This window comes from Theobroma umbraticum, unplaced genomic scaffold (genome assembly GCF_002168275.2).
Source record: "Theobroma umbraticum cultivar Fairchild unplaced genomic scaffold, ASM216827v3 scaffold_56.0, whole genome shotgun sequence".
NCBI lineage: Eukaryota > Viridiplantae > Streptophyta > Magnoliopsida > Malvales > Malvaceae > Theobroma > Theobroma umbraticum.
Genome location: NW_018397256.1, coordinates 11,926,460 through 11,992,687, shown reverse-complemented (window position 1 = coordinate 11,992,687; position 66,228 = coordinate 11,926,460). Strand labels below are relative to the sequence as shown.

At 35.3% G+C, this 66,228-nt stretch overlaps 11 protein-coding genes across 20 annotated transcripts in view; 5 read left to right on the top strand and 6 right to left on the bottom strand.

Annotated features, from left to right (window-relative positions):
• Positions 1-20,030: 20,030 nt before the first annotated feature.
• Positions 20,031-23,549, top strand: CCD8 (carotenoid cleavage dioxygenase 8). Its single transcript, XM_021421512.1, has 6 exons — positions 20,031-20,333; positions 21,080-21,823; positions 21,910-22,103; positions 22,657-22,846; positions 22,969-23,071; positions 23,207-23,549. Exons 1-6 carry the CDS (start codon positions 20,031-20,033, stop codon positions 23,350-23,352), a joined length of 1,680 nt encoding a protein of 559 aa, XP_021277187.1. The 3' UTR covers positions 23,353-23,549.
• Positions 23,550-23,762: 213 nt separating this feature from the next.
• LOC110411202 (YebC-like protein) lies at positions 23,763-26,637 on the bottom strand. The gene is made up of 6 exons (XM_021421254.2): positions 26,277-26,637; positions 25,945-26,006; positions 25,566-25,722; positions 25,172-25,449; positions 24,381-24,501; positions 23,763-24,205 (listed from the first exon to the last, which is right to left on the bottom strand). Exons 1-6 carry the CDS (start codon positions 26,535-26,537, stop codon positions 24,113-24,115), a joined length of 972 nt encoding a protein of 323 aa, XP_021276929.1. The 5' UTR covers positions 26,538-26,637; the 3' UTR covers positions 23,763-24,112.
• A 165-nt stretch (positions 26,638-26,802) lies between these two features.
• Positions 26,803-29,467, bottom strand: LOC110411156 (F-box/LRR-repeat protein 4-like). Its single transcript, XM_021421191.2, has one exon. It carries the CDS (start codon positions 29,359-29,361, stop codon positions 28,273-28,275), a length of 1,089 nt encoding a protein of 362 aa, XP_021276866.1. The 5' UTR covers positions 29,362-29,467; the 3' UTR covers positions 26,803-28,272.
• Positions 29,468-32,928: 3,461 nt separating this feature from the next.
• Positions 32,929-38,759, top strand: LOC110410406 (elongation factor Ts (DUF810)). Of its 2 annotated transcripts, XR_002444654.2 has the most exons (6): positions 32,929-33,879; positions 34,396-35,262; positions 35,495-35,950; positions 36,813-37,002; positions 37,095-38,327; positions 38,621-38,759. XR_002444654.2 is itself a non-coding variant. In XM_021420064.2 (5 exons), the coding sequence occupies exons 1-5, from the start codon at positions 33,334-33,336 to the stop codon at positions 38,027-38,029; spliced, it is 2,994 nt and encodes a 997-aa protein (XP_021275739.1). In that variant the 5' UTR covers positions 32,929-33,333; the 3' UTR covers positions 38,030-38,576. The 2 variants fall into 2 exon arrangements, 1 of the variants encoding a protein (XP_021275739.1); XM_021420064.2 differs by lacking the exon at positions 38,621-38,759 and having other exon boundaries at positions 37,095-38,576.
• Positions 38,515-43,673, bottom strand: LOC110410407 (nuclear pore complex Nup85-like protein). Its single transcript, XM_021420065.2, has 18 exons — positions 43,164-43,673; positions 42,967-43,069; positions 42,763-42,873; positions 42,572-42,655; positions 42,336-42,407; positions 42,166-42,222; positions 41,712-41,828; positions 41,417-41,617; positions 41,215-41,325; positions 41,078-41,115; positions 40,729-40,885; positions 40,368-40,469; positions 40,195-40,251; positions 39,869-40,015; positions 39,645-39,715; positions 39,457-39,544; positions 39,131-39,187; positions 38,515-39,017 (listed from the first exon to the last, which is right to left on the bottom strand). Exons 1-18 carry the CDS (start codon positions 43,538-43,540, stop codon positions 38,823-38,825), a joined length of 2,145 nt encoding a protein of 714 aa, XP_021275740.1. The 5' UTR covers positions 43,541-43,673; the 3' UTR covers positions 38,515-38,822.
• A 485-nt stretch (positions 43,674-44,158) lies between these two features.
• On the bottom strand, positions 44,159-46,645 carry LOC110410599 (Regulator of chromosome condensation (RCC1) family protein). Its single transcript, XM_021420373.2, has 5 exons — positions 46,486-46,645; positions 46,199-46,357; positions 46,008-46,043; positions 45,764-45,888; positions 44,159-45,682 (listed from the first exon to the last, which is right to left on the bottom strand). The coding sequence occupies exons 1-5, from the start codon at positions 46,580-46,582 to the stop codon at positions 44,384-44,386; spliced, it is 1,716 nt and encodes a 571-aa protein (XP_021276048.1). The 5' UTR covers positions 46,583-46,645; the 3' UTR covers positions 44,159-44,383.
• Positions 46,646-49,987: 3,342 nt separating this feature from the next.
• On the bottom strand, positions 49,988-51,113 carry LOC110411330 (SWIM zinc finger family protein / mitogen-activated protein kinase kinase kinase (MAPKKK)-like protein). The gene is given in 2 exon segments (XM_021421445.2): positions 49,988-50,575; positions 50,578-51,113. Coding segments are annotated over 2 exon segments (951 nt in total). The 5' UTR covers positions 50,956-51,113; the 3' UTR covers positions 49,988-50,002.
• Positions 51,114-51,731: 618 nt separating this feature from the next.
• On the top strand, positions 51,732-54,436 carry LOC110411325 (Peptidyl-tRNA hydrolase II (PTH2) family protein). Of its 2 annotated transcripts, none has more exons than XR_016350905.1 (8): positions 51,732-51,952; positions 52,039-52,245; positions 52,577-52,637; positions 52,839-52,875; positions 53,028-53,113; positions 53,231-53,303; positions 53,714-53,753; positions 54,018-54,042. XR_016350905.1 is itself a non-coding variant. In XM_021421436.2 (8 exons), the coding sequence occupies exons 1-8, from the start codon at positions 51,914-51,916 to the stop codon at positions 54,065-54,067; spliced, it is 585 nt and encodes a 194-aa protein (XP_021277111.1). In that variant the 5' UTR covers positions 51,734-51,913; the 3' UTR covers positions 54,068-54,436. The 2 variants fall into 2 exon arrangements, 1 of the variants encoding a protein (XP_021277111.1); XM_021421436.2 differs by having other exon boundaries at positions 51,734-51,952; positions 53,028-53,105; positions 54,018-54,436.
• Positions 54,437-54,685: 249 nt separating this feature from the next.
• LOC110411326 (protein NONRESPONDING TO OXYLIPINS 2, mitochondrial) lies at positions 54,686-57,359 on the top strand. Of its 6 annotated transcripts, none has more exons than XR_002444748.2 (4): positions 54,686-54,940; positions 55,100-55,263; positions 55,829-55,886; positions 57,023-57,359. XR_002444748.2 is itself a non-coding variant. In XM_089782742.1 (4 exons), the coding sequence occupies exons 1-3, from the start codon at positions 54,810-54,812 to the stop codon at positions 55,855-55,857; spliced, it is 279 nt and encodes a 92-aa protein (XP_089638868.1). In that variant the 5' UTR covers positions 54,688-54,809; the 3' UTR covers positions 55,858-55,886; positions 57,023-57,359. The 6 variants fall into 6 exon arrangements, 4 of the variants coding, with proteins under 4 accessions (XP_021277115.1, XP_021277114.1, XP_021277113.1 ...); XR_002444747.2 differs by having other exon boundaries at positions 55,100-55,281; XM_089782742.1 differs by having other exon boundaries at positions 54,688-54,940; positions 55,100-55,218.
• Positions 57,360-60,932: 3,573 nt separating this feature from the next.
• On the bottom strand, positions 60,933-62,917 carry GATA9 (GATA transcription factor 9). Of its 2 annotated transcripts, none has more exons than XM_021420593.2 (2): positions 62,443-62,730; positions 60,933-62,027 (listed from the first exon to the last, which is right to left on the bottom strand). In XM_021420593.2, the coding sequence occupies exons 1-2, from the start codon at positions 62,596-62,598 to the stop codon at positions 61,239-61,241; spliced, it is 945 nt and encodes a 314-aa protein (XP_021276268.1). In that variant the 5' UTR covers positions 62,599-62,730; the 3' UTR covers positions 60,933-61,238. The 2 variants fall into 2 exon arrangements, with proteins under 2 accessions (XP_021276268.1, XP_021276267.1); XM_021420592.2 differs by having other exon boundaries at positions 60,936-62,027; positions 62,426-62,917.
• Positions 62,918-65,851: 2,934 nt separating this feature from the next.
• The window catches only part of LOC110410934 (Thioredoxin superfamily protein), a 4,103-nt gene continuing 3,726 nt past the window's right edge, over positions 65,852-66,228 (top strand). The window contains exon 1 of one of the 2 annotated variants that reach the window (XM_089782699.1): positions 65,852-66,228. This exon is cut by the window's right edge and continues 70 nt beyond it. The gene's annotated coding sequence lies outside the window, so the exon portion shown is untranslated. The other variant, XM_089782700.1, reaches the window with a different exon arrangement.

Genomic DNA, 66,228 nt, shown 5'->3' with positions numbered 1-66,228 from the left:
TCTAAACTTTATCCTTGTTAAATTAATACAGTAAGGAAACTTAATTATATAATTATGTGTGCGATTTTCAAGTATACCTACCAACAAAGCTTTCCCCAACTAAATTAAACTTTTTGCCTCCCTTTATCTTTTTAAGGAATTCCTATGATAGATTATTCCACTTTAAGATATTTCTAGATTGAAGATTCATAATGGGCATAATTACTTCTTTGTGGCATCTAGTGGAAGAAAATGAATAAAGAATTTTTGCATATTTTTCTCTTTTCTATATAAAAAAGAAATAAAGGAACCAAAAATCCATAATTTGACCATTAAAAATTAAGGTTACTTGTTGGGCCTTTGAAGTTGAAAGGCATAGTGAACTATTAAAGTACTATATGCTTATTGTTGTTAAATAATGGTAAAAATAACTCTTACTACAATTTAAAATTTACTATTTTAATTTTTTAAAATTAAAAGAGATATTTTTATTTATTATTAATTAATTTTATTCATTTCCAATTATATCGATTTGGTATAAGGTTGATGCTCAAAAATTTTTCAATAAAACATCTTATAATTATTAAGTCTAAAGTGATTTGAAAAGTTTGATTATTTTCACGTAAAAGAGAAATAATAAACTTATTACGTGACGTACATATATAATAATATATTTAAACATCATACCAAATTTTATGATGAAGTTTGACGTAAATCTAACTATAATTAGTTTTAGATGGAGAAATGCCTATTACATTTATTTTTATTATTATCTAATAATAAATTTTACCTTATGCAGTGTTCTCGTATACATCAAACATTAAAACACAAGCATGTGTTAAACTAATCACTTGTTGATTCATACCTTTGACCATGTTCTTATGTATCCACTTTTAATAAATGTTTTCCCGCCGTTTGAAAACTAAACAATAAATAAATAAATTATAAATTATAAATTATAGAAAAATATCTTGTGATTTGAGAGAAATAGGATAATTATTCCTCCCCTATTCCCACTCTATTCTTTTACTGCCGTTTGATTCATCTTTTGAATAAAAAATAGTTATTCCTTAAAAACAAAGAATAGCTAAACCAACCTCCCTTGGTATTAGTTATTCTACCTAAGCTAGATTGGGAAAAAAAACATTTTGAATAAAAATACTTTTAAATATATTTTGAAACTATTATTTTAAATTATAAAAAATTACGGAACAATTTTTTAATAAATTAATATAAATATTATAAATTTATTAATAAATTATTAATTTTTAAGTGTAAATTATTAAATAATAATTTAAAAATTATATATTTTAATTATAAAATTATTATTATGTTAGATAAAGTATAAAAATATTTTAATTATAAATTTAAATTTATAGAAATAAATTAATAATTATTATTATTATTATTTTCCCTATAAATTACTAATATTTTAAATAATTTATAATTTTTTTAATATTTTAGAAATAAAAAAGAGAAAACATAAAATAAAATAAAAATAAGTAATCAAATTAAAGTTTTAATTGCAAATTATTAATATCTTAATAAATGATCAAAACATTAATATTTCATATTAAAAATCATAAATTATAATAAATGGTATTTTTTCCTTGTTATTAACTATTTCTTTGTTATTTCAAAACTATTTTTACTAACTAAACATTGGAATATGTCTGAATGCTAATTTAATTCCTTGAATCAAACTATATAATAGTTTTTTTCGCATTATTCTATTCTCATGAAATGATTATTGTATTCTGTTTAATTCCATTATGCAAGCCAAGCATATTGTTAAAGTTTAAAATTTGATACTTGATTACTATGTATTTATTTTCGTTACTTTCATCCTTAATATCCTTCAGTTTATTTTTAAAAAAAATTCAAGCTTTTTTTTTCTTATTTAATCATTAATATTAATTAAATAAAAAATATTTATTAATCATTTCATTCTTAACAACGTCTAGAATTTTTTAATAAAAAAAATAATTAAGTGTCAGATTTTAAATGTCATCAAAACAAATTTATTCCGTTTCAAATCACATAATATTTTGTTTATTATTTATCCAAAAATAAAACTATACTAAACTAGTTAAGGTCAATAATAATTTTGGAGGTGTCTACTTCCTAGAAGTAGGAAGAGGCAAATCCACCCCCACCCAAAAAAAAGTGAAATTAAAGTCAAATTCCAATATTTTGACAATAGTCAATATATATATATAGCATGCTACAAGTCAATATATACGAAGCAAGCATAGCATGGTTGAGCATGCTAAATAACAAAGACAATCTCGTTAATCACGTGGGTTGCTATCATTAATTCCGTTAAGCCACTATCTAATTATACTCAAGTGTTTTCCTCTCGTATTACAATATTTGCTAAATCGTAATTATCAAAGACTTTAGTGCAAGTCAAATCCATCACCAAATCATTCTCTTGGACTTAAGTTATCTTTATTATGGAAGCCATTACATCAAAGATAAGTGGGCTCCAGTGGTCCACTAAACAACAAACAGATCAACCCTAACCAACTTTTCCTCCTCTTTCCTTTTTCTTTTCTTATATAATTTTTGATTTGCATGTCGCAAGCGATGATTTCATTCATGTTGCTGCTAGCTAGATTCCTGCTGCCGGGCATATCATCTTTTCCTTCTCTTTTTTTCTTTTTATTATTTGGTTATTATAGAATGATAATTGGATAAAGGGTACATATATATATATATATCAAATTAAGTAATGATTAATTAAATTTTAATATGAATTAAACATAATCTGGAATTGGAAAGCATGGGGTATATCTTCTGAGGCAACTTGATAGTAAGAAATAGATTATGAATTAAAAAGGGGATGATTCCAATAAAGAAGCATAAGTTGTGGGGAAGGTTGGCATATATATATATATATATATATATATATATATTTATTTTTATATCATCTCACACGTCAAAATGACAAAAATATTAATCACATAGTGACCCTAGCTCTCCAACTTCTTTAATAATTTCTTGAGGAAAGATTGATGGGAGCTTTGACTAGATTATAAAGTGTGGAGGAGAGTCGATGGCCAATACATGCTGTCCCTCTTCACACGTAAGGCTCATAATGCATGATACAAAAAATTTTTTGTTTTTTATTCAAATAAATTCAATTTTAAAGTTTGATGAGAAATATGGCTTTAATTAATATAATTTTGTAAACCTTTTTTTTTCTTTTTTTGGGTAAGTGAACCTGCTTGCAGATACAAAGGCAATAGTATATCTTCTCATTGTCATTTCAAATTTGTCATCTGCTAACAAACTAAGGGCGACAGCCAGACACAAGCAAATTTTAACTTGAGGAGGTCAAATTGTAAAATGATCATTTCAAACATTTCCCTTACTTTTGGACTACACATCTACAATGAGGTCAAGGTTTTTTTTTTTTTTTTTTTTTGCTGAGCCGGAGGTCAAGGTTTGTGTATAGCCTCCTTTCACCAACCCTCTTTAACCCTTCAAAACTCCAAAGGCAAGCTGCAACAAGAATTCCTTACACTAAACCCTACATTCTCCAAGCAAATATATGGTACTTCTTCAACTCCGAAGCCCACAAGAAACTAAATTAAATTCATTTCTGGCTACTTGTTGGGGGCTCGTGCATGTGTCCTGCCATCCGGGGCAAATATTTTTTCCTTTCTTTCTTTTTTTCTTTTTTTGGTGTTTTTAAATTTTCTGTTGGGGTTGGTTAATATATTGAATAATTGATGGTACTTGCCAAGTTCTTGGCAAAACCCCATAGGCTTAAAAGCAGAGAGGAACAATCATTTTCTAAAAAGATGTATATTTCTCATAAGGCAAGCCAGCAGTAGCCAAATGCATTAATATCCTCCAGTTTCAATCCATTCCTAAGGTCATGTCTTTCAATGCCTAGCTGTTCCCATTGTACATATGGAAATGGACCGTGGACCAAAACACTATAAGTTGACAGTGATAACTCACACTCAGACACCTTGGCTTATTAATCAAGGTTTTCAGCATCGCTGCAGAATCACGACCTCTCCCATAACTTTCTCCCCTCTCCACTTCGTTAATGTTATGCTTAATAAGAGAAAAAAAAAAAGGGGAAAAGAAAGTATAAGGGAAGAGAAGGAAATTAGCGTTGTCTTTGTTTGGTAAAGAAAGAAATAAGACGGAGAAGAAAATGAATTGAATTTACATTTTTTCTTTTCAATCTAATCTTTTTAATTAGGGATGCAAAAAACAAAATGAATATCACATCTCCCGTTCTGTCAATTTTATCTCTTTCAATGCCTATATGATCAGTCCATCATCAAAAGGTTCTATGAATCTTTCTTTATTTGTGCATTAATATCTGTGGATGAGTTGGCAAGATTTCCCTGCTTGGGTGCATTACATAGTAGCACACTCCACGTGGGGGTGCAAAATAATAATGGACGAAGATGTCATAGCCAAGGGCGGGCGGAGGGCGGGGGGCGGGTGGAAGGAGGGGCCATGCATCACCAAAACATACAGCAAATTATTTTTATAGCAAGTATATATAGGTTAATATCAACCTTCATTTAAATGTGCTAACAATGCATGGTCAGTTATCAGTCCCCACAGGAGGTCATCAATGAAAAGATCTATGACTATATAAAAGCTGGGGATGGTCCCCCATGTATTGAATGGCAGTACATGTTGGGAAAGGAGGGGAGGGGGTTGGTGTTAATTTTTATTTGCTGCTCTCCATTCTTTCATTATTACTTTATAAATTTTGCGGGATTTGTCCTTTCATGGATACAGATGAACAAATGACAAATCCTTCTCTTTTTTGCAAGAAAATTAAGAAACCTTGGTTAACCAAAGATATGACAAGCATAGTAGCTAGCTATGTAGGACTAGCTAGCTCCTTTATCTTTGTAGATGACACAAATTAATAGCATGTTTGTCAGAACTCAGAGAAATGGGTCCTTTTGCCTAGGAAATTAAGCATTGCGATGGGAGTCAAACAGTGCCAGCGGGGAGGAGATGTGCTAGGGAGTTGGAAAAGCGATTTTCTTGACTAATGCATGCATTTCTCTGCCTCAATTGCTACAGAAACAACCCTCTCTTCGTCTTATAAACATCAAATTTGTTCCCCGTAATTGTATGTATTAGGACTTAAGCTCCACTAGAAATCAAAAGAGCACATCAATTTCAATCTTTTTCCTCATATAAAGTTGTCTGTTTACTGGTCCAAACATATAAGCTGGGTCGTCATTTTATCCTTGGAAATAGTTTTACTCAATTTATTCATCTCTCACTGTCAGATCAGCATGTCGTTTTGTGTGTGGAAATCCAGCACGATTCATTAGCTGTTTAATTTCGCTATCTTGGCAGGCAACTATGCTGTCCATTCTTGGTTCCCCAAGTTATGTATCTGTGGTGATCCCAGAATTGTTTCCGCGATATTATCATCAGAGAGTTAATGAGGGGAAAGCAAAAAGAAGAGAAGGAAAAGAATCTTTGAAACCTCAATGCTTCAATCCGTTTACTTCTTTAGAGAGGGCCCGATGTCATCATCTTGCTAGCCTTCATTCATGGATATGCAGGCAGGGCCTTGGCCGCTGCTGCAGAACCACACATAACCAAAGAATTAATTTCAAAATGTTTTGTACGGGGAATATACGAAAAAAACCTATTCCCTAAAAGTGCTTGAGCAGAAGTCTAAGCTTCCCCTCTCTGAATTATTAAGATGGTGATGTTTAAGTCGGCAACAGTGCATGGTTTTTTACGCCCAATTTTCTTTAAACGTCTACTTCACACAGCAGGAATAGTAGAATTGACGATAATCAGATGTAGCCCTCTCAATGATTAAGGGTGTTGAAAAGTTTTGAGATAATGCATGTAACTGAGTCATTGTCTAGGGATAACATTTCAACGTTGTTGTACAGTGGCTTTTCCAATGATCGATCTTTACCCAAAATTTCTAAACAAGATTGATTTCTGAGACAACTTTGCAATTTTTTCCAATGGAATCAGTCCCTTGACGACTTTCATCTTATTGGTTGCATTAGATCCCAAGTTTTCGGGCCATAGGAATTGCATTAATTATTTGCCCAGCATACTATAGAACTGACAAAACCCCCCTTGTTCTTTCTACTGTTAAACATTAAAATGAGATGATAATTAAACACTCATTTTAACCAATTGCAGAAATTTTTAGCTCTGAAACCGGCTGCCTTCAAGTGCATAGATAACACCCTTCGGTGGCTCAAGTCTCTGTGTGTAAACCCCCACACTCATCCTTTCCTCTTTCTTGCTCCTCTTTTTTTCTGACGTACCTTACAATCTGTCTTTGAAATGAGGCCATAGACTTTTTTTTTTTTTGGTTTTTCTGTTCTCTGTCCTGCTGTGTCCTTTCAGCAAACAATAAACCTTGGTACTTTGGTCCACCAAAAGTGTAACAAAGACGAGAACAATCTGCGGTAGCAACCAAAGTTTTTCTCTCAGGATCTTAAAGTTTTGGCCAATAGCCATCTTTCCTTTTCTCTTAACAGAGTTATCAATATCATAATTATACAAACTTTGTCCTAACTTAACTTAACAGTAAGATTCTTCCTTATTATGATTGAGCTGTGAGTACTGTCAGCTTCACGAAAACACCCATTTTTTATATAATTGTCATATCCCGCCTCTCGAATAAGGCGGTTTACATGCTTTTACTTTCTCCTTGAACTGAATCTTATATTGTGCTCCTGTTTCAAATACACACAAAAAGCCAGCTGAGATCAAATCAATTTAGTTTTGCTAGCTTGTGCCACCCATTTCTTGCATGGCTGACAACAATTATAGTTAATGACTATCCAACTCCACTAATTAATAATTATCAACTAGGATTAATTCTTCTTCTTATCCTCTTTCTTGGATGGGGAAAGGAATAGGCTCATTCTTAATTCATATAAAATTCTAAACGATATGCCTTAAGTCACATGAAAATTTCATGTCATGTGTACTTCAGACTCTTACATAATCCTAATTCTGCTTGCACGCACAATTTTCTGATCATTACAAGGAAGAAAACTTTATTACTAACAGAAAGCCAGTAAGTCAGACACACAATAGAGGGTGCCAAAAGAGCAGATTTACATAGAAACAAACATTGGTTCATGCTAAATTAGAAAAGAACATGGTTATCTCTCTCTTTCCCTGCGTGCCAAACTTACGCCACAGAGATTGAATTCCGGCAAATTTGTTTTACTAAGGGAATATGGTACCATTGGCATTAAATAGAAATTGACCTTCCTTTTCATGCATTGACCCAGAGTTCATCAATGTGTCGACGTTGAAACTTAAACGTGTTCGTAGGCAATAGCAATGACAATGAAGAATTGAAAGAGGCGAGTTTTTGTAATTATTACTATAATATCTGTTTTTACACGTGGAGCCAGCAAAGAGAGGGTTGCACCAATGTCGACAGTTCCACCGGCGGGGAAACCGGTCTCCAGTCACAATCTGTGTCTCTCTCTCGCTAAAGAGCTGAGACCTGACCTTTTGACAACTGACTGTCGGCATCCGCATTTTCTGCCACGTGTCTCCTCCAGCCACCACTTGTGTTATTATTACTCTAGTAATGTAAGCATGGTTGCCTGCTCCTACCCCCCATGATAAGACTCGCTGCTCCTCCAGCTTCCCTGCCCCCCTCCTGTTCGTCCTTTTCTTTGTTTATCATTTATGTCAGCCGACCTTCTTATTCCAAAATAATAATTATATTTTGACTTCCTCGTGATATTTTTTTTTCTTTTTACACACTAATTGATTATCCACATTTGGTCACGGGAGTCATATAAAGAAAATTATAGACTTGCATGACTTCAAATTTTGGTTAGACTTTTTCCTACTTTATGACGTATATAAGTACAAATACTTCGCACAGAAATCAAAAATGTCAAAACATATATTAATGGTGATTGGAATTACAGGAATGTCGATTCAGTCTAGAACTTTGGTCTGCAGGCTTAAGGTTGGTGTATGAATAGATATACACCGTTCAATTCATTCTATTATGTAGCAAATTTCATTGATTTTTAGTGTCAAGAAATAATCAACAGCTTGGGCTTGGATCACTGCGAGCCGACTCCTCCCCAAGAATTCCTACATAATATATGGAAATTAATGCATCCTCTTCCCATTCCTAATCCTAAAACGAAAAAGAAGAAAGACCGTTAAAAGTGATGAGTAAGGTTCCGCTGGCATCTCCACTTCCAATTTCAACAATTGCGGCTGTCGGAAAAGTGCTTGGAAGTAGGTAAAACAACAGCATCCCAACATCCCAAAAGCCAAAAGCACCCTTTTCCATGTTCAAAAGCGTTAAGGCTCACAGACTTGGCATTCTGATTTCACGAGTGGGAGTTACACCGATCATGACAAGTTTGCAAGGTCTATCGCTGAGAGTCTTCCGCTGTGGTCCAACGAGGGTTGATTTAATCGAATATATGTAAGCCGACCTCCCCCCCAGCCCCCAGCTCTTTCCTAATTCCTTTTGCTTCTTGTTTCTCCTCTTGCATGGCTTTTCCCTAGTCAAGTTTTGTGAGATGGATAAATGGACACGTCGCCTCGAGGGTAAAGTTCTTTGATTTGGATTCTAGGACCGACCTCTTAAAATAATTATAATGCATTTGTCAAGGTTCCCCCACCTTAAATGTAATGCCAAAGAATCAATCTACTTAATAGAATAGTAGAATAATAATTACAAATACATAATCATGATGAAATGAAAAATGATACTAGTAATAATTAAAACAAAAAATTTGTCAAGATCAAGATAATCCATATTCTATGTTGCTTAATTATTGACTCTAAGTGGACAGGACAGATATCGACCTTGATTTAATTTATGTACTATTTTAGTTAAAAAGCCACATTCATCTGTACACTGATGGAAAGAAAAAGGTTCAACTTGCTGATAATGGAAACCTCTAAAAGAATATAAAATTCATATGCCCTGTTGTTTCAATATCTGTAGGGTTAGAGTAGACAGCGCATGGTGAGCCTACTCGTTAATTTATGGCACATATATATATATATATATATATATGGGAAATGGAATAATGCTTGATTGACCATAGAGACATCGAATCTCAATGCTGCTTCGAGTGGATTTCTGTCCTCATTTGCTTGGAGCAAGAAAATTTCTTCAAAAACCGCAGCTGCATCTGCCGAATCCCATCACAAGTTTGGTGACTGTAGTTTCCCATTGCTTGAAAAAAAAATTCTGTATTAATTATGAATAGAAAACGAATGATTGGATTCAATTAGGATATTTATTTAATAAATCAGACTATCCAAATTTTTAATTCTATGTTTTGCATGATGAGGGCAACTTGTATATAAACTTAATTACTTATTTATAAGGCCCCATGAATAGAAAATATGGCAAGATAATGAAGTCAAATATATTCAAGGATATCATCATGAATTCTATTTTTTCTGTCATAAATCGTCGTGTTTTTCTCAAGTTGAGATGCAACTATGATATCGTACTAAATTTACAATTAAATTATCTATGATAACAGATTCGAAGTGATGTTTATGTAATTATTATTAATAATCAATTGAATTTACTTTTCAATTTTTTTCTTGCACTTCTCGTAGGTTAATACAAACGGGGCTTGGGTTTATCCTTTTTCTTTTCATTTGTCTAGCCATGAGACTGGCCGTTATCCTTACCGTGCTGGTTTTCTGTCTGTTAATGTTCATTAATTAACGCATTATTAGAGATATCTCGACAAGTGAAAACGATTTAAAAATAATGTCAATTCAATGAACCCTATATATTAATATATATTAATAATAGTATAGGTAATATAATTACATATAAAACCTACACCTATGTGCCCAAAAAAACCTATGCCCCACTCCAAACATGCACTATTAATTAGGATTAGGATTTAGTGGATGTAGGTCGGACGCCTTGTTCAACCCTACTAATTAATTACCATTACGTGGAGGATAATAATAATTATTAAACACCTAGCTTATAATAGTTCTTCACAAAAGCTTCTGGTTTAAGACGCTTCCGACGTCTAAGCCAACCTGACAATTAAGGACCTCACGACCATGATCCTCCTGGGATTTCATTACCTTTGTTTAATACAGCAATACTTCTACAATATTATTATCCCTAGTATCTATGTCAAAAGAAAGAATTAAATTAATTCAATGCTCTAAAGCTGAAAGAATCAAACACCATCTTAGAAATGGTGGATTGCATGAAGCCAGAGATCTTTCACTTAAGTAAATTAAATTAGCAATACTGTATCGAATCTACAATTGGATCATTCATGACAATAAATTTGAATAAACAATAAAAATAAATTTTAATTTTTAATAAATTTATAATATAATAATACTTAAATAACTTTTGTATTTTCAATCACGCAATATGAAATAATTTTTTCTCTTAATTTATAAATCTCTATCTTCCTTTTGAAAATCCAAAATTTTAAAACATCAATCTCCAGTTTTAATTATTAAAATATTTCTTTTGAGGCATGTAATGGTGGGATAATAAATGCTCTGAAGGGAACATCTAAGTGTTAATTCACTTGTAAAAGTATACATGCATTACATTCATATATAATTTCTACTTTGCTTATACTCAAATACAAAATAAGTATCAAAGCATGTCAGATTTATGCAACTTCACAAGCGACATACTTAATTAAGTGGTATTGATTACACATGTAATTCAACCTGTGGCAGGACCCAAATGGTGTTAACTAACCAGACAAGAAGGTAGCAAAATTGTCTTGTAAGTTGCAACAAATAATAGAAACAAAATAATTGGAGGTGTGTCCGACACCTACACATTGAAAGTGAAAGAAAGCGGGAGATAACGTATTAAAACTATTAATTCAAACCATTCCGACAAACCAAATTAAAGAACATTAACAAATATATTCGTTGTAGTTTGAGGAAAGAAATGATGTTGGTAAAGGCTAATACTGTCTCCTTTATCCCTAATAATATGGTACCCAAGATTATTACGTTAGTGTCATTCAACAGATGTCGGCACTTGCCAAATAAAGATTAGTGCTCCCAAAAAGTCTAATAATGAAATTAATTAATTTGTAAAGACTTTCATATAATAGCTAACCCTATGTTAAACCTCTTTCTCATCAAGCCAAGTTTGAACCGTCCCTTCTTAAGTCTGCCTCCTTTTTTTCGATTTTTTTATGTTTTTTAAAATAAATAAATAAATTTGATAATTAATTATATCAAAAAGTTCAATAACTAGTTAAAAGTCAATATATAATGCTATTAAGGAAAAGAAAAATTATAGAGGCATGATTTGTTAACAAGTTTATGAATTATTTAATAAAAATTACAAATGTATTATTATTCCTTTATTGCATTCAATTAAATTTTTATATTTAATTAAATAAACACTTATTATTAACAATTAATTAATTATTATTAATTAAAATATAATTTATCATTTTAATTACAATATAATATTAATATGAAAGGTGAAAATACTACATCATTATATCAATATACCAAATAAGCATGCTACATTGTTATTTATTATAACGTGTTAACATGTTACATTATTATTGTGTAATATTATATTAAATAGTTTAGAAATTTTTTTTTATATTATGTCAAATTATATATAAATGTCATCGATTAGGCATTATATTTAAAAGATTGGAAGCAATTTCGGGTTTTTGTCTATTTTAAAACTTTTCATCATAATAAAAAAAAAGGAAAAATAAAAGAGATGAAGAAGAAAATAAAAAGCACGAGGTTTTTACTGACGATGGGCCCATTGGACAAATCCATGTCCACTCCCAACTTGGTGGGCCTCCCACTGAATGGGCCTTGGACCTGCCCATGATGAAAAAATTGAATTAAATAATAATATAACGCAAGGCAAGCAAGACAAAATCTTTAAACAGTTTCGTCGGCATCGAAAATGTCTGGAACTTTGCATTTGGGCCCCAAAGACAAGACATTTGACTTCTATCAAACCAAAACAAAAGGGCTTTTTGAATTTAACGTCCACATGTAAAGTTCGGACCCCATCTTTGTGGGCCCATTCCTAGGCCCAACAAGATCGTGGGACTAGATATTGTGATGGTCTGTGTCTACCAACCGCATGCCGACACGATAGCGTTAGATTTGGATGATAAGCCGTCAGATCATAACAATCACTTCGTCCTCAGCTTTTGATGATGTTGATGTGTCTTGTTCTCAATGGGCCGCCGTACCGTATGGGACCCAAACTGTTTTAACCCCACTTCTATTTCCCAAATATTTCTTCTGTCTCGGTTTTTTTTACTAGTCACTTTCATTTTCATCGGTGTTTTTTCCTACTAATTTCCGAATAATAATAATAATCAATCTACTAATTAAACAATTTCACCTCACATTGAGAGTTGAACTAGTTTCATGAAGTATCTTTAAAGATAATTATGAAAATAATTATTACAACAACGTTAAACTTTGTATTACGAATATTTTTCAAGCATTTAGTTCTTTTAATTTAAAAATAAAATAAAACCCGATTTTTGAAATAAGAAACCATATAGTCTTACTGTGCCTTTTTCTTAGTCCATTTTTGACTTTAACTAAATATAAGATAAAAATTTTGACATTAATTTACTTCATATTAAAATTTGAATTTCTTTCAATGATATAGATGTTTAATGTTGTTTAATATAAAAAAATCATGAAAATAAATTTATAATATAAAAAATTAAAAATTTTAAATGTCTTAAAAAAAGAAAAAAACTTTATTTAGAGATATCCAAAAAACTAATAAACCAAAAAAAGCAACTAAGGAAGTATTTAGTATTGAATTAAAAATTCGGATGTTTGAATTTTTCTTTTCACTCTTAATATATATATATATATATATATATATATATGTCCAAAGCACCTTTACCCGATATAAGAAACTGATTAGCAATTTACTAAAGTGTAACATAATTTAATTATATCCGTAACTCAAATAAATTAAGAAAATATGTTAATAGTTACAATTGTTGCAACAAGAAATTAAGTGGACAACAATCAAATAAAGGTGAAGAGAAAGTGGGAATATCTTTGTCTATCTTTGCTATGGTGGTGGAGATAATTGTCAGCGAAAGTTGCATGGCTTTCTTCTGCCACCATAGAAATGCCAGTTTCTGTATTACCTGGTTGTAAATTCTCTTCAAGACAATTGTAATTTAAAATTTGACAAACTAAAGTAGAGAAGTAAATTAATTATCTAATTAACAATCAAACTTCAGTGTTCTTTGTCTTTCTAACTTTAAAAAAAGGGAAAACAGACAGGGTTCCAATAATTGCAAACAGTAAGAGAGGGATGACAGCAGATGGAAGTCGACAAACCTGATGATAAGGGTCCAACGGTTTAAATCAAACAACTCACTGCTGCTTCCCTCGGTTTTGCACAAAGCCTTACAGGGCTTTAGTCAAGGAAAGGGAATAAACCAAACGATATATTAAGCTTTCACCATTACCATTCATGTCATTGTTTTGAATAGAGGGACAATCTCATCAGGCAAGACAAAGACAATTACAGGTTCCAATCTATTTAATTTTATCAGACAAAGTTGTTAGCTGTCAAGCTTTTTTAGCACTGGTCAAAATTTGATCATGTGGGAGGATTAAACAACTGATTATATACAGATACATTTGTGATTTGATTACTGGTTCTGTCCATTGTTCTTATCATTTGATCATTCTGCAATGGCAGACCCTCAACTTAAGGGGAAATTTACTGATGGATGGATCACTCCTTTCACTTGGTTTAAACTTTTAGGGTCCAAAGTTTGATAGAAAAATCAATATCTATGGAGTATGAAAGCGAGAAAACACACAAGAAAACGTTTCCCTGGCCCCAGCAGGCAGGGCAAAATTTTCAAAGATAGGAATTGATGTACCCCTTTGTCGGATAGACCATTCTATGTTTTCCATTTTTCACCCAGGCAAACGCCATATGCAATTCAAATGCAAATTTGTCAGAGAGGAAGGGAAAAGAAAAACCAGAAAGGGAAAACTCAACAAGGACAAGGAAAAGTTTTCACCAAATTGCGTACAAGAATAACCCACCAAAATAACAATGCTCAGAAAGTTCCATGTGTGTGCAGCAAACAGCAGCTGCTGGCTGCAAGCAGCAGCAGCATCATCATCATCATCATCACATATATCTGCCATATAGTAATTAAAATCTCCTGTTTGTTATCTTGTGATGAAACTACCTTTATTTCTTAGTCCAGTCCACCTCTCCAATTCTACTAGAGGCGTCAACTTGCATCTGAGCAAAAATCTTGAAACGTGTACTGAAAACAACACATATGTTCCTTTCACCACAAAACTGAGATAATAATGTAAAGATAAAGAGCTGTCAGCAAGTTTTACGCCCGAGCAGAGATAGCCATTCATCCTGTTGTCGGGTTGGTTTTGCTTAGGAGACAGACAAAATTAGACCCATGTGAGTGCCAGTTAACGACCCTAGCTAGATTTCGAGCTTGGTTCGAGGAGAAACTCAAGAGTCAAGAGCAGTACTGGACGTTATGACCGGTACAGTTTCTTTCTTTTTTTTTTCAGTTTTTTGGACCACACCAGCTTTCCAGACCTATGAAAATCATTGCACATTTCTAAGTCACATATTATATCTTCTGTGTTCGTGAACATTTAAACTTGCGTGCTTTCTTGCCATTCCAAAAACTTATGGAGATAAATGTACACAGGCTCCTCATGTTTGGTACCAGTGTACCTGTTAAGGGAATTTATAACAGTGTTTCTTTTTAAAAGTGTATGCTGAGCCACATGTTCGTGACAACTCAACGAATCTGAGAGATGTGTTGAGATATCGATAAAAGATGTGCAGAATCACAGAGAATTAAGTTGGTTGCTCTTGGGATGGTTACTTGACTGGATAAGGATATCGCCGATATCTTCTTCTTTTCATTTTCTTTTTCTTGGAAAAGGATTTTTCTCCACTCTGGTCAGACCCAAAGGAAAATTAATAAGAAGAAAACAAAGCATCAAATTCTATAAAATCCATATTCACAGTATTTATATGTTTGTGAGTGAGGATTAAAACGTAATCCAAGTAAGCAATAAAGTGCCTAAACCAACGAGAGAAGTTGGTAGATAAGAGAGCGGAGAACTGTCTTAATCAATTGGTCCAAAGTGATTTTTCCAGGGTACCAGCTCAGGTGTTACATGCATGGGAGTACAATAGACAGCTGGGTGGCTAGCGAAAAATTGACAGACTGAGACACTGATTTAATGAGTTGCGAGTCACAACTTTACTAGGCTCCTGGAGCTGCCCTGCCCCCTAGCTTCTTTTGTTGGACTCCCACCGTCCCACGCCGATGCCTGAAGGTTTCTCTAATCCCCAATGCTTTGTCTTTTAAGATCTAAGCTGATCTAGGAAAGAAGATATGGTCGGCAGATCCTGGAATGTGGTCCAGACCAGATAATCTTCATCGGCAAATGATAGTTCCAGGACCAACTTAAATATTTAGTCCAGAAAACCCAGACTCATGATTTGGGTCAGCCCAATATCATGATGCGAGTAGCCCAGTGAATCTTTGATGGAGCAAATGGAAGATCCAAGTCCATCTTCATAATAATATTGTAGCAGTAGTAGTAATGCCAAGATCTAATGCTTTAACAAATTAGTATAATTTATATATTCTAATCAATCACGGTAGAAATAATACCGGAAAATCCCTTATGGATTCCTATCAATAACTTGTAAATATTAAGTTCACAGCCTAATTCTCAATCACTTTGAAGATGCAGCTTTCGAAAAAATTTCTTTGCATTTGATAGCTATACAACATTGCTCACGATGCAAATTGAAAAGGTCTGCCCTTCCTATGAGCGTAAGATCCCTGCAATTAGTCTCTGGAAGTAGCAGGCAAATCATCCTTATTGAGAATATGAACTAAGGAGGATTGGGAACACAATAACTCAGTAGATATATATAGGGCATGCACATCCTCTTTAACTCTGAATAGCAACTCAATCTGCAACCATATTAGCTTTTCGGCTTACACAGCTCAAGTTTCATATCTTCAAATTTCGTAAACCAGGCTTTAATGTTTGTCATCAATGTTTGTCATCAAATGTTTATACAAACACATACAGACAAGACTATATATACATAATTAGAATTTCAAAACAAAAACTATATATATATATATATATATGTTAGAAAATTCCAGAGCTTGATGGGCATATTTTCTGACAACCTCGAGCAATAATGCTTTCAAACGACAAGATACTTGGCCTTGGAACATCCAGTTAGTGTACAAAGCTTTAAGCTCCAGCATCTAGCTAATTACACCATGAAACACGACAACATGAAACTTCCGCGCATATTTTTTAGGCAGAATTTCAGTTTTGATTACGGGACAAATAAGGAATACAAGTCTCTCTCTCTCTCTACAAAGCTTTTGATTATAATATAATATAATTCTTCGAACCACCGTACGTTCTGTAATTTTTTATGTTTGTCCATTACCAACAGGCCAAAACTGTTTTTGCCATTGCTTAGCTGAAACTTTCGTCACGATGAGTCAGATTTCTGGTTGAAAAATATGGCTAACTTGGTTGTCATAAGTAATGCAATAAAGATTTTGCGAGAAAGTAACACTTGACTCAGCAAGCACGATCATCCCTGGCCCTTTCATTCATACCCTTTATATATATATATATATATATATATATATATATATATATATATATATTGTGTTTTAATCGAATATTACGCATTTCTCCATATTCAATGCTAAAAGGGTGGGAAATTAAAACAGGTGAAATCCATTGAATTATTGATTAATTAAATATCAAATTACAAGTTTTCAACGAGGACACGTACTTGGTTTCATGATAGAGGTTGAATATTTGTCGTGGAGTGTCCGAATATGCCACCCTGATTGGCAAGTTCTGTTTGGGTTCTCGGAAAAAAACGTACAGAATGTGTTTACCAATTGACTTTACAGTAAAATGTTAATGAACAAGTTTTGCTGTTTACTTCTTGCTTGTAATTAGATGATATATAATGAATCTCTACAGCTGCAAATTTATTCGTGAAAGAACGCCAATCGAGAACCAACCCTTTGGCTAAAATTTTAGTCAAGGGTAATGATGGCAGCTTAAGTTTCAAGCCATCACTGTCAAATTGTCAAACAGCGAGGGCTGGAAAGCAACGAAATGAAACTGACAAGATGGTGTATGGGACATCGATCTTGTGTTCTTCTAAGAGCATCTGCACCTGAAAATGTTTGGAACCATTGGTTTCTTTCAATTTGTATCGTCTTAGATTTAGGATTCTCCTTCCACTTTAGATAAATCAAATGAAGATGAGTCGTTGCTTACTCGACCTGGATTATCTCGACTGCATCTTAATTAACTCGGAAGAATATATATACACTCGTAAATGTAAAGCAACAGTGAAGTTGTTGTGACACTTAATAACGTGAATCAGCATTTCACAACCGGTCCTCATTGCAATCATGGGAATCGGACCCTCCACTAATTACGTAATTTATTAACCCTTGATTAAATTAATAAGGGAAGGCGTTGCTTGTCGTGGGGAAACCCTAATTTTGTCTGCCACCAAATGAAATAATTATCGCCACTCTTCAACTGATAATTGTAGGATTCGAGAGAGGCATGAAGAGACCTTAGCAATTACAAGGGTCTTGATTTCTTAGTGCAGTTGAAACAGTAATCCTCCAATAACAAAAAACCAGACACATTAAACATGGATGAAACAAGAGAGTCGAGACAAACATAGAGCAAGTGGGTCATTGACAGATTTTAAGAAATCAATTTCCCCCATTAAAGTTGGGTTTTTCCTTTCCCATCGTATCGCATTTGTACTCTTACTGTTATCCTTTCGGCTAATATGTTTTTTGCTGTCACTGCTGAAGATATAGATTTCGATAGTACGGCCAACACAGAGCTGCTTGAAATAATATTGTCTGATATATCTATGCATTCCCATTTTCTAAGCTCAAACTTGTACAAATTAATTGAGCGGTTTGTGAAACTTGAATCTTTCTATTACAATATTTCATATCATCCTGATGATTCCTGAGCCTGCTACACAAATGAATTCGCGTTTGGTTTTCTGCTATTATATATTGAAATCAGTGCTTTCTTTTCATTTCTTTGTTACAGAGTGCCAATCTTTGAATGGATAACTTTTTTATGTTTGAATAAAGCATTGTAAATTACATGGAAAACGTATATAGTAATATGATTAGTAGGCAGACTTCACTCCTGTTGGGCATTTATCAAAGTAATTAAAGGTCTGCTATATGTATTGAGATTGTTTTGTATAAGCATGCATGGACCCAAGCACAACACTTTTTTTCTTTCCACAGCAGCCACAACTATGATTAAAATGACGTGTTCAGGTGGCAAAATGTAGTAAACCAAGGGATTTTGCTTGCCATTTAGAGGCAGATTCTAAAATTTTCAAGTCTAATTTTCGTTTTCATGAGACTAGGTGGCAGACACCTGGACCCCGGATCACAAGTCAGTCACCTTACACGTACTCTAATTATTGTAAAGTAGCAGCAACTTGGAGGTTCCCACCTTCCGAAAGGAGTATGGACTATGAGAAATAATGAAAATGAAACACAGAATCATGGAAACTTTGGTATATGTGTATATATATATATATATATATTTTCTTTCTTTTCAATGCAGAAAATCATTGTTTCTTTGGAATTCAAAGGGAAGCTTTTGTTCAGTATTCCACTTTGGACGGTTAGATATTCCACCGTTTCCTCATTGTGCCTTTCTTTAATTCCCCCTTGAGCTTCTTTGTCCAATTCCAGGCATATGACCCTAAGTTTTGAGACATTCAATTTTATATCTGGTTTGGCCTAAACCGCTGGACTTCAGAGAGGTATATAGGACTTCTGATTAGTTAATTTTGTAGATTTTCAGTCAAAAGTTTTAGTTTTTGGAGTTATTTTACCTTTGGCTGCCGTATAAAAATGAATTAATCCCAGTTCCCCCATGGTCTTTAATCATGGCTTCTTGTTGTTTTTTCTGTAAATAACGAGACCAAGCCGAAAAGATCAAAATTTTTGAGCAACCTGAAAGATTCTTAGGCTAGATTTGACCTTGCTTAGTTCCTAGCTAGCTACTTAGGCTTGAAACAGTAGAACATCATTGGCTTATATATAATGGCTGCACGGAAGCAACCATGAAAGACGACATTGACGGAATGCTTTCCATAATTGCAATAGCTTCTCAAACTGAGCTCTCCATTTGATGACGGTGAAGATTATCGTTGACTCCAGCTGTAGAAAATCAATATGAACCCTTTTTTAATTTGGTCGAGAATGACCTATTAGATTATTCCTATGCAAGAATGAAACAAATATTGATTGTATATATGTGAATTGATAAAAGGAATTCGATTATTTAAATCTGGGGTATTAAATTCAGGCCCTTGAACCAAAGCTACCCCTCCCCATTTCCATGTGTTCTGGTGATCGGAATTGTTATAAGATTCTTGGGTAAATTATAAAACAAAAATTACAGCAACTGGCACACCGAAAGTTTTCAAAATCTGAGAGTTCTAATGAGGGGCATCCAGTACTAGAAAGCATCAAGATTTGGCAACATTAGCATCACCAAACCATTCTTGCCGGGTCACCAAGGACAAAGAAAAAGACAAATTCTAAGTGATGAGAACCTTTTCGTAGAAGAAAAATGAACCCCACGTGGCTTCAGTCATTTGAACATTGCTGCTGCACCCCATAAAACTTATACTCCGTGTATCCTTATCGTACAAATCACTATACGTGCAGTTCTGTAAACATTAAATTTTTATACTTGAACAAGCAAACAAAAAAACATGTGTCGTGTGGTGCAAAGGAATTCCACCAATCAAGATTCCAATAGGTTTCTATAGCTTCTAACTTTCCTGGCCCAAGGCCGTCCTATAAATTCCATTTGTTGTTTTCGCCCTTAACTATATCTCAACCTTGTCCTTATTAATTTCTCCCAGCTACATACATATCTGGTCTCTTTAGCTCTCTAGCATGGATTCCCTATCATTTTCAGGTATCTGCAGGTACCGTGTATCACCCTCAACTAGGTTGGGTTTCGATCAATCCAATCATATAAACGATGGGTTTTCCTTGGGGAACAAGGCTAGTTTTGATAGGAAACAGGACAGACAAGGCTTAGCAATAACCCGTGTCGCGAGTCCATTGAAGCGGGCGATTGTTCCATCCCTGGAGAAAGAAACCGTCCCTGACCAGAATCACGTTGCATGGACGAGTGTCAGACAAGAACGATGGGAAGGGGAGCTGGTTGTACAAGGAGAAATACCGTTATGGCTGGTACGTGAGAAAACTATAACACTAGTATCTAGTTACTTCTTTCGAACATGCAAAACATTAAACTTTTCATCATGGCCCTACACAGAAAATCACTGTTCCGATCAAAAACAGGCTCGTCACTTCCTGTTTACTTTCACAGCCCTTCTGTCCCTCCTTTTTCAAGTCTTCAAATCATTCAAAGGCTAAAGAGAAGATCTAATTCATGCAATGAACTTCATTTTTCCTTTAAATGCTTAATCTATGCATCAACTACTTTTGTCTTTTCATCATGATAAAAAGGTTCGATCGAGCTCTTTTGACTGCAACTTAAGAGCACTGCTACTTTTTGCTTTGTTTTTTCTTTTTCTTCTCTCTCTTTTTCTTTTTCCAACCTCTGGAAAGGACCTTTTCTAATGGTCCACCCTCCACCCAAAGAAACCAAGGGAAACAACTGTCCGAGGCTAATACACACATTATTCTGCTCGTCAGAAGGTGATTCTCAAGTATATTCTTTCACTAATTAATTCATAAATATTCCTTGCAGATATATGTATGATTAATTTATAACATTACTCTTACTATTTATACTTCATTAATTTAGAAGAATAAAATTTTGAAATTCTTTAACAACTCACACGTAATCATAAGATCTTGACGATATGAATATAGTATAACAAAAGTTGTTGGTTGATCAAATGTTAAACAAGAATACTTCTTTTCTATGGTGAATTAGTTAATTTAATTCAAGCTACCCAAATGACATGCAGAAAGGTACGTACCTCAGAAACGGCCCAGGGATATGGCACATAGAAGACTACAACTTCCGTCACCTCTTTGACGGCTACGCCACGCTAGTCAAGCTCCACTTCGAGAACGGCAGGTTAATCGCCGGTCACCGCCAAATCGAATCCGAAGCCTATAAGGCTGCAAGGAAAAACAAAAAGATTTGCTTCCGAGAATTCTCAGAAGTTCCTAAACATGAAAACTTCATGGCTTATGTTGGGGACCTCGCAAAGCTCTTCTCCGGCGCTTCTTTAACGGATAACGCCAACACGGGCGTTGTCAAGCTTGGAGATGGACGTGTAGTTTGCTTGACAGAAACCCAAAAAGGGTCATTAGTTATTGACCCGAACAGCTTGGAAACACTTGGGAGGTTTGAATATAGTGACAGCCTGGGGGGTTTGATACACTCGGCTCATCCGATAGTGACAGACTCAGAATTCTTGACCCTGTTACCTGATTTGCTGAACCCTGGATACTTGGTGGTGAGAATGGAGCCAGGGACGAACGAAAGGAAGGTGATCGGAAGGGTCAACTGCAGGGGCGGTCCAGCACCAGGGTGGGTCCATTCATTTCCAGTGACTGAGCATTATGTTATCGTGCCTGAAATGCCATTGAGGTACAGTGCGCAAAATCTACTCAAAGCTCAACCGACTCCATTGTACAAATTCAAGTGGCATCCTGAATCTAAAGCCTTTCTCCATGTTATGTGTAAAGCTAGTGGAAAAATCGTAAGTCCCCCAGTCTTAGATTTCTTTTCTATGTATGTCTTATTCATTTTAAATTGTTAGTTAAGGGTTTGTGGAAATTTTTGAAGGTGACGAGTGTTGAAGTGCCATTATTCGTGACATTTCATTTCATCAATGCGTACGAAGAGGAAGATGAAGATGGTAGGGTGACTGCTATTATCGCTGATTGTTGCGAACATAATGCCGACGCTGCCATTCTAGATCAGCTTAGGCTTCAAAATCTCCGCTCTTTCAACGGCCAGGACATGCTACCAGATGCAAGGTATAGGATATATATATATGTATGTATACATATTTATATATATATGTATATGTATTATTACTACTATCTACTATATAATATAATAACCTTCACAATCTGCTAGTACCAATTTCTTATTCTCACGGAATTTATTACTTCATCGCTATCTTCCTGTTACCTAACAAACCCCATAGGAGGTTTTTATTATTACTATTATTTTTAGATGGTTTGTGTGGGGAATTTCATGGCGTTTTAATAGACTTTGCTTGTTCTTTATTGCTTCATTTTGGTGAGATGCTCAAATCCAAAATGACCATTGCACGTTCAAACTCCGAATCCTGCACGCATGCTTTTCAAGAATATGGGTCATATATATACCTCGAGGTCAAAAAAGACGTAGGCCAGGATCAAAACACCCCAACCTTAGGCATAGCAGTAGACTACTAGCCTTTAGTCTGTTTAGAGCCTATGGTTTTCGTGAGCTGAATATAGCGTATAAGACTTCCTAATTATGACTGGAGGCAAATATAGAGATTAATCCGAGGGTGGAAATTCATCCATTAATAATTAACAGGGTCGGAAGATTCACGATTCCATTGGATGGGAGTCCATTCGGGAAGCTGGAGTCAGCGTTGGACCCAGATGAACATGGGAGAGGCATGGACATGTGCAGCATCAACCCTGCCAATTTGGGCAAAAAATACAGATACGCTTATGCTTGTGGAGCCCAACGCCCATGTCACTTCCCCAATACCCTCACCAAGGTAATTAAACCTTTTAACGACTACATCAATTTACCTAGCTGGCTGCCGCTATGTGCCTATGCACATGACACAAACCCTTTAAAAACACGTGCTCAACTTTATTTATGCTATATGTGTTGCAGCTTAATTTTGCAAAGAAAAAGGCAAAGAATTGGCATGATGAGGGGGCTGTGCCATCCGAACCATTCTTTGTGGCTAGGCCAGGGGCGACAGAGGAAGATGATGGTGAGCTAGTTACATTCTTTCCAATCAAAGTCTGGTTTTCTTCATCTGATCGTGTAATCTTGAAATGGATTCTAGCAAAACGATACATGTAATTAAATATCCTGACCAATTTCTTAACATACTATAATGTTGCAGGTGTTGTAATCTCCCTAATTAGTGAGAAAAATGGAAGTGGCTATGCTTTATTGTTGGATGGATCAACATTCGAAGAAATTGCAAGAGCAAAGCTCCCTTATGGTCTACCATATGGGCTGCATGGCTGTTGGGTCCCCAAGAAATGAAATCAGTAGAGAACCTTCTTTACAAACCAGAAGCTACCCAGTGCATTATGGTCCATACATCACGGACAGGCCCAAAACTGGAGACAGCCTTGTCATGTGATAAAATTATGCATTTTGATGTCATTACTGTGAGGTGTACGTATAGATAGGGAGTAATTCCCAGAAAGAACAATAAGAAAAGAAAAGGAATATATAGTGTCCAGGAGTGAAAGATATAAAGTAGCGGGGTGAAGAGAGATTGTTTTACCCCCTGGAGCATTCTTAACCTTATATAAGCCAAAATAATAAAATATTCAGTTAATTAGTGTCAAAAATGTAAAATGTAAAATGGAAATCTTGGCTCAGCTGTAAAATGAAATGCAATTGAGTTAAAGCAGAGGGAATAATTGGCATTTAATCATCTGAACTCATGATCAAAGGAATTGGATGTATTTATTTTCAAGAAAGAAAACAATAAAAATAATAATAATAAAAGGAGTGGTTTCAGCCATGGCAGCTCTTTAGAATTTGTAATAAGAATAAAAGAGAAGATTCTTTAAACTGTGTTATGAGTTGAAATCCCCCACCTCTTCTTCCTCCTTCCATTTTCAAAGATAATTGAAACTTGAAAATCAGATGAAGAATATAAAGGTCCTTTATGAAAGCCCCAGCTAAAATGCGCACCAATGCGGTCGAGATTGTGGTTTGTGCACTAACTACAACTTAACTGACTCACAGCATCAAAACTTCATTTCCATCACTGAAATGGTCCAGCTATATATCACTTCTGGTCAGTATAAACAGCATCGACATCATCAAGTTCAAGTAATTTAGACATAAGTTCCTTGTTCAAGTCCATAGCCTCATCATCGACCTGAAACCAACCAAAAGATCAATGATGTACCACTAAAGTAGGCAGTTTAATATGTTCTAAGCATTGAGCAATACCTACAGTCAGCACCAGCCATATAGAAGTGCAGAAGATCCTGATTTACCAGAAATCAAAGATAGATCACAGAAATTATCAACATTACAGAGAACAAAAATACCTCAATGTTGGTTATTGGAAGTAGCTCGGAACCATTATCAGTCTCAAAATTTATTCCTTCATCACGTAGCTTTGAAAGTATTGTCGCATAGTTTTCTGCTGAACTTACAATCTTATAATAGCTGCAAGGAAAAATCAGAGTTAGAGTTCCCCCAGCTCCAGTTGCAAAACAACTTACCATATTTGAAAAAGAAAACGAAAGGGAAATATCATTGGAAATCAAATAGGAAGACTTATAGAAGCATTGTTTAGTCGAATCAACAGATAACAAAGAACATCATGTGTAAAATATTTACAGAAACATAATAAGTAGATTTAAAAACAGAGATGTATTTTTGCTTCCTCGTACTTCTGTTTCTCTAGAGGAATTGGAAATGTGCATGCAATTGTATGTCCAAATATTTTCTTGTCCAGAAAAGTTCAGAAATATCCATTCTAAAAAGAAAACAAAAGTCCTTTTACATTTAATACGAACAGCAATTTTGCATTGCAACTTCATGTGCACCAGGTAAAGGTTAGATTCCCCACACTTTCAAATTTCACTTCACATGTTTTAAGGCAAAGCCAATGATAGCCCTTAACCTCTTTAAGTGAGCTTTTAGGTTCGACAAAGGAAAATATGTGGAGAAGATGGCTATATTAATTCCTCTAAATTTATGTCACGAAGGTTAGGAGTTCATTGCTGGCAAGTATTAAAGAAATTCACAATGAAAAGACGTCCGGAAAATGCAGTAAGTATGAAAAGGAGAGAGTAAGTAGAAAGATTTTAGTGTGAAACAGTGGGGCCATTACCTCTCTGACCTATCCTCATCACTATCATCTTCATATGCTGGAGGCTCAATAACATCCTCTGCACCAGCATCTAATGCAAGAGCAAGGAGCTGATCTTTGTCAGCATCAGTGACTTTTATATTCACAACTCGAACACGCCTGAACTTGAACATAACGGACCCAGGATCTGCTATCTTTCCTCCATAGTCCTTGACTGCCTCCCTAACATTTGCCCAAGACCGGGTTATTTTATCTGTTAAGACCTCAACTACCATGCTAACTCCACCATAACCATAAACCTGAAAGAAGCAGTATGCTTGAAGAAACAACAAAACCCAGCCTTGTATACAATTCGAGCATCTAATCACTATAGCAGCAAATATATAAATAAAGTAGACAGTATTCACAAACCAACCTCGTAAACTTTCTCAATGTAAGCCTCTTGCCCTTTCTCCGAAGCTCTCTTGATGTTACGCTCCAAAATTTCCTTGGGTACATCAAGTTCCCTGGCTTTCTCAAGTACAGCTGCGAGAACTGTATTTGATACTGGATTTGGACCACCTTTCTTTACACTGCATCACATAAGGAATCAAAAACTATGAGCATTTCAGTCTCTATTACAATCAGCAGAGTACAAATGTAGGACGAACCGGTAGAAATAAACTGTAAAACATGAAATTTGTCAACCGAAGAACTTCCTTCCGCTTGACTAATAAAAGCAATTTAGAACACTCTTTTTTGCGTCAATGTAGCAAATCAAGCAGGGGATAATCGGGTATCAATGACCAACTTACGCAGATACAACTTCCTTTCCAATCCTTGAGTAGAGTTTAGCCTTCTTAGCATCTTGAGCTCCCTGCAATTAAATAAAACAGTATAAAATTATTTCATTGATCTTGAGTTTTGACCCTCATATATAAAAAAGAATTAATCCTAGGATTAAACTAATTCCACATCATAAACCAAATCACCATTGAATTTTTCTTCTTTCAAGAGTTTCATCAAACGGGTGGCACCTAAAGCATAAAACAGCTACCATTCATTCAGAGGACCATTTTTTTTCTTTGACAGAAGCATTTTGAAATCATAAACTTTATGAGAATTTGAGAGATAGGGCATAAGAAACCTTTCTTCCGGCAATCTTAGAAGAGCGCCGGCCCATGCAAAGTGGAGGGAAAGTGGATATACTTCGGAGTTGATGCTCATGGCTGTTAGTGTTAGCTTGATACAATGGAGCCGACGACGATACTGAGGATGCTGACGATAACAATTTCCTACTGCCTTTTAATAGACCATTTCTAGAAACAATCAAGGAATTGGAAGGAACCCCATTCGTGAATCTGTGGAGAATTGCACCAACTGCTCTCACTGGTGAAGATGATCCCATTTTTTGCTTATTCTTTTTCCTTTTACTGGGGGTTTTGTTTTGGGTTTAACAAAAATAGGAGGATGGTTTTGCGTTGCTCTTCCTCGGACTACCAACGGACCCTCATCCGAAATATGGGGCCTTAAGCCTTTACATTTGCATATAAAGGGCCAACAATTGGAAATTTAATCCCAGGCCCAGCCCATGTGAAAGAAATCAAATTAGTTGGTTTTTTTCTTTTGAGATAAATTATTTAAAAAATTTTAAATAAATATTATTTATCAAAATGTTACTTATCAGTTTTATGTTATCTTGAAATGTCATAATAAATAATAACATGACATGCAAATGTGACATTAATAAATAATTATGTGGTATTTTCACCATCTACATTAGGTCACCTAAATATTAATTAACAAATTGTATTTTAAGAGATGATAATTAATCAGCTCTTAATTATAATAGTTTATTTAATTTAAAATAAAAGTATCGAAACATGATTGAAATAAAATAAAATTTTATTTAATTTTTAATAATTCAAAAGGTTTTTCAAGTATCATATTTTTTTTAGTAATATTAATCTTGTCTCTCTTTTCCCGTTTGGTATGAAAAATTTACAAAAGCAACTAAAACATCATCAAATTGCTTGGTTTAATAAACTTTTTAAATTTTAAATTTATTCAATTCAAACAATTTTTTAAAAAATTTTATTAATCAATTGCAGAGAGAATGTAGTACTAAAGTTTTTCACTTTTATCCTCAATTATTTAAGCCTTTTGTGAGTTAAGTTCTTAACATGTTATCCCCTGCAGATTCTCCCAATCAAAATCAACATCTAAAACTCATTCTCAGCTAATTACAGGATGGAAGAGAAGCCAGGAAAAGCTCGAAACCAGCCTCCTTCAATGGCCCATAGGTACCTGCCCTCATAGTTCATGTTAAGATGCTAACAGAATTGCATGACCTTAACAAAACCGGTGACATAAAGGCCAAAATGACCCAAAGCCTTCATCTTTGTCAACATAAACTTTTCAATAGGGAATTCAACTACAAAACTGTTAGCTGAGAGTGGAGCAATAAAGTTTATTCTTACAACAGAGAAAGTGGAGTAGGGCATGACCTAAAGGAACAACTGCCCATTTAAGCAGGTCCCAGAGGCTTTGTAATGGAGAAATCATTTAGCATGGAGGCGAACGTGACATACCATTGTCAACCATTGACTTGTGTTTTGTATGGAATTAAATGAACAGGGAAAAAGAAGAGGGATACTTTGGATTGATGAATGTGTCATGAACCTAGCAAAGTAAAGTAAACAAAAAGCTTCACAACACAACCAGTTAGTTCTGCTTTCCATCAAACTAAAATTATCAGCTTCCTTCAACAAGAACATGAATGCCTTGCCTTGCCTTAAGCTCACAGAGAAAAGAAATTTTTACTACTAACATTTATCTCAATCCCACCTACGTAGTTTTAGAACGCTTAAAATCGCTGGGACATTAATTTTACTTAGCTAAAAAGGAATCAAAACAAGAGATAATGAAGTATGTTTGAAGGAATCAGTGAAACTATCAGTTGCTCCAGGAAGCAATGACAAAGGAATCTTTTGACAATCTTCTTGTTTTAAGATATAAAAAATGATACAAAATTTGAGGTAAAAAATGGCATATAAATAAGAATTGCTCAAAAATCGAGAAGCACTAACCTTGATCTAAGCCAATTCTATCCTACAAAAACATTTTACCCTTTAGTTCATCCATCACCTCCAATGCAACTGACAAAACCTGCTGATATTCACTTGCATTGCCATTGGTATCCACATTCTCAGTCCTTTATCAAGCACAATATCCCTCAATGACCGGCATCTGAGCACCATATCCAAATCATCCATACAAATATTATAGCAAGAAGCCAACACCAGAGACTCCAAACGCTGATGATTCCCAAATGCTCCGACACCTGCTCCAGTGACCAACTCACAACCTGTTAAATCAATAGCCACCAAATTCACACAATTCTCAGCAATTGCAATAACTGTGAAATCCGATAAGTTAATCAACCAAGCCAAATTCAATTTCCTAAGACTTGTAATTGAAGAAACTGCCACCCCGCCAGAATCTGTTATCTTTGGCCCACATTCAGCTAAATTTAACTCCTCCAAGCAACAAATATGCTTCAGCATTGACACCCCAGAATCAGTAATTCGATCGCACTCTGCAAGAACCAATTTTTCCAATGATTTTGAGATATAACCAGTTGCTAAAGCAGCCAATCCATGGTCAGTAACCAATGAACAAGCTCCCAAATTCAAAACCCGTATCGAATTCGAAGACCCAATTGCTTCAACAGCTTGGTCATCCACCAGATTACACCTTCCTAAATCCAGAGTTATCAAATTCTGCAAGAAGTTAACGAGGGAAATAACGGCAACGCTGCCTACATTCTTTCTCTTTCTCAACAAAACTTTTGATAAATTAGGACACCCATTAGCCAAAGCGCAAATCCCATCATTCCCAACGTCTTCAAAAACAGAATTCCCATCAATTTCATCGAATTCTTCACGCGTTTTCCTAAGATTAAGGTTAAGAACTTCGAGTTTTGGACACCTTTTAGCCACGAATTCAAGGTGGGAATTGGAGATAAACATCGCCGTTTCGAACAAAAGCAAATTTGGGAATCTGGGCATGAAAGTGGGAATGAGATCGGGTTCAAGAACGCGAATGGATAACCGGGTTAAGCCTTCCACTCGCAGCCATTGCTTGCAGACTTGAGAGAAGGCTTTCCTGTGGTCTTGGTCATGAACCCAATTGAGAACTAAGCTTAACTCGTCGTCGCCCAGTGTAGACATGAAGATGTAATCCAAAATTTTGTTTCTTCTGTGAATTGAAGGGTAGAATAAACAAACCACCAAGAGAAAGCTATGCAGAGCATGGCACCCGGTCACTTCACAGCTGATGGCTGATAACGGGACAACCCATTTCCGAATTTTTATAGATTATGTAAGTTTTTTGTGCAAATCAAATATAAAATATTTATTAGTAAAATTATGTAATTAATTCATATATCTTATTAAAATGATAGATTTAATTTTTGTATAATTATTTATAAAAATTAAATTTTATATTTTTAAAAATTATTAAAATCAATTCAATTCTTGATAATGTTAAAATTTTTTCATTATCTATATTAGTATGATATTTGTAATAAGACGATGTATATGTGATAATGTGATATTAAATCTAATTACGTGATATTTAAAAATAATACAATGATTATGCTGTCATAACATTGATCATCAACGATTGTATTGAGTTAACAACTTGCTTTATATAAAGTTCACATTAGATCACTAGATTGATCTAAATCAAAAGAATGTGAAATTTTGAGTGAGTAAATTAAGTTCAATTTAGTAACAAGATTAACAAAACATTAATGGGGCAACTGCTCTTATTAATTTCCAATGTTAATTAAGTGTGTGATTGTTATAATTGCTCAACAGAACATTGAATGACAGTCAAGCCACTTACCAATATCTAATAATTAATTTATTTTTTTCTATTTTAACTTTTATGTCATTCCCATGAGAAAAGGCTAAGCCACCAAACGTGGCAGAGATTATTAAAATGGGAGAGAGCATGTAAAAATGTTGCGGTTGGACTTGAGAATCATTCTTAGATAATAATAATAATAATAATAATAATGCATGGTTGGCACATAAGAAAAAAGCATGAGCAAATGCATGTGGCTTGTTGTCGTACAGTTGTTGCAGAGCTTTCATTATTGGAGCACTGACTCAGCTGCATAAATTATTGCCAAACTGCCTTGCTATAAATTAATGTAAACCCTTCTGCTTTAAATAAATGATGACCATAATGCTTCGTGTCTTGCTCCAGCTAAGTTAATTAAACTAAGATCCAAAACAAAATAATTACGCTTTTGAAAAGTTAAAAAAAAAATTATAGATAATGACATCATAAGAAAATTCTATTCGATAATGTTTTTTATTTTTATTTGAAAAAAAATTAAATAACTTGGTTTTCGTGAGTATAGAAAACGATATATTACCATATTATAAGAGAATTGGGAGAAAAAGCTTCGTACCAACGCCAATGAAGAACGACCAATTGATATAATGATTTTTCTTTTCAATAAAGAGTCTGTTTTTAGGTATTGGAACTTGGAAGGGGAAAGGAGGAGGAATTAAATTTAATTATAGATTTGGTAATTTTGTATATGATGAGATAATATGACATGAATATGATATAAAATTAAATGTTTAAATGTTTTTATTTTACATGTTTATGATTTGTTTAAATTCTTATTTAAATTTGATGACAACAGTAGTGAATTTTTTTATTATGTTTAATGAATATAATTGTTTTTATGATTATTTGTTTTAAATTTGAATAATGAATTTATTTTTGTTGTAATTGTATGTATTTTAATTTAATCATATTAATTATATTTTAAATTTTAATTGTGTTAATTATTTAAATAGATTATAAATCGTGGAGTATCATATATATATATATATATATAACTTCACCCAATGTATTTAATAAACTTATTAAGCATATCATATTATTTTTTAAATTAAATGTAATTGTATTCATATTTAATATTTAAATAAATTTAATTAATCATGTTGAGTTTATATATATATTTATATAATTGTTAATATCCATATTTACAGGACACGATTTAAAACACACAAACACACATTATTAGGTCTATCCAATTACATGATTTTGCTCTGATAAGAAGAAAAACACAATTTAAAAAAAAGTAAACAAATAAAGCAAGAAATTAATATTTATATTCATGTCCTTTTCTTTTTGGCTTGTCTAATATAGACAATGAGTCTGGAAATGAGGAATGTGAACATGGCATTTGGATTTATGAGACAGAGAGTGTATTTGGAGTTGGAGTTCTAACCAAGAAGAAGAAAGAGATATGGTATTTCACCAACCTAAGATGCAGCATTCTCCAAAATGAACATATCACCTAATCATTGGTGGTTAATACTTGCTAGTCATTGCCGACATTCAAGACAGGGAAACTTAAACTTTACTTTCCTCCAATCACCATTTGCTGCACTTTTTTGGCTTTAGCTTATTCCTCGCTTGCCTTTACTTGATCTAATTGTGTAGCGCTACAATCCCACAACCGGCCACCAACGTGTCAAAGGCTGATTGGTTTGAGCTAATCAAAAGGCAACCTAGCCTCTAGCTCAGTTTGTATGTTCTTTGGTTCTTCTGTTTCCAACGCAAGGAAACGGGTCACCTTACAATCTAAATCCCACCTTATCTATCTCTCTCTCTCTATATATATTCAATCCAAGAACATTTCTTGTAATTTTATTACATGCAAAATTTACACATTATTATTATCACAAATACAATTCTAACAAGGATAATTTTTTTTCTCAATTAGTATCTTATAGATAATTTTTATTTCACAAAGGGTAATCGGGATGTTTATTTTGTAATCGAGTATCTTAAATTATTTGATTCGATTAAATAAAATTAAAATATTTTGTAATCAAATTTGAATAGTAAAATTATTATTCTTAGTGATCTTATGATATCAACCACCGAAACTTAATTGTAAACAATTATTTTTAATATTAAATTTTAATTATATATATTATTTTTTATTTATAATTTTTAATAATTAATTTAATATTTACTAAATTTCATTATTTGTTACAATTATGATTTTATATTTTAATTTATTAATTTAGTTTTCATTAATAATATGCATAAAATTGATTTTAAATTTATTTTAATTATGTATTTAATATGTACGGATATTTAATAAATAGTGTTTAAGATATTTGAATGTGAATTTGAGTAAAAATTAAAAAATTAATTAAATATTTATAAGATTTGAGTACACTATAATAATAGGATTTAGAGTAAAATGGAGTTTATCTTTTTAAATTTATGACTTAATTTGAAAGGAATCTGAAGAGAATTGGGAAACAAGTAAATTGTTGGCATGCTTGTTTATTTTATTTTTAGAATAATGTAGTTGACTGGAGAAAGGGGGAAAGGTAGACAGTAAATAAATCAAATAAAATTTTGATTTGTAGCTGCCCCAGCTGCTAGAAGGTAGAGGAGTAAATAAATCAAAATAATTGGGCTGTCACTATAATCTTAGCAGTTAATAATATTTATAAATAATTAGAACGCAAGAAGATTTTCTGGGCACTGTCAAATCACAGTTTCCATCATTTATTAAAATAGAAATAAAGAAAATTCTCGGCCGTTTGTTGCTATGTGTTTCTGTGATAATAGGTTGCGCGTGGTCCCAATCCGACCCCACCAATCAAGGATCCCACCGTTTGTTTTTTAATAAAATCCAACCTTTTTGCCCCCTTCATCTTCCTTCCAGCTTTCCTTCATACTCTTCTCACCATTTTCTTTGTCATTTCCCAATTGCATGAAAAGCGTTGTCGAGCCTCACGCGCCTCACTCTCTCGTTTGAGTTGCGTGCACTGTCACCCACCGTCGCTGATAAAGCGATAATACTACTTAATTTTCAAATTAGTAGTTTTTACTTAATATTTGCCGTTTTTTTAAAATTTAAAAACTTATAAATGTTTTGATAAAACCTCCGATTTTTTTTTTTAATTTTCCCCCTCTCTTTCATATGTCTAAATCCGAGAAAAAAAAATTTGAAAAAAAAAAACAAAATTCCAAACAGCTTCTATCTGTTTCTCTCCAGTTTTTACTCTCTCAAATAGTCCAATGTTCTGACTCGGATCGCTTCTTTCTCTCTCTCTCTCTCTCTCTCTCTCTCTCTCTCTCTGTTAACAATGGCGCATCTCTTCAGAGACCTCTCACTCGGCCATTCAAAGAGAGAGTCAACGCCACCGCCACCGCCAACTCAGCCTCAGCCAATGCCGACTAAGCTCACTTCAACCGATCTCCAATCTCCACTCGGCCAACTCGCCTCTCAACTCAGTGATTCGGACGTCCGACTCACAGCCTACGACGTCTTCCTTGCCGTATGCCGTACCTCCTCCTCCAAACCTCTATCCACTAGCGCCTCCTTCAATTCCGACTCGCCGAGTCACAACTCCCCTGGACAAAACCATAACCACAACCACTCGCCTAACTCGCCCGCGTTGCAGCGCTCGCTTACGTCAGCAGCTGCTAGTAAGATGAAGAAGGCTTTAGGATTGAAGTCGCCGGGCTCTTCATCGGGCTCGAAGAAGAGTCCGAGTTCCGGGCCAGGCTCGGGCCAAGGCAAGTCTAAGCGGCCTACGACTGTGGGGGAGCTTATGAGGATTCAAATGCGAGTACCTGAGACCGTTGATTCGCGTGTTAGAAGAGCGCTCTTGAGAATCGGCGGCGGCCTGGTAAGCTCAATTTAAGTTTTTTTTTATATGAGATTTTGGTTGATCTGGAATTTAGCTGACTTTTTTTTTTAAATTTGGAATTGGTTTGATCCAAGTAATGCTGCTTGTTAAATTAATTTTAATTAACTTTTTAATATTAAAATTGATGCGGTAGGATTCGATAATAACGATGTTGGAGAATGGATTTTGATTCAAGTTACAAACAAATATTATTCTAGAATTATTTCCTGAATGTTGGAATGATAATGTGATTTCTCGAATATTTGGGCAATCCATCATGATTATCAAATTTAAGCAAAGAAATTAATTGGATTTTGATGAAGTTTATAATTCTTACTTCGTGTAATTCTATTTCTGTTTTATTTATTTAATAGTGATTACCGTCTGCTGTGTTATTTTTTTTTATCTCTTGGGGGTGACGGGTGGGGGTGGGGTGGAATGATGCATATGATTATCCACGTTGGTGTATAGTTCATTAGCATTGATAATGGTCTACTATAAATGAACTTATCACAGGTTGGAAGGCGGATTGAGTCGGTGGTTCTTCCATTGGAGTTATTACAGCAGCTTAAGCAGTCGGATTTTACTGATCAACATGAATATGATGCATGGCAGAAAAGAAATCTCAAGGTTCTTGAGGCTGGGTTACTATTGCATCCTCGTGTTCCACTTGATAAGTCAAACAATGCATCGCAAAGGCTTCGACAAACCATTCATGCTGCCCTAGATAGGCCAATAGAAACTGGAAAGAACAATGAGTCAATGCAAGTTCTTCGCAGTGCTGTTATGTCTCTTGCTTCCAGATCTGATGGGTCTTTCTCTGATTCATGCCACTGGGCAGATGGCATTCCATTGAATCTTAGACTCTATGAAATGCTTTTGGACACATGCTTTGATATTAATGATGAAACATCTATTATTGAGGAAGTTGATGAGCTTATGGAGCACATAAAGAAGACATGGGTGATCCTTGGGATTAACCACATGCTCCATAACCTCTGCTTTACATGGGTCCTGTTTCACCGTTTTGTTGCCACTGGCCAAGTTGAAATGGACTTACTATATGCTGCTGATAGTCAGCTAGCAGAAGTAGCAAAAGATGCCAAGACAACCAAGGATCCAGAGTACTCCAAGATTTTAAGTTCTACATTGAGTTCAATACTGGGCTGGGCAGAGAAAAGACTCCTTGCATATCATGACACTTTTGATAGTGTAAATATGTATACCATGCAGGGCATTGTTTCTTTAGGTGTATCAGCAGCTAAGATTTTGGTTGAGGATGTGTCAACTGAGTATCGCAGAAAGAGGAGAGGAGAAGTTGATGTAGCTCGAAGTAGAATTGACACTTACATCAGGTCATCATTGCGCACTGCTTTTGCTCAGGCAAGTCTTTACTATCTGCTATTGGCTCCCATTTACTGAGAATGAGAAATAAATGGGTGCCTATGGCGCATGTATAGTATCTGAATCTTCATTGCATTTGCTTATCTGTATGAGACTTTGACTGCATCAAATGTGTGATGTATTGTATACTCTCTCTTTCTTTCTCCTCCCAGTTCTTCCCTTTTAGCTGGTTTAATAATTATGGATATGCTTTTTTTATTTTGTTATATAGAGAATGGAGAAAGCAGACTCAAGCAGGAGAGCATCCAAAAACCAGCCGAATCCTCTTCCTGTTCTTGCAATCCTTGCTAAGGATGTTGGTGATCTAGCAATTCATGAGAAGCAGTTGTTCAGTCCAATATTGAAGGGTTGGCATCCTTTGGCTGCAGGTGTGGCTGTGGCCACCCTTCATGCTTGTTATGCAAATGAGATAAAACAGTTTATATCAGGCATTACGGAGTTAACCCCTGATGCTGTTCAAGTATTGAGAGCTGCAGATAAACTGGAGAAAGATCTTGTGCAGATTGCAGTTGAGGATGCAGTAGACAGTGATGATGGTGGGAAGGCAATAATCCGTGAGATGCCTCCCTATGAGGCTGAAGCTGCAATTGCCAATCTGGTTAAAGGGTGGATCAAGACAAGATTAGACAGACTTAAAGAATGGGTTGACAGGAATTTGCAGCAAGAGGTTTGTGATTGCTATTCTTGTCCTTTAGATTAAAATTTTATCTGAATTTTATATCTATCAAAATCAAGTTTTACAACTTATCAGTTTCATATATGTTCATGGTGAAATTATTGTTCTCTTCCGGTTACCAGCAATAATCATATTTTGCTAAAAGATTTCTCTCCTTATGGATAAATCAGTTAGGCTCTGGTCTGTTACATGCCTTGCCTACAGACAAGAAGTTAAAAAATAGGTATTGTGAAGGAATGAAGAATTAAGCGTATATTGATAAGCTCCAAGATGTTTTATTAGCTGTTGGTTTCCATAAATTTAAATAATTGCCTCTTAGCATTTATTAAAAAAATAAGCAGTCTGCTTTGCATTCCTAAAAGCTGCTGCAGTGTTTATATGAAAGGAGGGTCTGGAGTCTGGCTGCATAAGTTAGTAGTAGATGATTTTTCTATAGGTGCAAGAATTCATTTACTCCAATCTAGTTTGAAATTCTGCAAAGCAATATCCATTTAGGGGTACTTTATGTTCCATTTAGCAGATATTATAGTGACAAGTGTTCCTGCACTAAAACATTAAAGAACTGCACTAATTTTTTGTAGCATGTGCTAAATTTTTGGGTTGTAAACTGCAGTAGCTTGCTAAGAGCTCATATGAACCAATATGTGATGCATCAAGCTAATTATTATAAATGGGTAGTATGCTTACCGCAAATAGTAATAGCTTAAAGCTTCAATTCTTGCAAACATTTGCTTGTTTGTCATGCAACAGACTTGGATATCTACTGAATTTCTGGGTGCAGTTTTGTTATAATCAGACTTTGTTATTGTTAGTATTTTTTCTTTTTGCTAAGCAATATATGGCATTATGTTAGGTTTGGAATCCTCAAGCTAATCAAGAAGGATTTGCTCCCTCTGCTGTTGAAATATTGCGAATCATTGATGAGACTTTAGATGCATTTTTCCAACTGCCGATACCAACACATCCTGCATTGCTACCTGATTTGATGGCTGGCCTTGACAAATGTCTTCAGTATTATGTAATCAAGGCAAAATCTGGCTGTGGTAAATGCTTGCAGATCTCAGAAGTGATCTCAATATGTTGTCTAAGGTTTTAGAGTTTCTAACATATACTGTCCTTCTAATCTGACATGTAGGATCACGCAATACATACATCCCTACAATGCCAGCATTGACCAGATGTGAGACAGGATCCAAGTTCCAAGGCGTGTGGAAGAAGAAAGAAAAGTCGCAGAATTCTCAGAAGAGAAATTCTCAGGTTGCAACAATGAATGGAGATAATTCATTTGGGATGCCACAGCTGTGTGTTCGTATCAATACTCTGCACCGTATCCGAACTGAGATGGAAGTTTTAGAGAAGAGGATAATAACCCACTTGAGAAACTGTGAGTCTGCTCATGTGGAAGATTTTTCAAATGGTTTGAGCAAGAAATTTGAACTAGCACCTGCTGCTTGTGTGGAAGGGGTGCAGCAACTGTCTGAGGCAGTAGGTTACAAAATCGTATTCCGTGACCTAAGTCACGTTTTATGGGATGGTTTGTATATAGGGGAGCCATCATCTTCTAGGATTGACCCTCTATTACAGGAACTAGAGCGAAACTTGTTGATCATCTCAGAAACTGTGCATGAAAGAGTTCGTACAAGGATTATAACTGATATCATGAAAGCTTCCTGTGATGGATTCTTGCTGGTTTTACTTGCTGGAGGCCCCTCTCGTTCTTTCTCTCGTCAGGATTCTCAAATTATTGAGGATGATTTCAAAGCCCTTAAAGACTTGTTTTGGGCCAATGGGGATGGTTTGCCTGCTGACCTCATAGATAAGTTTTCAGCTACTGTGGGAGGTGTCCTTCCTCTCTTCAGAACTGACACAGAGAGCTTAATTGAGCGGTTCAGACGTGTGACCTTGGAGACATACAGCTCATCAGCAAGGTCTAGGCTTCCACTACCTCCAACATCAGGGCAGTGGAATCCTACCGAGCCAAACACGCTTCTGCGCGTTTTGTGTTACAGGAATGACGACGCAGCTTCTAAGTTCCTTAAGAAGACTTATAATCTACCTAAGAAACTCTAATAACCTGGGGTATGGTGTACAGCAAACCAAGGAAGGCTGCTTCCCTGTGTAGCATTGTGTGCTTGGAATGTTACTGTGATCCTATATATTTTTGTGAGATGACCCAGACAAGATCCTTAGCATGCCGTGCCTGGTTGGATGCAAGTACCTAAAGATATGGCACTAATCCTGTATGGTGTCTATTCAGGTTGTTCTGGTGACTGAAGTCCAGCTGCTACTCACCAAAAGATGCGGAGTTGGGAGAGAGAGGAAACTGTAGAGGCAGAGAGGACTTCCAGGGGCTTGCTAGTGAGAAAAGGTGGGTGGATATTCGTTATTTATTTCAAGATTATGAGATTCCTTGGGATCTAATTTTGTCTATTCCTTATAGCATTCAGCACAAATTTGCTTTGCCTTACGAGGTTCTTTTGTTCATTTATTTGTTTTATCCATCATTTGCTTGTTCATTTTGCGTTTTATATTTATTGATATGAATTATCAGTATGTATCATAAAATCAGGCTTTCATTGATTGCAAAGAAGAAATACAGATTTCCAATTCACTGTTATAGGCCCTGTATGTGTACGTAAAGCTTAATTTGCAACTTTGCAGCTTATCCATTGCCCATATGCCTTCATTTCTCTGTGGCTGAACAAATAAATCTCCGCCTACAAACCTTAAAGCAAATCGAACTTCTCTAGACATGCCCAGCTGGCATATGGCTGCCGCGTGACAATCTGAAAGACCTTGGAACAAACAATTTAGTTTGTGGACGCAGTGAAGCTCAGGCACTGGTTTGCATTCTCGAGGGGACTCATTCCTCTAGGATAGCGCGACCAAGATTCTTGGCAAGAGCTAGTCTAACAGAGTGTAAGGCCTGGCGTGGTAACTCAGCTTCAATGAAGTCTGGGCGAAGCCTTGCCATGGACAATTCCTCTAGTTTATTTAACAGAAGATTTGTCTGAGAGACATTGAACAAAGGGCGATCCTGCCAATTGAGCAGTTTCAACTGCGGAAAAAACAAACCAGTGCCACAAGTCAGTTTAGCCAGGCCATGAGTAGATCCAAAGTTTGCAGTTCAATAGGAAATTTATGCACACCTTCGTAGTTAAAGGAGCTTACCGAATCATACAGAAGCGGCAACCAAAAGCATTGAGGTGTGGAGGGGTTTTTCATAAGCTGTAGTTTGAAAAGAAGAATATCACAGAAGCAACTTGCGCTCGTTATGATCTTGATGATGATGATGATAAAATCAATAATCAATTATACTCGGGAGAATTAACAGATATATATAAAGGTCCCGTACATATGGGTGCAGCCATTATTCTATCGAATTTAATGTGACCTGATATCTGAGAAAATATCTCCTTACTATGAAACCAGTAGCAGACTAGCAGGGCAAAATCGATTATTCTAACAGTCAAGAGAATGATAATACGACTATGTACCAATATAAGAGATTCCACAGCCCGCCGAGTAGCATCCGTAGTTTTTCCATCTTGAACCTGCTGGAGTGATTTCTTTAAATCTCTATACCTGTGATGCATCAAAGGTTAGGGTTCAGGCTTAGAAAATTTATAGCAGTCCTTTTCAATATACATGATAATCCAACAGTAAGAAATGGCATAATTCTTACTTGTGCAGAAACTCTAGTCCACCAGCAGTCTTACATTCAGAACCCAATAACTGAATTAACCCTTCCCATTGCTGTCAAGATAGAGGAGGATAGACTAAGTACCTCTTAAACTAAAATAAATACTGACGATAAAAGATTCTTTATTTCCGAAAATAATAAGCAACAAATTGGGTAGGGAGGAAAGAAAACAGCTTTGAGCTTAGGAGATTGCTTAAAAAAATTACCTTGAAACTCTCATCAGAGATTGTTTTGCCAACAGAATCAAACAATTGCTGAGCAATCCTATTAAGACGATAGTCGTCCCGGGCTTGCTGAAGCCAAAATACTCCAGAACCTTTCCTACCATGCTTCCAGTGGTATACTCCAGCAATCTGAACAAGGGCAGTGAGAAGCTTTAATTGACATGCTCACACATTCAAATATTGTGTCTTACAACTAAATCATTCAACAGGTTGGGAAACACATAATATCCAAAATGAATGGCAAGATTGATGCATTGTCCATCACCAAAAAAAAAAAAATGAGCCTTCCAAAGTACAGATACTTATACCTTCATAATATTTGAAGTTATGTTGTCAAGTTCATAAAGGCGGCAAATCTCTATATTCTGCATGCAACATAAAATTACATTATCTATCAACCGCTTGATAATCCATGACAAATAGAGGAAAAGACATGTACAATAGCAAAGATGAGGGGCTTAAAAAAAAATGAGCCAATGACCTTAAGCAACAATTGATTATATTGAACAGGCTGTTTGGACAATAATATCTGTAACAGAACCATCCCCTGCTTCATGCATGACGTAAGATAAATTGGAGCAATCTGTAGATGTTGCAGCAAAAAATGTGAGAAATACTTAGCATTCCATTCAAATATTATTCTTTATCGAGAATGATATTAATGAGAAATAGAATAAATGTACTAATTACTACAAATCATATCCAATGATGTTGGTTAGATTGCACTCCATATTTCATTTGTCAACTGCAAAAGGCTATCCTAAGCCATACAATGTATAAAACATGCATAATTTTGCCTCAATAAACCAATGGCAGTAATTCACATGGTTATTTGCACTCACTTGCCAAGTTAATGGATGTGAGGATAGGACTTGAGCATAAACTAGTCGATGAAGCTCCTCTATGCTTATTCCCCCCATGTTCTGACGCTCTTCATGTAAAAGCATTTCTGCATGATTGCTCCCAGCAGTCAACAACTCTATGGCATGGGCAGCCATCCTGATGATAAGCAACATACAGAGTTAGATTTCAATGACCATCAGGAATAATCACAGAGGCATGTCCAAGATTCAATTTCATGATAACTTCTCATACTTGTCAGACCCAAAAAAAATTGAAAAAGTAACAACCCAAATAAGGCTTGAACAATGAAATGCTAACAAAAAGCAATAAGGAAATATGGCAGCTCACCAAGGACCAAACCCTTTTGAGCATTCTGCTAATATGACCTGAGAAGTTACAAAGGCACAATTTAGACTATGATCAAGGAATTAAAAAGGATAATTTTAATGGAGAATGTCAATTAATGTTTTATCCCCAAGTGTCACCTCAGTATTTTCCCCAAGAATTCCAATCATAAGTTCCATCAACCTATGTTCAGAGGCCATTGGTTTCAATTGAATGCATTTCTGTGCCAAACTATACATGCTTTCTAACCCCTGATACAAGAAAAGAAATAAAATGAATATTTCAAAGTCCAGCTAACATGTACAAAGGCTAAGAGCAATTTAGTAAAGGAAAAGTATATACCACAGTGAATGGCCTGATGTATAGCAAGTGTGAAATATACAGCTCTATCCAATGACATGTTGCAGTGCCAAGACTATTGGCATTACCCAGCATTATTTGTAGCAAACTTCTCAGGCCCTCCCGAGTCTGCTGGTGATCACACTGAAACCAGAATGCACTTAAATCCAGCTTATTTATTTGTGCCCGCCATTTCTCCCATGCCTATGCCAAAGAAAGACTTGAGTTAGTTATCTTCAGAGGTAGTGGATCATGAATCAAGATGAGAGAAGAACATTACTTAAAAAATAGAAGATACCTTCACAAAATCAGGTTTGGCCTTAAAGCATTCACCCAAATTTCCAGCATGCTCCAAACGCATGCGTGGCATTTTCGAAATAAGAACAGCAACTGCCTCTACAAGACCATTCTCTGTCTGTCGATGTACATGCAAAAGAGACAAAAATACATAGATTTCAATTGTTTACAGCAACAACAAACCAACATTACTGGACATGGACAGACCAACTTAAGAAAAAGGTGAATGAAATCCTTGACACATGAAAATGGAAAGAGACAGTACTACTTGGTTGAAAGGAGCAAAGACAGACATAGCACAATAGGCACAAACGTCGGACTACCATATTGTATTACAAGGTCCTACAGAGGGAATTACAAGTTTATGCTTAATGGTACCAAAAACATACAATTATTACAGAAACATAGATCTACATCTTTCATATGAAATGCCTAATAATCAATTTCTTACCAACCTCACGATTGCTGAGTTGATCTAATTGATAAGATCCATGCAAGCGCAACATTTTCACCTGCAAGTGAAAACGTCACAGTGTACCCAATCATAAAAATTCCAAAAGGAAATACATATACATGCTTGATCATAGTAACGTACGAAACCAGACCAGATTACCAAACCACTTACCACAATATCGAGCCAACCAACTGCTAGTGCTGATGACATAACTTCCCAGTATTTTGGATCATCTTCCACAACCTGCATTGAATAAACTGATTAACTACCACCACCACCATCTGACAGAATCCAGAATCAAGTACATATAACTCAAACAACAGACAAGTCTAAACTCTAAAACTGCATAAAAACCATCTAGAGAAGTCAACTCCAGTAAGCTATGTAGAAGGCTAATTATGTAAAACCTGCAAGTTAACAAGTTCTTTTTGAAAATCAACAAGCTTTGAGTGGACTGTGGGGTGTGTTCCTGAGAAAAGACTATCGTAATCCTGCCAAGATAACAAATTGATTATTAGTATGGCAGAAGTAACAAACAACTTTAAAACCAAAGTAATGGAAGAATTGATGGATATAACAGAAAAGGAAAGTGATTTACAGCTAACCAATCGACAAGGCGTTCAGGTAACCAAGATTGAGATGGCTTTTCTGCATAAAACATTTCCAATAGCTCCCACGCAGCCTTCAAACTAGTCGGTTCCTCTCCTTTCTAAGAAAAATGCGAATTGAAATGAAAGTGAGATTGGAATTATAGAATGTCAAACATGAAAAAGCAAATGATAAAGAAGAAAGAAGAAATTACCGTTATAACTGACTTTGGATCGTCGATAACCGGACCGGAAGTGGATTTCCGATTACCAAGAAGAGCATTTATGTCCTTGCTGTACTCCATTATGTACTCCCACCTGATCACAACAAATTCAAATTTATTTTCAAAATAAAAATGCAAATAAATGTCGAATATATGGCTACGAAACTACAATTTTGAAAAGCAATCACCAGTCAACATCGTAAGGTGAAGACTTCATGGACATTTTGGACAAGCTGAAGGCGGCGTTTTTCCTGCTCTGTAGAAGAGCAAAAGGAGAGACCGAACCATACGCGATCTTCCGCCAATTAGCGTCAGTGATCTCACCGTCTCCGCCGCCGAGCTTCACTTCCACTACTTTTCCTCCGGCGTCTTCGTTGTCGGAATCGTCGGAGGACGGTGCGGCGAAGATTGAGACGCGGAGGGAGTTGCCGCGTGACCATGAGATAGAGAGCCGAGAGATTGGAGACTTCAGGCCATGATGTAGAGGATACACCGCCGCGTCCTCGTACTCCGATGAGAGTGATACCAACGCGCCACCACCGGAATCTGACGAGACGCCGGGCATCTTTTTCCGATGAATCAGTGAGCTTAGCGAGTGCGAGTCCCAGTCTGTTAGGGCTTTTGAGGGCTTTGCGAAACGTTTTGGAGTCGTTGAAGAAAGGAGGGATTAATTTGAGGTGTGTTTGGTTACGAGGCAAAAAAAGGCTTCCCCAGAGGATAAAAATGTTCCTCGTAAAAAAATTCTGTTTTAAAGCAATACCATGTTTTGTACCAGCAATATCAAAAGTAAAATAAAATAATTTTTTATTATTTTAAATTAAAATAAAAAATTTATAATTATAATTTTTTGTTGTTGTACATGTAATTCAAGTTCTTTAGCTAAAAATGTATACAATTTAGATTTAAATTTATAATAATTTAATAGTTAAGAGTTAAATTGATTTTTTTAAAAACTAATTTTTATTATAATATATTTTCTCCCTCTATTTTACCTTTTTATTTTCTTTCTTTTCTTTTCACTTCTTATTTTTTTCCTTCCCTCCGACTTAGGGAAAAAAATTAAAATTAAACATGTATTAATCAATAATGAAAAAAATAAATATGTGACTATTTATAAGAGTTGAGACATGAAACGAAGCAAAAAATGAAGACAGAGGATTTGAATTTTGCAATAACAGCCATGTCCTTGACAATACACGATTTTATTGAAAGAAATGCACACATTATCATGCCTAAAAACAGTACATGATTTTTTATGGCCAGAAACTACACAGTAATTGATAACAACAGTAAATATAATCCTTTGTATGGTATAATATCAAGCTAATTTAACCAACTTGTGGACTGTAAAAGTTCTCTATTTGAACCAAAAAGCATGGTGTTCAATGCAGCCATGTAACAATCAACACTATTTCTCTTGCGTTGAAGAAGGAAGATACTCCTTTATTAACTCCTGGATCCTTTTCTTCATCATCTTATCCTTAACACCAGCGAGCATGTTTCGATAGAACAATTCCAACCTGACAAGCTTGCTACGGTCTGATGACTCCAGCATGTTCTCCCATTCCCTAGCAATGTCAAAAGTACCAGAGTTCTGCAATGAGATTGGGATATCTTGCTCTTCAAAAGGTTTACCAAAGATCGAACTGTGAAGTATGCTTGCATATCTTTCCATGATGGAAAGTTTTGATTGGAGCAGCTTCATCTCTTCCGTGGCCAAAGATAACTTCTTATCCATTTCCGACCCTGCGTCAGAATTCTTATGATCTACAATCTTATCTTCCTCACCAACAGTACTGTTCAGCTCTTCTTGCTTGAAATCCTCATTCAGTGGAGGCCATAACACCATTGAGGGGGTGAAACAATCCATTGTTTTACCATTGCCGAGAACTCCACTCCTTCCCCTGCCCCAGGACCATAGCTTATATCCATCATGTGCCACAACAACAGTATGGGCAGCCCCACAAGAAATTTGAACTGGATCATGAAATTTAGGCCCGCGCATTCCATCACCCGATATCCGTCGGGGAGAAATGGCATCTCCTGCATCTGTTCCAGTAAAACTAGCATCTGGACATAGCCCTAGACCCTTTTCCATTCCCCATGACCACACATCTTCGGCTGATGAAACAACACTAGTGTGAAACAAGCCACAGTCAACAGAAACAAGATATACGGGCTGTGGTAACTCTTTCACAGGTTCAGGAACTAATTTACTTTGAGTGGTTCCATGCCCAAGTTGCCCGTTTTCCCCAAGGCCAAATGTCCAACACATACTCTCAAGTGTTTCACTAGGTCTTTTTCTGTGAGTAAGCAAAGCAGTGTGGAAGGCACCACATGCTACCTCATAAACTGTCCATGGGATGTCCTGGTTAAATGTTTCAACAATTTCAGGATGGACTCTGCTCTCTCTGTCTCCTAGGCCTAACTGGCCATGGCCATTACCACCCCAAGAGTAGCATACAAGATCATCACCTTTATATGTTTCTCCAGCACTGACTAGGGCTACAACATGCTCGTTTCCACATGCGACCTTAACAACGGTATGGCCATGGAAATCCCAAACAGGAATTGGAGAAAAACTACTCGCAAACGTCAAGCCTCCATCACCACTGCTGTTTTCCTGAGGACAAAGGCCCCACATCCACAGGGCCCCAAGATTATCAATTGCCAGAGAAGTCATTCCTCCAGCTTTGACTGCACAAATCTGCGGTAGAAAAAGTGATGAGAAGAATGTGGAAGGTGGCCTTTCAAGTTTTAATTTACAGCAACATAACTCACGTCATACCTTCCATGGTGCTTTAGTATTTATGTCTAACTCATCTTTTGATTGATCAGGGGAACCCAACTCAAGGAAACGCTCCAACAGCTGAGGTGCCGAAGAATTCTCCCCATTTACACCAAGTTGGCCATCCATATGACAGTCAAGGGATATACCAAAATACATAAATACAGAAAGCAAAGAAAATAGATACTAATAATGATGAGCCTCCAAAAAAAAATCTTGCAATAAATTTCACTATAAAGGATACAGATGTTATAACCCCAGGACCAAACTGATCCATCATCTGCCATTTTCATAACTATAGGTGTCAATGGACTAAACATTTTTCAAAATTACTATTTCAATCACGAAATTCAGTGCAACATTTGTACAAACATAAAAACGATTGAATTAGCAAAAAGGAGGTATAAAAAATTTGCATAAAACCAAAGACTAAACCTGCAAGAGCAAGACTGTGATAAGCGCCAGCAGCGACAGCTATAAACTTAAGCTCTGAGTTTTGGAACTTGACACGAACCGGGAAATGCCCGTCGGATTCTGAACCGGTCCCGAGTCTCCCAAACATTCCTCTTCCCCATGAATACACGCACCCATCCCCTGCAATATCCATCCATTACGAAACACATTATCATAATCCTCCAATTCAAAATGTTAATCACTATAATAGAAACGAGGAGGAGCAATATGGAACTAATAGATTAAAGCTTCGTTTCATTTTTTGTTACCAGAGAGAGCGAGAGTATGAGCTTCTCCGGCGGCAACTGCTACGACTTTGCGAGATAAGTCGCCGGAACCCGGGAATGTTCCGGCGGGGTTTTCCATTGTCACCAGCGAGATAGAGCTTTAGCGGTTTTTTTTTTTTTTACTCGAGGTGGTTACCAATACCGGGAGCTGATTAAATAGTTAGTAGGCATGGAAATGAGAGCTTGACAGACGTCTCACAATGGTTGAGTGGTAATTATCTTCAAATATTGGGGAGAATTTCGGAATGTCATATGACTTTCGTGTACGTTTTTTGTTTTTTTTTCTGAATTACGTGTTCGATTCTTATATATCTGTTATCCGTCGGTCCAAATTCAATTATTATAAACTTAAGCTTATGAAATCAAAGATGTCGTCTAGGACTATAGTAGTAATCTTAATATTAGTGTATTCTCTGGTCTGCATGGTCTGTAGATTTCTGCTCTATGTTGGTCGGCTGCCTTTCTTGACACTTGACAGTGACATAAAAGCAATACTATGTGAGGAGCAGCCTTTATCTATTTTTTTGCTGTTAAAATGTGATTGGCTATTAGGGATGGATAGGACAGGATTCAACATGTTACCAAACATGTTCAAATTTCTTTGGTTCCTCCAAACATGGGATAACGATTTGACTCACCAAATCTATCTTCTCTCTCATTCATAAATAAAAAGCATTCGGAAAGTGCACCCAATTTTATAGATATTTAATATTATACGTGTAATATATAATATGATAAATATTAATAATAAATGAATTCATATGTTATATCGTATGATTATAAAATAAGATGTATCATACGATACACATCAACCTTGTTTATATTGAATTTATCTTATCAAATTACCAAAAATCCTAATTTTATTTATTTTCTTTTGAAGCTGAAATATCAAAAACTAGTTTTTTTTATGAGTTTTCAACTTTCAAGATTTAGAATTCTAATGAAAAATATTTTAAAACTTCTTTTTAATTTTTAGTAAATAAATTTGAAAATATATATTTTAAAAAAGTATTATTCTTGAGACTTTGAATTATAAAGTAATCAATTTTTTTAAATTTATACCACATAATCTTCAATATTATTAAGCATCCGAATATTTAACTCTTTAGTCGGTATATGAAGTTCAAATCCCTCCTCTCTCTCAATTCTAAAAATTAACGAAAAAGAAAACTTCAATGTTATTAATAAATATAATATTTTTATTTTTGTTATATTATATGTATGCATTTTATTCGTAATTAATTTTAAATTTTTTATCATATTTATTTACATATTTTAATTTAACAATTATGATTTCATCACATGTTTTTCCAGTTAAGTATAACAAATTTTATGTATTTTAATTAAAAAGGTAATAAAAAATATGGTTTTGTTTGTAAAATTTGTATGCTTCTTTTTTATTGTCACAAGTTGAAACTTAAGTCCAATTTCATATGATCTTAATTAAGTTTTTAAAATAGAAGTTTAGTAAGCCTATAAATCATGGGCTTACGTTTTTAACTCAAAAAATATGCCTAATAAGTAATGTAAGATCTATATTTATATACCTAAGATCCATCTTTTCTCTTACTGATAGACATTTTACCCCATACCTTCATTGCACTAGCTCTTTATTTATAGAGGAGAAAGACTCTTACAGTAATTCAAATTTACCTTGATTCTCATGTCTCTCATGAGGATCCCACATCAATAAAGACTTGAGTCTGCTCGTAGAGGAGAGACTCTTACACTAGTCTAAGTTTTTTTAATAAAGATTCGAATCAGCTTGTTGAGGAGAGACTTTTACCTTAATCCAGGTTTTTACCTAAAACTTTGTGTCTCTCAAGGGAGTCACACATCAGTAAAGATCTAAGTTTACTCTAAAGGGTTATACAGAGAGAGATGTTTGACAAAGGAAATGAACAAAACAGAGGGGAACATGCACGGTTTTCATTGTCTTTTTTTCATGTATACTACAACTTGATTTTAACATACAAGAAATAAAAGATGTAACAACACCTATATTTAGCCAATGACAGCTCACATATAAGTTAGGTCGGCTTGACAAGCCAATACAAAAAAAAAAGGAAAAGACGGTCTGGTACTATCAATAGCATGGTTGCTCCTCAAGCCATGTTATTCACGTTTTGTCATTCACAACAAAATGATGACAAAAGTTTCTTCAATTTGATCTCAAAATACTAAGGTGGCGTTTGGTACTTTATAATGCAATATGATTACAGGTAATGTGATTGCAGGAAAAATAACATTACAGTGTTTGGTATGCAAGCAAAATAATAAATAAAATGCACGAAAAATAACATTGCAGCGTTTGGTTTACAAGTAATTTGTTGAAAATATAATATTAATTTTTAAAATTACCCTTAGTTATTAAAATACAAGTTTAATATATTTATATTTTTCATTATTAATTTTTATATAATATCATCCCTTAAATATATTTTTAATGTCATATATTTTATTTTTATTTATTATTATAATCTTATATATTTTATTTTTAATATATTTATATTTTTTATTATTAATTTTTATATAATATCATATTTTAAATATATTTTTAATGTCATATATTTTATTTTTATTTATTATTATAATCTTATATATTTTATTTTTATTTCTTTAATATATTTTATTTTAATTTGTTTTACCTATATTATATAAATTTTAATTTTTTATATTTTATTTTATTTTAATTTTTGATTCTTATATTATATATTTTATTTTAATATTATATATTTTATTTTAATATTTTTATTTTAATTATAACAGTATAAAATATTTTAAATAAGGTAATAAAGTTGAAGGGTAAAATTGTTTTTAAGAATATTGCAGAGTGTAATGTAATATGATTGCATTGGTTTTGGACTGCAATCACATTACATCCCTTGGCTGTAATGTGATTGCATTGCAATCTTACATTGCAGTAGTCTATTACAAAACAAACACTGTAATGTAATTTAATTAGACACATTACAGGGAATGTGCTCTCACTTCCCTGATACCAAACGCAACCTAATATCAATTATCACTAAAAGCTTAAGTAAAGTTATAAATTACAAATACACGTTCTCAACTCAAAAGAAATGTTTGATAAGTAATAAAAAATTTATATTTATATACATAATATTTATTTTATCTCTTACTAATGTAGCATCCGTAACATTAAGAGATTAGATAATAATCATATATATCCATTTTTAATTATGATATGATTAATTTTTTGTGACTTTAATTTTTATTTAAATATATATATTTTTAAAAAATATATTATTATATATTTATTATTGATTCTCCTATTTTCAAAAAAAAATTATTGATTCTCTTATGCTTTTATATTGAATTGATGATGTTCAATCATCTAAGAATAAGTACTACTCTTATTATACAAATGAAATAAACATTTACAGTTCCTATTATTGTACATCTATACAACAAATAAATCTGTTCATAACATTAACTTTCCAAATAAATCCAACCCAAAGTAAGAATGGAACACAATTTATCCAGCGCAGAGCCCGCCACCCCCACCGCCACCACCCTCACCCGCCCCGTCCTGGCTAAGGAAAGCCGCCAAATTCAGATACTTCTCTTGATCAGCAATCCACCTTGCACGACAAATCACACAACTAGCCGACCTCCTCCCTCTGCTTCTCTTCCATCTCATCAAGCATTCTTCGTGAATCAGGTTACGGCATGTCGAACAAGCCAGTACTTTCTCCCCTTTTTCCATTTCTTCTAAGCAAACAGGGCACGTCCTCCCTTCTTCGATCTCCGTAACTCCTCCTGACGACTCACCTTGCTTCTTGGCCTGATAGTAAAGCTGATGAAACCTCTCCCGTATTCCAGCCCCCGCTAGTGCTTCAGGAGATGTAGGGGTGCTGAGAAGGCGGTTGAGCCGGCATGGCCGGAGAGTCCTCCTCCGGAGACACGTGTCATCAATGGAGACACCCAATACTCGGATAAGAACAATTAAGATGTGCTTGCATGGGGTTGTACGGTCGGGGCACGTGCATGAAGGGGTGGCAGATAATGCAACGGTGTAAACATTTCCGGTGGCACTAATATAAAGAATAAGTTGGAATCGGATCTGTGGAGGAGGAAGAGCGGGTGGCGGAGGGCTCTGACTAGCCGGTCTGCAACGGGTTGGATCGGTTTGAACCGGTGGTGCAGCCTGTTGTGGTGGTGGTCGTTAATGTTTGGCGCTGTTGATGATGAACTGGAAACGGAGTCCATTATTGGAAAAACTGAAGTTGAGAGAATGGAAGTGCTTGAAATGTGCGATTTAAGAGAAAGATTCTCATGTTCGTTAGGAACTCTTTTGGCCAAGATTCTTTGGGTAAAATTGAAGGACACGAGAGGAATAGCGGGATCGTGGGGGAATTGGGAAACCTTAACTTGGTGGCGATTGGGGAGCTGTATGATCAGCCCTGTATGGCTTAATAGCTCTGTCATTGTCGAGGTTGATTAAGGAATGAAATGTTTAAAAAGGCTGGGTTGACGGTAGTCGGTAAGGCAAGTTATGGCATGTTGTAAGCAAACGAGACTTGCCTTCCTATCTCATCAATAGCTTTAGACATAGGAATCCTATGTGTGATTCCAAGATTAAAATACAAATGGAGGTCATTTGCGGGCAATTCTAACGCTAAACTGTTAGTCATACGTTTGAAGATGTTTGCATAAAATGCTCGTGTGATGAATTTTATATTAATAAAAAATAAAATAAATTTTAAATTAATAATTAAGGTTTTTTAATTAATAATTATTTATTTTTAATTGAAAGTATGAATTCATTATGAACCACGCTCGTTAAAGATATCAAGATGGATATAATCAATGCAATAAGTACATTATAAAATTAAGTTAAAAAGAATAATATGAATCTCATATCGGTAAGATATGAGATGAATTTTGAATTTATAAAAAGAATTAATTTAATTAATAAGTATACATTTTAAATTGTAGACGTGAGTTCATGGCAAATACCCTAATCATAGATAATTTGCATCCATGCTTATTTATATAAAAATAAGGACATTAATTTTGTTACATGATATATATGGCAATTTATTTTGTAAATATATAATATACAAAACTTGTGTAATTAAATATTTGATTGCTATATTTCTTGGCCAAAAAATAATATTTAAGTAATTACATACCTCAAAAGTTTTACTAAAACTGCAAAAACACAAATACTTGTTATTGTTTGATGGCAGCAGCAAAAGAGAAACGACTTCGTTTTACTCTAACCCTGTATGGGGCAAATGACACCCGGAGTGCTCACAAAGCCAGTTTATCTCTTCTTCTACGACACTGGCGTTTTTCTTTTCCCAGCTTTCCTGGCTGTTCCTTCCCACTTTCTGCATTTAGTACCAGTGACCACCCGATTCAATCTCGCTTCTCGAAGATTATGTGGGCTTCCACTCGAAAGTCTTCTCAACCAACGAAGGTAGTTCTCGCTTCCTCTAGGCTTCTATCTGTTTCTCTTTGTTACTTGTACAAATTGATGGTACTATTTATTTTGTGCAATATCAGCAGCTGCAGAAGCAGGAAAGAGAACGGTTAGGGGTGAGTTTCAGACCAGAAAACTTCATCCCAGGTCTCGTACTTGGTTTCATACTTGGGTTGTTGTTGGATTTGTCAAAGCCCACTAAAACCCTTTCCAAGAAGAAGAATTTCCTACCTGGAAAGCTTCAAGAAGAAGACTTTGTTTCCACTAATGCTGACCAAGGCCTTAAAATGGTTTGCTTTTGCTTCCTAATTGTTATTATTTAAAAAAAATTGACTTCTTTCGTAGTATAATTGTTACAAATACCAAAATGTGACGACTTTTTAGTGTCTTTAGGATGTTTTGACGGCCGAATTGAAGTTAGTAGAAAAGGGAATGACTGGGTTTCTCTACTTATTTGGTGGAATAAAGCTTAGAAGCTTTTTTCAGAATGCTTAAGCTGATTGTATATATTGTTTCTGGTTATGGTTTCGATATGCTTTGCTGAACTCATTGACATGTATTTCTCTGTTTAGTTACTTAAGCAGTTTGATTTTGTTTATGTTTATGGACTGCTTATGACAGGTTTTAGTGGTTAGACAAGACCTTAAGATGAAATCAGGGAAGATTGCCTCTCAGTGTGCCCGTAAGATTCCTGAACTGTTCTTAATATCTGAGATTTTGCATTTGATTTCAAATTTTAGTCTGTACTGCTTTTCTAACGTCAACTCCTCGGTCGCTTCCCACCCCAAAACTAAATAATACCAAAAAAAAAAGTCTTCTCACATTTCCATGTATGCAAACCTTTGGGATCATTTGACTAAATCTTTCCTGCTGAAATTTACAGATGCTGCCACTGGCATGTATGCAGAATTGATGAAAAGGTATGTTTCCTGATTATGAGTCAATTTCTGAATTCAAGCTTTCATTTGTGACCTTGCTTTAGTTGGCGATCCATAGGAACCTGTTGTCTATATTAGTTATTTTTATAACTATAATCATTTTATCAAAGTTAAATCACATAATAATGTTGCAGCAATCGATCCCTTTTAAGACAATGGGAGGATTGTGGACAACCCAAAATAGTCGTTACATGCAGGAATCAACAAGAAATGTAAGCAGGTGATTTCATTGGGAACAATTAGGTTCTCACTGTATATGCCAACATTCATCTCTCATGTTTAAAACATGCCTTTTTGTTTTCTTAGTAGTGAAAGTACACTTTCCTTTTCTTATCAGGAATAAGTTAAGGGAAGCAGCTGAGAATATTGGCCTCCCCACTTTTGTTGTTTCTGACGCTGGAAGAACACAGGTATTTTGTCTGCATCACTGCATGTAAACTCATCATGAGGTAACTAGAATGTAATGACAATTCATAAGCATAGTATGGATTAAATTCAAAATGACTAGAGAAATTTGGCCTCTGAAACTTGCAAAATGAAGGGAAGTTGGAGCCAGAAGTTCTTATCTAATATGTATACCAAAATCAATTAACTTAGTATTTCCTTTTGTGTGCTAATGCAGATGTATTTTTAGTTGTTTGAGATTCTTTATTGCACTAAGGATTCTAAGTGGTTTCTATAGAGTATGATGTTTGCTTTCAACTGGAGTTACATTAATTGTTTAATTTCTCGAATTTGATGTTTGAGTTCTAAATTCATAATGTTTATTATTTGAAAGAAAAATGAGTGGCGAAGATCTCAAGACCACTTTATTTTACAGGTTTCAGCTGGGTCAAAGACAGTTCTCGCCGTTGGACCTGGTTTGCTTCTTTTCCATTCTGCTAAAACTGTTGTCGTTGCTTCTGTGTGATAGATTCTTTTTTACGTGCCATGATCCGTCCATTGCTTAGTAGATAAAGAAGATATGAGATATGATCACATACAACTGCCTTCCTTATGGATGTTGCAGTTCACTTTCAGCCACCAAAATAGCAAGTGATAAAAGTGAAAGCCAGTAAAAACAACTAAAAGAAGACAGACTGTATTTCTTTATTTATTGTACATCTAATTTTGTGATTGTGCAGGGCCAAAAGTGGCAGTTGATTCAGTGACAGGGAAGTTGAACTTGCTCTAATGTTGTTGAAGGAAAAATCCTCGCCTTATTGCGTCTCCATAATCATGATCTCAATCGCTTCACAAGAAATGAAAAATATCCTTTGATGGATTTTGATTGGCTCATAGAACATGGTTAGCGACAGCTGCAAGAAATGAGAGGAGTTGCTAGATGAGAATTTCTGTAACTTCTAACCATTCAATTGTAGGAAATACCATTTGGCCTGGTTACTGGAACAGATTGAGGAATCTGAATGCCAATTTGTTATATTTTGATTCTTACAGTGTTTCAAATGTTCTGTACCCTAATGTGTTTCCAACAGAGCTACCTTATCCTGCTATCTATAATCCAGAAGAAATACAAAATCTTCTTATAATTTAAGGTTGCAAACTGGCTTTTTTATCAATCCTTTGTTCTTTGTAATGTACCCTCTAACAATATAAAAGGGGTGAAGCAAGGCATTTATGATTAATTAATTTGAATCATAAATAATATGAGATAAATTTGAATCATAAAGCAGTACCTGTGTTAAAGTTTAAAACATAGAGATTGACAAGCCCAAATTGTCAATTTGCTAATATGCTAGTGTGTTACTTGAGAGTTGAGACTCAACTGTCGATATGATTAATTAATATCCTCTGTATCACCTTTTGGTAATTTCCCCCCAACGAAACCTAAAACCCCACCAAAAACCCTTGAGAATCCTTTCTTTTTCTTCAAAATCCTAACCCTAGCATTTCTCCTTTGCTTTGCCTTCTCCAAAATGGCTTCTCGTTTTAGATCTCTCTCCAAACCAACATTCTCTATCCTCAAATCTACCATTAACAAACCATCCCTTAAACCCAGAACCGCCTCTTCTCTCCTTCCTGCTCGTTCTTCCCCCACATTTTCAAGGCAAGGCCTTTAAAACCTTATCTTAATGTGCCCCTTTCAATTTCTTCAAATTTAATAATTTGGACCCGTACCCCTTGTAGTTCAGTCTGTTTTTGAATTTGGGTTCCCGTCAAATTACCAAATTTTTTGCTTCTAAATTAGCAAGCTTTGATTTTACAGGTCTGTTTCTCAATTGGGTTGTCTTCAATCTCTGCTGCCTCTCCACTCAGCGGTGTCTTCGGCTCGGCTCACGTCGTGTCTGGGAATCGATTCAAGGAGCTCGAGGTCGTTGTCTCAGGGTATGCTTTGCAGTGCAAATCCAGGAGTTTGATAATCTCCAAAATGTTTGTAATTTTGTTTCTGTAAGCAACTTTTTAAACTCTATAATTAATTGATAAAACCATGTTGTTTGTTTAGGTTGTGTTTTCTCATGAGTGTGATGTTCATATCGGATTAATTCTGGTTGAAAGCTATCAATTCGATATCGTTTGTCTGTTCTTTGTTGGTTGTATTTTTATTTACTTCTGTTCTTAATGTGTGGTTCATAACCTAAACTAGAAGAAAGTGAAGTGGTTTTTTTCATTCCAGTAAGATAAGAATTAAGCAAGAGGAAAGGGAACATAATGAGAAGTGTGTAGAAGAGTACAAATTAAATTTTGCATGTTTGCAATTTTTTGAATTAGGACATATGCATCCAATGTCAGCCAATTAGGCTTGTAATTGACAAATCGAATTTTTTATTTTAGAAGAAAGTTTGGAATGCAGTTACTCTAATATAGATTAGCACAAAAAGGTCTTGACCAAAAGAGAAAGAGCTAGACTACTTAGTGGAGATTAAATTTTAGTAACTAGTCAGTGAGACTAAATGTACATGTATCATGATTTGCTAAGTTGGGTGTGTTGGAACAGGGGTACATACAAAGAAAGACACAACCTGAGTTGGAGAGCTTGCACATGGTTTGAGAAGGTTGTGTATAATTTATGATTTTTTAAGCAATACACTGAAAATTATTGTTAGTTCTTGCTTTCTTAGTTAAAATAGAAGATTCTGCCAATACTGCTACTCTAATATGATTGGAAACTCAGCTCTAGCTATGTTGAATATTTACTTCCAATAAGCATGTAATGTACCATACTGCTTCGTTCTTGATATAATATGGATATTATGTGCATAATGAGTCGTAGCTCTCTACTTTGGTCTTTGTTCTGGTATATTTGGCTTTCGTTTTTGACATGATTCTAAGCTTGTGTGATTCTTCTACAACTTCATGCCCTTTTTCTGTCCGCATTGTCAATTATAATATTAATGGAGCTGTGTGTGCAAAACTTAGCAGGTTCTCTATTTAAATGAATAATTGAATATACCTTATATTTTGTGAGATATAGTTTCGTACTTATCAGTCTATCGGATCATGTACTTGGACTCTGTAAATGGATTGGGGATCCCTGTGTGGTTAAGGAGAAGAAATTAATCTGTTAATGGCAGGAGATCCATGTGAAATATTCTTTTACAGGGAATTGCAGGGCCATGAGAATTGTTCAAACTTGTTTTAATTTCTGCTATTTTGTCTCTGCATTTTCATGAAATGCAAAGATTATGCTATTTGTTTTTTATTCAAAGTTTCAGATTGAAATGCGATCTAGCGTTGAATCTGCATGCTAAATGTCCAATTTCTTATGGAATTTGGAACAAAACTTTAATTCTAGGATTCAAATTGAAGGCCAGTATATAAAGTCTTGTTGCCAGTGGTATTAGTTCATTGTTTGGTTGTTCGTGCAAGTTATCTCTGATCTATTGTAGATGTGCGAATAACTTTTGCCCCAGTAACTTTTAAGTGCCCTAGCCAACAAGGTCTACTTTCATGTTTCGCAAAGTCTAATGTAATTGCTCATCCTGCTATTTGATAAGGTGCTTAACTCTCAACAATCACCATGCATTGAAATATTTTCAGTAAATATTGGTTTCTTTCTGAACCCCAGTGGTTGTTATATGTGAGGTAGCTTTATTCAAGATTCATTGACTTAGGAAACCTGTTCGATTAGTTTCTTTCTTATAGCACATGCTAATGCTAATTTTTTGAGATTTTTTTTTTGTGTGTGCAGAACTAGGTCTCAGTGTGCCTCGATAACATATGAAAGAGTGGAAGGAAGTACCGCATGATGGGTCAGAGTCATTGCTTTCCTTCTTGTTATGTCCACTTGGCGATTTATTTTATTTGATAATTATGTGCTTTTCATTATTAAGTTGAAGTAAAATTTCTAAAGTCCCACATGATGGACATAACATACACTGCAAGAATCCTATTCCCGATTCTCCCGATTTTGCAACTTTTCTCTTTAGATTTCAATCTTCTTCCAAGGATCCTTTTACAGAAGATTTGTGGTGCAATGCTGCGACATTCTTACTTTAGATAATAAAATTGCTTTGCTATTTGGTCAACTTTTCTTAGCTTGGAGTTATGGTGTATATAATGAATCATGGAATTCCAATTACTTAACCACGTCTTTTTATTTAAACAAATTCTATTCATAATATTGTAGTAATGAGAAATAAAAACAATGAAAGGATGCATGGATTTCATTTTCTGTTCTCATCCTATTCTACCAGCAAAAGTCTCTGTGGTTGCCTTCGAATCCAATCCTGAATCCATTGCATCATGTGGAAAGAGCCCATGCCCATTGTATCTTTGATGTTTTCCCTTGTTGGAGGAGAAACTTCGATCCCACCTGAAGGGTGAGTCATCCACTCCTGGGTGAGTGTAAATCCTCTTAAGTTGTACAAGCCATTCCATGACCATGACACTGACGACCATAGCGGGACTGTGAATTTGGGTCAGGATAAACCTTGTCGAGGGAGCCATGTTCATATGATTACCACAATATCTTATCTTCCAAAGCAACAAGGGAGTGCACGTGAGAAAGTAGAGAGGGATGAGATGGTGTCTCCATGTCTCCCCTTTGTTTTAAAAGTAGCCTTGGCTATGGCGCCCATGTCTCCACCCTAACAAAACATATGCATGTGGGGCTCTCCCTTTCGATCTCTCAAAAGACTTTGGCATTCTACTTTTCTTTTTTATTTCAGAATTCGGACGTATTCCTAAAAAACAACCATGTGCTTCCATGCATGCTCAACCACGGTACGATAACCATCCTCAGCCTAAGGGAGGACATATGAGATAATGTTTTGCAATTGGCATGGTCGAACCGTCCCATCTGATTATCCCTTTTCCTTTCCTGCCTGGGTCCATGCAATCGACAAGAAATGGAGGCCAGCTGAATTCATTTGGGTCATAGCTCCTCAGAACCTTGGTCCATGGCTCCTAATCATGTTCAACGCCTTGGAGATAAGCTTCTTTAAGACAAGAATCGTTTCAGTTAAGAAATGGGGTTCTACCATAAATAATAATTAAAATAAAACAAACTCCATCTGGCAAGGCCAGGAAATGAAACTACTGCCATAAACTGAAAAGGGGAATGAACTTGCTTCAATGGTAGAGACATTGGGCTTCCATGTTAAGGCAACAGAGAAAATGCTTATTAATTATCTTAAAAGAAAAGGGGAGCTGCCAATTGCCAAGTCATTGACAACAGAAGTGGTTGTGAAAAGGAGACAGCCTCTTTACAAATGAACATGGAAAATACTTACCACTATGCATGGAAGCCCATATATTCAAAAACCTACTGGAATACAAGAAAGGTATCACACCACCATTATTTATTCCCATATCTGAATTATTCTATTTATTAATTAAATGAATTTGGGCCACCCTTTTCTTAGGTAGGGTCATTCGAGACTGGACCTTGCTTTTTTATTCCCAAATATCAACTTCACATTGAAGACATTGCTGATCTTTGAAAACACCATAAGAAGTAGAATCACTAAACTTCATCTCTTTAATAACACCAAAGCATACACTCTTACTATTGATTATATCAATTAAACATTAATTATCTCAATTACCTGATAAATTACACTACAACTTTTGTTAATTTGCATCTCCTTTATTGTCTCGTTTGAGATTTCTTTTATAATTTTTCACAATGGGTGAAGTAAACTTATCATATTAGGGTTTAGAGTTAGGTTTAAGGTTTAAAATTTATGATTTAATATTTAAAAATTAAAGTTTTTTATTAATAATATATAACTGAACACATGACTTAAAATTATGAAAAAATATATCAAAAAAGACATCAAGTGAGGTAAAAGATTTTTATACTTATATAAATGGTTCAATATAATTATTATTAACTGCGAATCCTTTTTTCATTTCCAAAGGTGAAGAAGAAAAGAAACGAAAAAAGAACTGAACCCTAATCACTATCTTTGTGTTTGCAATGGTGGTGAGTACTGACTCTTTGCATGCGGAACGGAAGAAAGGCATGTGACCACCGCAAACTATGCTTCTTTTTTACACTAAATTAAATTAAATTTATTATATTATGCACTGTAAAAACAACTCTATTACTAGAACTATGTATGGTTTCGTTTGTTTTAACAAATAAGACAAAGGAAAAGAAAAAGAGAAGACGGGAAAGCCATGGGGTTGGAGAAGAAGTGGTTAAAACTCTTTGAGAATAGTTAATTAACAATGATTGAGCTGAGAACATTTGCAGCTATTAAAATATAGAGGCCCATGGATTAGCATTTTGCCTAGGATCGTGCATAGACAGGAGCATCGTCAACGAGTAAATACTCTACTAGTTTTAATCTACCCATCATAGAATATATATATATATATATATATATATATATATATATATATATAAGCCCAAAGTCTCTTTCTGATTACTGATCTTTTACCAGTACAATCTCTGGATCCCAATCCTTACTCACATGCTGCTTTAATCACTATATATAATTATATGTTTTTCTAGTTTTGATTTCATTCTCGAAGTCCTCCAAGGTGGGGGAACTTGTGCAAGAAAAAGGTTAAGATGGCCAAGGAGGATTCAAGTACGTACAAGGCAGAAAAATGGGTTGTACTAAAATTGGGTTGTGGAATTCGGCATTTAACTCCTATTATAACATTCTCTGAATGTGAAAAGCTACATCAGCATATCTTTTTCACTGAAATTCATGTTGACAGCTCCATAGTCTTAACGATAATAATGCACTAGAAGAATCATCCCCAACACACTTAATTTTCTCCTTCAAATGACCTCTTTATGTATAAAAATTCGTGTAGTCATCGATTTATAATTTCAACTCAAAAAACATACGATTTTTTTTAATTCAAATTTATCTTAATTTTAATATTTTTTATAAAAATCTTATGTAAATGAAAAGTTAAATATACCCTAATATCACTTGTTACAAAATTACATTTTTAATTCAAAAAAATATATCTATTATTAAAATAAAATTTTTATTTTATAAATTTAAAACTCATCACATTTCATCTTTTAACACATGAAATTCAAGACATATGCATTTAATTACCGTAAAAACATCAAACTTGGGGTTCATTTTCCTTTTTCAAGTTTTGACCTTGTCCATGCGTAGCTCTGGCTACATCCTTACCCTATCCCCACTAGGAAAAGAAAAAAGGGTCTGCATTTACCTCCCGTCGGTGATGGGGATGGACCTTGAAATATGTTTCTTGTGCTTTCAGGAAATTGAGGAAAACTCCCATGTGAATTGTGGACATTCATGCAATTTCTGGTTAACAATTGATGGAAGGGATGGCAAGTGGCCTCAGGTCATTAACTATTTCGTAAAGTGACAAAGACGGATGTATGGTCTATAGAGACGTGGATTCATCAAAAGCTACATGTTACAAACTTGCAATGCAAACACACTTGGATGGCTGGAAATTAACATCTTAATTCTGATAAAATCGTGTTCGTATTTACTTCTGCTTGACTGAAGTGACACTTTTACACCGAAAATATCAAGTTCTTTCTCCCATGGATGTGAGATATTTCTCAATAAAATATATTGTTGAAATGGGGTGTGACTATTAATTGAAATTATAATACATTCTACACTATAATATAAAGTTGGCCTAAGTACTTCAAATAAATATCAATTGGTCAACATTAGGGTACATAGAGGTATAATAGGAGATTGGAAGGTCAAATTTTAATGAAGTCAGAGAAAGTATCAAAATGAAAAAAAAAAATACTAATTTACCTGAATTACGAAAATTGGGTTTCAAGAACATTAAGTAGTCTACGAAGATTCTCAAAAAAAAAAAAACAGTTAGGCAAAAATTACCCCTAAGAATGTAAGAAAAAAAAGGACTGGACTAAATTTAACTCTGGGAAAAAAAATTTGGAGAACTCGACCTTAGCAAAAGGTTCCCTACACTAGCACCCACTAAATCAGCTGCCTGAATTCAGGGCCCACATGTTGGTGGGTCAAGTAATCATCACCGTTGGGTACGTCAAAAACCATGTTCTGATGATGATGCTGCTGCATGAATTGTTGCTGATGTTGATGTTGGGCCCTGAGCATTTCCTTCTGGCGCCTAAGCTCGAGCACCTTACGGTGAGAGTTCGAATGCTTAGTCAGAACGAACGTCGGGCTCGCAGCGGGTCGGTACTCGGGCACAAGCCGGCCCGATTTGTACCTCACTCCACAAGCATTGCATAATGTTTTTGGGCCCATGGGGCCAGTCCGCCACTGTGGCGTCTTATCCGTTGCGCAATGCAGGCACTTTCGTCCATCAGAATTGGCGAGACCACCGCCTTCGCCACCATCTTTTTTCTTCGTCTTGACGGGCTTTTTACCGGGTTGGTTCGCGGGAGTTGGTTGGACGGGGACCACAATGTCGGGCTCGGAAGATGAAGTTGTTGGGCTGAGAACAAGGAGGCGGGAGGCCCAATTGCATGGGGCAGCCCGGGATCGTTTACTTCGTGCCTTGGCGGGCACCGACATGTCCGGATGGAAAATTGGGTTGTTGTTATTGTTACCCTGCTCCGTGTCGCCGTTATGAATGACGTTGTGCATTTGGTTCGTGAGAACGGGTTGGAACCCTCCGCTCTCTGATGATTCGTCGGGTCGGGTTTTCATTCCGGATATCAGCTGAAGCTTTTGCAGGTCCTCGCTTGAAAATGATTCCTCCACGAAATTCGACAGCCATTCGAGCTCAGCTAAATCGTCGTACTGTTAAAAGAATAACAAAAATAATAATGATATTATTATCAGCAATTTCTCCATCTTCACTTTTCTTCCATCAAATTTGAACTACTTTAATAAAGAAACTATTGTCACTATTCACGCAGCTTTCATCAAATTGCCATGCACATGGGTCTTTATCCTTTGTTTGGTTGCCCGGAAATTTATCAAAAAATACGTAAAAAATTTGAAAGTCTAAATTTTTACTAGTTTTATTTTTCGAAATTTGAACCAAAGCTAAATATCCAAGAATTGTAGTAAGTAAAACTTTATTTTATTGGCTGGCATACGGAGTAAAATTAAGGTGAAATTCATAACTTTTGTTTTTTGTTGCTGTTAAAATTTTTTTAACCTATCACATTATTGCATGTAGGGGGGAAAATTACCGGCACGCAAAGGTCACCTGCGAACTGACCGTCAGTAAAACCTCGGCAACCCATATCACTCGCGAAATTCGGTTCGCAACCCGAAAACGACGACGAATTGCAGCTGTCCACGGCCGTAACGGTGGAGGAGTCAGTCGAGTGCCCGCCAGCAACGGAGGAGTCGAATGTGCCATCCGTTATAACGGCATCCTCGTTGGAAAAGTCGAGTAAGTCCTCCACAATGAAATGGTCACCGGCCGCGGGTTTTTCGGGCGTGAATTGAGAACAATAGCTACCTCCTTGATAGAATTCTGGCGCTTCCATAATTTTAACTAGTTTTTCCCGTTTCTCGTTTTTTTTTTTTCTTTTCCTTTTTTGGGTTCAAAGTTGGCGTTAAAGGGCGATTAAGGGGTGGGATAGGGAGAGTATAGTGAGGAAAATGTGTGAGTGTAGAGAGAAAGAAAGAGAGAAAGAAGTGTGAGAAGTTGTGGTTTTGAGGAGAGAGAGAAGAGGTTTTATTTGCGTTTGAAGGGGACAGGCGGACAGCTAAAATGGAGGATTTTGACGACGTGCAAAAAAAAAAGTTAAAATAAGGAAATTCTAAAAAAATAAATAAAGAAACTTTAATTGGGTAAAGGAAAATCTTATGAGAAGTTACTTTATTGCCCTTTTCTTTTATGATTTTTTATATTATTTTTTACTAATTTTTTTTATATCTACTAAACATTATAATATTATTCTTTTAACAATCATATTTCATGTCATCACGTCCTATTCCTATTGTAATATAAAGTAACTTACCGTTAAAGTTTAGTTAATGCATGGCAAAGAGTAAGAAATCAAAACATGTAGGTAGTGAAGAAAAGTCAAATTCTACAAGGAATCACCCCCATTTGTTTAAACCAAGTGCATGTTAAGTTGAGGCACTTCTTTTCCTCCATTCCATAATTAACTATACATAATGTGGTTAATGTCACAACACTTTGCCCAAAGTTAGGTTTTGAATTCTCCAACTCATGGGATTACACTTGTAAGTAAGTATTAACTGAGTCAAAAACGTCAAATAGGTAAATATTCAATTAACATTATTGCATTAAATAAATTAGCAAGCAAAAATTTAATACTATAATCCATTTAGGAACCCCCATGTGACTTGATCCCATACAGTTCGAAATGGTTCAAATCAAAACAGTTTTGTTAGTATTTGAGCAGGCGATGTTAGTTAGAAAGACATAGGCCTAATAAGGCTTGGCCCCCACATGATATTTCAAATTCCGGGGGGCCACCGTTGAGATGATAAAAATCTAACCGCACGTGCAGGTGATGATGATGGTGATGATCACATAGGTGTACAACAATCATCACAGCACGCACCGCACACAATCAGTTACTTTCATTTGCTTACAATCAGTTTATTGTCAGAATTATTAAAACAATTAATTGCTGAATAATTGGGTAAAGAGGTAATTAGCAAATTAATTAATCAATGATTAGGGGAATAAATTTAATATGTATTCAAATTCAACCCCTTAGGAACCGATCTAGCAGGTTTGTCGCTGAGGCTTATGGCATTAGCGTCCAGGTTTACAGCCCGATTCCTCTGCTTTAATTTCCCTCGGTAGTCGCGCTTATGAATTTTTAAGTACATTTCTCTTTATTTTTCCTTTTTAAATTTCCATTCTGATATTCGCTCTTTTTTTTATTTTTTGCGAATAGTATAATTTTTATACCTCTGCTAAATTGGTGTATTATATTCCAACCCCACTTGTAAGCACGGTTATTGCAGCTCAACCGGATGAATTGAACGGTCCAGATTTTCCAAGCTTGTCCCCACCTATACAGACGGACCTGCCTATTCGGTTTTCACTTTTCACCTCATCTAGCCACGTAGGATTATGAACGAGTCTATCTACTGCGCAAATGAGCTTGTGTTACGACGTTGATCCTATTTTTGCATTTTTGTTAGCGCCCGATGTCCATTACATCACACGAGGGAAAGGAATAACATGAGAAGAAAGAACACTTGTCATTTGTTGACATGGATTTTTGTCCAAAATCTTGAAAATTTGAATAAATATTGATATCACTTAATAATATAAATATAATAAATAAAAAAAATTATTAGGAATAATTGAATAATTTGATATCTTATTATTTATTTGAAAAAAAGGTTTTTAGATAAAAAATAGAAATGTAATGATCTTGTATTTAGTTTTTAATTTTTTTGAAGTACTTAGCATTTCTCATTAAATTTGTTATCACATGACCAAATTAGACTACCCGTAAAAATGAATTCTAATAATTTTGTCGATTTCTTTTTTTTTTTTTGCCCTTTTAGAAATGCTGCTGCATGAAGCGACTAACAGCGTTGCCACGTGGCAAGTATCCAGAAGCGGAGAGACTGAGAAAAGTGCGGCCCTGCTGAATGACACCAATCCCAACGCGAGTCTACTACCAAGAGCGGATAAGGTTTTACTGTTTTTATTTATTGCTGTAAAGATATTTTCTTAGTTTTATTTTCCTACAACCTTTTGTTTCTTTTTTTTTTTTTATGGTTTTTTGCTTGAATTAAAAGGAAAGGCTGAAAAAGAGAAGGTACCGGGTCGTTGCTTGGCGTGGAGGTCTTCATTTACCAGACTTTATGTTTTTTCACTCCCTTTGATTTTTTATTTTGCAAATACTAGTATTGAATAGTTCATTTTTTAATCGGAAAATTTGGGTATTGCATGTGGGGTCCAATTTGCACGTGATAGAGCCGGGGGGTGGTGTCAGCGACCCATGTGAGTGCTTGGCGAGTGTCAAAAGCCAGAACTGACGGTGGTCAATGCCAAGTGTCGCGGATCCATGGTCTACTGGCCTTTTCTGGGATGCTTCGACCAAGTGATAAAGAGTAATACATGGGGGTGGCGGGAGGGGGGTCTTTTTATAGTTTTTTCGATAACGTGAGAGCACGTGCCCGGACGGTCACGTGAGTTGTTCACAACGCACGTACGTAACATCCTCCTTGGGACAAGTAACGTGGGACGAGGACGTTCCTCCTTTTGCCTTTCGGAATGGTCATGGTTTGCTTGTCTTTAGGCCCATGTTATTTGAATGACCAAAACGTGCCCTAATAAATTCATACAAGCTATTCATATGGTCAAATTGGTCAATTGCTGCCAGTTCAATGAACTTGCTAGCTTGTTTTATTTGGAGAAAGTTATTATTGGTTGTCTACTTGTCTTGACAAATATATATATTATATTATATTATATTATATTATATATATATAATAAGCAAATTGACCTACGTGCCTGATTTTCTATCTCTCATTTGTTACCTCATTAATTGTGATAACAAAAAAGTCTACTTCACTTCTAATCAAATTGCAACCATTCAATGTAATTGCAAAAGGAAACCCAAGATGTCTAAGCTATTTATCTCGGAGGCAATAACTTAGTAGTGGTGGCCTGAATTGTTGAGGAGGAAAACTTGTTTACAACGTCAAGTTTTTATCTGCTTTTTCCCATTTCCAATGCATCAAATTCGAAACGCTTGCGATGGCTCTGGAGCACATGGTGACTGAAGAAAGGGAGGTCTTTGGTGCACCTGCCGTGGACCCAAAGAGCCATCTGTTCGATCGGATGGTATTAAACAAAAGGCCCTGGTTCAGCACGACAGGCTTCAATCACAAGCCCATTTGCTTTCATTTAACTTTTGGCAAAGGCAGGCCAGAGAGTTTTTTTTTAAAAAAAGAAAGAGACATGTTACCTCCACGCTAACGAAGCAAACCTCGTCCTTCGCAATTAAGTATGGTGCTTGCAGATGTGGGAAGGAATGGCATA

What these genes read in the sequence shown, in the direction of transcription:
- CCD8 (XM_021421512.1), top strand. Translation starts at nt 20,031, where the DNA reads ATGGATTCCCTATCATTTTCAGGTATCTGCAGGTACCGTGTATCACCC. An exon ending in TCCCCAATACCCTCACCAAG is followed by an intron (nt 22,847 to 22,968) that starts GTAATTAAACCT and finishes TATGTGTTGCAG; the next exon opens with CTTAATTTTGCAAAGAAAAA. An exon ending in GGCGACAGAGGAAGATGATG is followed by an intron (nt 23,072 to 23,206) that starts GTGAGCTAGTTA and finishes ATAATGTTGCAG; the next exon opens with GTGTTGTAATCTCCCTAATT.
- LOC110411202 (XM_021421254.2), bottom strand. Translation starts at nt 26,537, where the DNA reads ATGGGATCATCTTCACCAGTGAGAGCAGTTGGTGCAATTCTCCACAGA. An exon ending in CTAAGATTGCCGGAAGAAAG is followed by an intron (nt 26,007 to 26,276) that starts GTTTCTTATGCC and finishes ATTTAATTGCAG; the next exon opens with GGAGCTCAAGATGCTAAGAA. An exon ending in ACATTGAGAAAGTTTACGAG is followed by an intron (nt 25,450 to 25,565) that starts GTTGGTTTGTGA and finishes TGCTTCTTTCAG; the next exon opens with GTTTATGGTTATGGTGGAGT.
- LOC110411156 (XM_021421191.2), bottom strand. Translation starts at nt 29,361, where the DNA reads ATGTCTACACTGGGCGACGACGAGTTAAGCTTAGTTCTCAATTGGGTT.
- LOC110410406 (XM_021420064.2), top strand. Translation starts at nt 33,334, where the DNA reads ATGGCGCATCTCTTCAGAGACCTCTCACTCGGCCATTCAAAGAGAGAG. An exon ending in TGCGCACTGCTTTTGCTCAG is followed by an intron (nt 35,263 to 35,494) that starts GCAAGTCTTTAC and finishes TTTGTTATATAG; the next exon opens with AGAATGGAGAAAGCAGACTC. An exon ending in CAAGGCAAAATCTGGCTGTG is followed by an intron (nt 37,003 to 37,094) that starts GTAAATGCTTGC and finishes TCTGACATGTAG; the next exon opens with GATCACGCAATACATACATC.
- LOC110410407 (XM_021420065.2), bottom strand. Translation starts at nt 43,540, where the DNA reads ATGCCCGGCGTCTCGTCAGATTCCGGTGGTGGCGCGTTGGTATCACTC. An exon ending in ATCCAAAGTCAGTTATAACG is followed by an intron (nt 42,874 to 42,966) that starts GTAATTTCTTCT and finishes CATTTTTCTTAG; the next exon opens with AAAGGAGAGGAACCGACTAG. An exon ending in ATAATCAATTGTTGCTTAAG is followed by an intron (nt 40,252 to 40,367) that starts GTCATTGGCTCA and finishes TGTTGCATGCAG; the next exon opens with AATATAGAGATTTGCCGCCT.
- LOC110410599 (XM_021420373.2), bottom strand. Translation starts at nt 46,582, where the DNA reads ATGGAAAACCCCGCCGGAACATTCCCGGGTTCCGGCGACTTATCTCGC. An exon ending in TCATACTCTCGCTCTCTCTG is followed by an intron (nt 46,358 to 46,485) that starts GTAACAAAAAAT and finishes TGGATATTGCAG; the next exon opens with GGGATGGGTGCGTGTATTCA. An exon ending in GTCCTGGGGTTATAACATCT is followed by an intron (nt 45,889 to 46,007) that starts GTATCCTTTATA and finishes ACTGTCATATGG; the next exon opens with ATGGCCAACTTGGTGTAAAT.
- LOC110411325 (XM_021421436.2), top strand. Translation starts at nt 51,914, where the DNA reads ATGTGGGCTTCCACTCGAAAGTCTTCTCAACCAACGAAG. An exon ending in GATTGCCTCTCAGTGTGCCC is followed by an intron (nt 52,638 to 52,838) that starts GTAAGATTCCTG and finishes TGAAATTTACAG; the next exon opens with ATGCTGCCACTGGCATGTAT. An exon ending in CTGACGCTGGAAGAACACAG is followed by an intron (nt 53,304 to 53,713) that starts GTATTTTGTCTG and finishes TTTATTTTACAG; the next exon opens with GTTTCAGCTGGGTCAAAGAC.
- LOC110411326 (XM_021421439.2), top strand. Translation starts at nt 54,810, where the DNA reads ATGGCTTCTCGTTTTAGATCTCTCTCCAAACCAACATTCTCTATCCTC. An exon ending in TCTTCCCCCACATTTTCAAG is followed by an intron (nt 54,941 to 55,099) that starts GCAAGGCCTTTA and finishes TTGATTTTACAG; the next exon opens with GTCTGTTTCTCAATTGGGTT.
- GATA9 (XM_021420592.2), bottom strand. Translation starts at nt 62,728, where the DNA reads ATGGAAGCGCCAGAATTCTATCAAGGAGGTAGCTATTGTTCTCAATTC. An exon ending in CAGGTGACCTTTGCGTGCCG is followed by an intron (nt 62,028 to 62,425) that starts GTAATTTTCCCC and finishes TTCTTTTAACAG; the next exon opens with TACGACGATTTAGCTGAGCT.